This window comes from Natrix helvetica, assembly GCF_964273705.1.
Source record: "Natrix helvetica genome assembly, chromosome: Z".
Taxonomy (NCBI): Eukaryota; Metazoa; Chordata; class Lepidosauria; order Squamata; family Natricidae; genus Natrix; species Natrix helvetica.
Genome location: NC_138554.1, coordinates 16,630,199 through 16,702,287, shown reverse-complemented (window position 1 = coordinate 16,702,287; position 72,089 = coordinate 16,630,199). Strand labels below are relative to the sequence as shown.

At 41.7% G+C, this 72,089-nt stretch overlaps 5 protein-coding genes across 5 annotated transcripts; all 5 read left to right on the top strand.

Annotated features, from left to right (window-relative positions):
• Positions 1-17,222: 17,222 nt before the first annotated feature.
• Positions 17,223-18,152, top strand: LOC309401302 (olfactory receptor 4N5-like; the record flags this gene model as incomplete). Its single annotated transcript, XM_081970370.1, has 1 exon — positions 17,223-18,152. The coding sequence occupies one exon, from the start codon at positions 17,223-17,225 to the stop codon at positions 18,150-18,152; it is 930 nt and encodes a 309-aa protein (XP_081826496.1).
• Positions 18,153-28,791: 10,639 nt separating this feature from the next.
• On the top strand, positions 28,792-29,388 carry LOC309401301 (olfactory receptor 4N5-like; the record flags this gene model as incomplete). The annotated part of the gene is made up of 1 exon (XM_081970369.1): positions 28,792-29,388. One exon carries the CDS (start codon positions 28,792-28,794, stop codon positions 29,386-29,388), a length of 597 nt encoding a protein of 198 aa, XP_081826495.1.
• A 10,361-nt stretch (positions 29,389-39,749) lies between these two features.
• On the top strand, positions 39,750-40,664 carry LOC309401300 (olfactory receptor 4N5-like; the record flags this gene model as incomplete). Its single annotated transcript, XM_081970368.1, has 1 exon — positions 39,750-40,664. The coding sequence occupies one exon, from the start codon at positions 39,750-39,752 to the stop codon at positions 40,662-40,664; it is 915 nt and encodes a 304-aa protein (XP_081826494.1).
• Positions 40,665-50,907: 10,243 nt separating this feature from the next.
• Positions 50,908-51,933, top strand: LOC309401299 (olfactory receptor 4K1-like; the record flags this gene model as incomplete). Its single annotated transcript, XM_081970367.1, has 1 exon — positions 50,908-51,933. One exon carries the CDS (start codon positions 50,908-50,910, stop codon positions 51,931-51,933), a length of 1,026 nt encoding a protein of 341 aa, XP_081826493.1.
• Positions 51,934-60,993: 9,060 nt separating this feature from the next.
• Positions 60,994-61,914, top strand: LOC309401298 (olfactory receptor 4N2-like; the record flags this gene model as incomplete). Its single annotated transcript, XM_081970366.1, has 1 exon — positions 60,994-61,914. One exon carries the CDS (start codon positions 60,994-60,996, stop codon positions 61,912-61,914), a length of 921 nt encoding a protein of 306 aa, XP_081826492.1.
• Between the last annotated feature and the right edge of the window lie 10,175 nt (positions 61,915-72,089).

Below are 72,089 nucleotides of genomic sequence, written 5' to 3'. Positions count from 1 at the left end.
GAGTGGAATAGAATAGAATAGAATAGAATAGAATAGAATAGAATAGAATAGAATAGAATAGAATAGAATAGAATAGAATAGGGAGGGGAGGGGAGGGGAGTGGAATGGAATGGAATGGAACAGAACGGAACGGAACAGAACGGAACAGAACGGAACAGAACGGAAGAGATAGGGAATGGAATGGAGTGGAATAGAATAGAATAGAACAGAACAGAACAGAACAGAACAGAACAGAATAGGGAATGGAATGGAGTGGAATAGAATAGAATAGAACAGAATAGGGAATGGAATGGAGTGGAATAGAATAGAATAGAACAGAACAGAATAGGGAATGGAATGGAGTGGAATAGAATAGAATAGAATAGAATAGAATGGAATGGAGTGGAATAGAATAGAATAGAACAGAACAGAATAGGGAATGGAATGGAGTGGAATAGAATAGAATAGAATAGAATAGAATAGAATAGAATAGAATAGAATAGAATAGAATAGAATAGAACAAAATAGGGAATGAATGGCGTGGAATAGAATAGAATAAAATAGAACAGAATAGGGAATGGAAAAGAGTGGAATAGAATAGAATAGAATAGAATAGAATAGAATAGAATAGAATAGAATAGAATAGAATAGAATAGAATAGAATAGAATAGAATAGAATAGAGAATGGAATGGATTGGAGTGGAGTGGAATAGAATAGAATAGAATAGAATAGAATAGAATAGGGAATGGAGTGGAATAGAATAGAATAGAATAGAATAGAATAGAATAGAATAGAATAGAATAGAATAGAATAGAATAGAATAGAATAGAATAGAATAGAATAGAACAGGGAATGGAATAGAATAGAATAGAATAGAATAGAATAGAATAGAATAGAATAGAATAGAATAGAATAGAATAGAATAGAATAGAATAGAATAGAATAGAATAGAACAGAACAAAAAAGAACAGAACAGGGAATGGAGTGGAGTGGAATAGAACAGAATAGAACAGAACAGAACAGAACAGAATAGGGAATGGAAAGGAGTGGAATAGTATAGAATAGAACAGAATAGGGAATGGAATGGAGTGGAATAGAATAGAATAGAATAGAATAGAATAGGGAGGGGAGGGGAGTGGAATGGAATGGAATGGAACAGAACGGAACGGAACAGAACGGAACAGAACGGAACAGAACGGAAGAGATAGGGAATGGAATGGAGTGGAATAGAATAGAATAGAATAGAACAGAACAGAACAGTACAGAACAGAACAGAATAGGGAATGGAATGGAGTGGAATAGAATAGAATAGAACAGAACAGAATAGGGAATGGAATGGAGTGGAATAGAATAGAATAGAATAGAATAGAATAGAATAGAATAGAATAGAATAGAATAGAATAGAATAGAATAGAATAGAATAGAATAGAATAGAATAGAATAGAATAGAATAGGGAGTGGAGTGGAATGGAATGGAACAGAACGGAACGGAACAGAAGGGAACAGAATAGGGAATGGAATGGAGTGGAATAGAATAGAATAGAATAGAATAGAATAGAATAGAATAGAATAGAATAGAATAGAATAGAATAGAATAGAATAGAATAGAATAGAATAGAATAGAATAGAATAGAACAGAACAAAATAGGGAATGAATGGCGTGGAATAGAATAGAATAAAATAGAACAGAATAGGGAATGGAATAGAGTGGAATAGAATAGAATAGAATAGAATAGAATAGAATAGAATAGAATAGAATAGAATAGAATAGAATAGGGAATGGAATGGATTGGAGTGGAGTGGAATAGAATAGAATAGAATAGAATAGAATAGAATAGAACAGAACAGAACAGAACAGAACAGAACAGAATAGAATAGAACAGGGAATAGAATGGAGTGAAATAGAATAGAATAGAATAGAATAGAATAGAATAGAATAGAATAGAATAGAATAGAATAGAATAGAATAGAATAGGGAATGGAATGGAGTGGAATAGAATAGAATAGAACAGAACAGAATAGGGAATGGAATGGAGTGGAATAGAATAGAATAAAATAGAACAGAATAGGGAATGGAATAGAGTGGAATAGAATAGAATAGAATAGAATAGAATAGAATAGAATAGAATAGAATAGAATAGAATAGAATAGAATAGAATAGAATAGAATAGAATAGAATAGAATAGAATAGAATAGGGAATGGAATGGATTGGAGTGGAGTGGAATAGAATAGAATAGAATAGAATAGAACAGAACAGAACAGAACAGAACAGAACAGAACAGAACAGAATAGAATAGAACAGGGAATAGAATGGAGTGAAATAGAATAGAATAGAATAGAATAGAACAGAATAGGGAATGGAATGGAGTGGAATAGAATAGAATAGAATAGAATAGAATAGAATAGAATAGAATAGAATAGGGAGGGGAGGGGAATGGAATGGAATGGAATGGAACAGAACAGAACGGAACGGAACAGAACGGAACAGAACGGAACAGAACGGAACAGAACGGAAGAGATAGGGAATGGAATGGAGTGGAATAGAATAGAATAGAATAGAATAGAACAGAACAGAACAGAATAGGGAATGGAATGGAGTGGAATAGAATAGAATAGAACAGAATAGGGAATGGAATGGAGTGGAATAGAATAGAATAGAACAGAACAGAATAGGGAATGGAATGGAGTGGAATAGAATAGAATAGAATAGAATAGAATAGAATAGAACAAAATAGGGAATGAATGGCGTGGAATAGAATAGAATAAAATAGAACAGAATAGGGAATGGAAAAGAGTGGAATAGAATAGAATAGAATAGAATAGAATAGAATAGAATAGAATAGAATAGAATAGAGAATGGAATGGATTGGAGTGGAGTGGAATAGAATAGAATAGAATAGAATAGAATAGAATAGAATAGAATAGAATAGGGAATGGAGTGGAATAGAATAGAATAGAATAGAATAGAATAGAATAGAATAGAATAGAATAGAATAGAATAGAATAGAATAGAATAGAATAGAATAGAACAGGGAATGGAATGGAGTGGAATAGAATAGAATAGAATAGAATAGAATAGAATAGAATAGAATAGAATAGAATAGAATAGAATAGAATAGAATAGAATAGAATAGAATAGAACAGAACAAAAAAGAACAGAACAGGGAATGGAGTGGAGTGGAATAGAACAGAATAGAACAGAACAGAACAGAACAGAATAGGGAATGGAAAGGAGTGGAATAGTATAGAATAGAACAGAATAGGGAATGGAATGGAGTGGAATAGAATAGAATAGAATAGAATAGAATAGAATAGGGAGGGGAGGGGAGGGGAGTGGAATGGAATGGAATGGAACAGAACGGAACGGAACAGAACGGAACAGAACGGAAGAGATAGGGAATGGAATGGAGTGGAATAGAATAGAATAGAATAGAACAGAACAGAACAGTACAGAACAGAACAGAATAGGGAATGGAATGGAGTGGAATAGAATAGAATAGAACAGAACAGAATAGGGAATGGAATGGAGTGGAATAGAATAGAATAGAATAGAATAGAATAGAATAGAATAGAATAGAATAGAATAGAATAGAATAGAATAGGGAGTGGAGTGGAATGGAATGGAACAGAACGGAACGGAACAGAAGGGAACAGAATAGGGAATGGAATGGAGTGGAATAGAATAGAATAGAATAGAATAGAATAGAATAGAATAGAATAGAATAGAATAGAATAGAATAGAATAGAATAGAATAGAATAGAATAGAATAGAATAGAATAGAATAGAATAGAACAAAATAGGGAATGAATGGCGTGGAATAGAATAGAATAAAATAGAACAGAATAGGGAATGGAATAGAGTGGAATAGAATAGAATAGAATAGAATAGAATAGAATAGAATAGGGAATGGAATGGATTGGAGTGGAGTGGAATAGAATAGAATAGAATAGAATAGAATAGAATAGAATAGAATAGAACAGAACAGAACAGAACAGAACAGAATAGAATAGAACAGGGAATAGAATGGAGTGAAATAGAATAGAATAGAATAGAATAGAATAGAATAGAACGGAACAGAATAGGAAATGGAATGGAGTGGAATAGAATAGAATAGAATAGAATAGAATAGAATAGAACAGAATAGGGAATGAATAGAGTAGAATAGAATAGAATAGAATAGAATAGAATAGAATAGAATAGAATAGAATAGAATAGAATAGAATAGAATAGAATAGAATAGGGAATGGAATGGAATGGAGTGGAGTGGAATAGAATAGAATAGAATAGAACAGAACAGAACAGAACAGAACAGAACAGAACAGAATAGAATAGAACAGGGAATAGAATGGAGTGGAATAGAATAGAATAGAATAGAATAGAATAGAACAGAACAGAACAGAACAGAATAGGGAATGGAATAGAGTGGAATAGAATAGAATAGGGAATGGAATGGAATGGAGTGGAGTGGAATAGGATAGAATAGAATAGAAAAGAAAAGAACAGAACAGAACAGAACAGAACAGAACAGAACAGAATAGAACAGAACAGGGAGTGGAATGGAGTGGAATAGAATAGAATAGAATAGAATAGAATAGAATAGAATAGAATAGAATAGGGAATGGAATGGAGTGGAATAGAATAGAATAGAATAGAATAGAATAGAATAGAATAGAATAGAATAGAATAGAATAGAATAGAATAGAATAGAATAGAATAGAACAGAACAGAATAGGGAATGGAGTGGAATAGAATAGAATAGAACAGAACAGAACAGAATGGGGAATGGAGTGGAATAGAATAGAATAGAATAGAATAGAATAGAATAGAATAGAATAGAATAGAATAGAATAGAATAGGGAATGGAATGGAATGGAGTGGAGTGGAATAGAATAGAATAGAATAGAATAGAACAGAACAGAACAGAACAGAATAGGGAATGGAATGGAGTGGAATAGTATAGAATAGAACAGAATAGGGAATGCAATGGAGTGGAATAGAATAGAATAGAATAGAATAGAATAGAATAGAATAGAATAGAATAGAATCTAATAGAATAGAATAGAATAGAATAGAATAGAATAGGGAGGGGAGGGGAGGGGAGGGGAGTGGAATGGAATGGAATGGAACAGAACGGAACGGAACAGAACGGAACAGAACGGAACAGAACGGAAGAGATAGGGAATGGAATGGAGTGGAATAGAATAGAATAGAACAGAACAGAACAGAACAGAACAGAACAGAATAGGGAATGGAATGGAGTGGAATAGAATAGAATAGAACAGAATAGGGAATGGAATGGAGTGGAATAGAATAGAATAGAACAGAACAGAATAGGGAATGGAATGGAGTGGAATAGAATAGAATAGAATAGAATAGAATGGAATGGAATGGAATAGAATAGAATAGAATAGAATAGAATAGAATAGAATAGAATAGAATAGAATAGAATAGAATAGAATAGAATAGAATAGGGAGTGGAGTGGAATGGAATGGAACAGAACGGAACGGAACAGAAGGGAACAGAATAGGGAATGGAATGGAGTGGAATAGAATAGAATAGAATAGAACAAAATAGGGAATGAATGGCGTGGAATAGAATAGAATAAAATAGAACAGAATAGGGAATGGAATAGAGTGGAATAGAATAGAATAGAATAGAATAGAATAGAATAGAATAGAATAGAATAGAATAGAATAGAATAGAATAGAATAGAATAGAATAGAATAGAATAGAATAGAATAGAATAGAATAGAATAGAATAGAATAGAATAGAATAGGGAATGGAATGGATTGGAGTGGAGTGGAATAGAATAGAATAGAACGGAACAGAATAGGAAATGGAATGGAGTGGAATAGAATAGAATAGAATAGAATAGAATAGAATAGAATAGAATAGAATAGAATAGAATAGAATAGAATAGAATAGAACAGAATAGGGAATGAATGGAGTGGAATAGAATAGAATAAAATAGAACAGAATAGGGAATGGAATAGAGTGGAATAGAATAGAATAGAATAGAATAGAATAGAATAGAATAGAATAGAATAGAATAGGGAATGGAATGGAATGGAATGGAGTGGAGTGGAGTGGAGTGGAATAGAATAGAATAGAACAGAACAGAACAGAACAGAACAGAACAGAACAGAACAGAACAGAACAGGGAATAGAATGGAGTGGAATAGAATAGAATAGAATAGAATAGAATAGAATAGAATAGAATAGAATAGAATAGAATAGAATAGAATAGAATAGAACAGAACAGAACAGAACAGAACAGAACAGAATAGGGAATGGAATAGAGTGGAATAGAATAGAATAGGGAATGGAATGGAATGGAGTGGAGTGGAATAGGATAGAATAGAATAGAATAGAATAGAATAGAATAGAATAGAATAGAATAGAATAGAATAGAATAGAATAGAATAGAATAGAACAGAACAGAACAGAATAGAATACAACAGGGAATGGAATGGAGTGGAATAGAATAGAATAGAATAGAATAGAATAGAATAGAATAGAATAGAATAGAATAGAATAGAATAGAATAGAATAGAATAGAACAGAACAGAACAGGGAATGGAATGGAGTGGAATAGAATAGAATAGAATAGAACAGAACAGAATAGGGAATGGAGTGGAATAGAATAGAATAGAATAGAACAGAACAGAATAGGGAATGGAGTGGAATAGAATAATATAGAATAGAATAGAATAGAATAGAATAGAATAGAATAGAATAGAATAGAATAGAATAGAATAGAATAGAATAGAATAGAATAGAACAGAATAGGGAATGGAATGGAGTGGAGTGGAGTGGAATGGAGTGGAGTGGAGTAGAGTAGAGTAGAATAAAATAGAATAGAAGAATAACTTTATTGTCACTTTGAATGTACACTAATTGGCATACATTAAAATGAAATTTTGCTGCATATAACTCTCGAAGGATCACCACCTCCAATGTACACTACATAAACATGACAAAATAAATCAATAAATGAATACAAAATTATACATATACCCACCTATATGACACAGAGAAACAACACAGTCTAGTTCAGATGTATACTTGTAAATGGGGAGAAAAATGAATCTTGTGACTTTACCGGATAGATGACATAGGGAACAAAACTGTTACAGAATCTGGCATTCTGGCTTAATATGAACAAGCAAAGTATTGAGTCCCAAAAGTAAGGGAATCTGAATCCAAAAGTTGAACTAAGACAGCTTTTGTTCCTAGCTCTTTCACCACTTTTGTTCAATTGCATTTAATACTAAGAGATTGCCTGGACTTGCAATCCATGCAATTTTCTTGGCAAGGTTTTTTCCGATGTGGTTTGCCATTGCCTTCTTCCTAGGGCTGATAGAAAGTGATTGGCCCAAGATCAGCCAGCTGGTTTTATTCCTAATGCAGGACTAGAACCCACAATTTTCCAGTTTCTTGCCTGATGCCTTGATTACTACCCTGTTTCCCCAAAAATAATACCTCCCCGGGTAATAATCCCAATCGGGCTTTGGAGCGCATGCTCTATAAATAAGCCCTCCCCTGAAAATAAGCCATCTCCGAAAATATTGCAACACAGCAGCAGCCATAAGGTGACCTTGCTCACTGCCTCCTGCATCTCAAAAATAATAAGACCTCCCCCAAAATAAGCAAGTGCTTCTTTCTGGGGTCAAAAGAAAATAAGACCCTGTCTTATTTTGGGGGAAACATGGTAAATCAAACTTTCCCTTGGCAGGAAAAAAATTGATTTGGGAGATGTAATAATAATAATAATAATAATAAATTTGGATTTATTAGCCACTCCCTTTCCAGGCAGGACTCGGGGCGGCGTACACTAAGACATATATAAACATACATATATACAAAGACATACATGCATACATGCATGGAGGAGGTAATAGATTACAACATTTAGACAATTAAAACCAGTAACATACCCCAATAATAAAAACCCAATATACAATAAAAATTTAAAATTTAAAAAGTCAGGAGGAATATGAAAAATTACGGTTGAGCCAGGCCAGATAATTGAAAGAGGTGGGTCTTCAGCTGAACACGGAAGGAGCGGAGATTGGAAATAATCCTGATGTCACGGGGGAGGTCATTCCACAGGGCTGGGCCCATCACAGAGAAGGCTCTGCTCCTGGGTGTCGCCCCCCGACACTGTTTGGCGGACGGCACCCGGAGAAGTCCCTCTCTGTGTGAGCGAATTGGTCGTAGGGATGTGTGCGGCAGGATGCGATCCTGCATGTAACTAGGTCCTGTGCCATGAAGCGCTTTAAAGATCATAATCAAAACCTTGAAACGCACTCGGTAGACCACAGGAAGCCAGTGCAGCTCGCGCAGGAGAGGTGTTATAGGGGAGTATCTAGTCCTCCCCATAATCACCCGCGCGGCCGCGTACTGGACCAACTGTAGTCTCTGAGTGCATCTCAAGGGAAGCCCCATGTAGAGAGCATTGCAGTAGTCCAGGCGAGACGTCACTAGCGCATGGGTGACTGTGCGTAGGGCATCCCGGTCCAATAAGGGGCGCAATTGGCGCATCAGGCGGACCTGATGGAACGCCCCCCTCGCCACGGCTGTTACATGGTCATCCATGGACAGCCGGGCATCTAGGAGGACGCCCAAATTGCGCACCTGTTCCATGGGGGCTAGTTGCACGCCCCCAATGGCCAGAGATGGAAGCACCTGGTTGAACCGGGGGGCCGGAAGCCACAGCCACTCCGTCTTGGAAAGGTTGAGTTTTAGTCGGTTGCCATCCATCCAGACCCGTACGGCCTCCAAACACCGGGACATCATTTCGACGGCCTCATTGGGGTGGTTCAGGGTGGAAATGTATAGCTGAGTATCATCAGCATACAGATGATATCCCACCCCAAAACCACGGATGATCTCGCCCAGCGGTTTCATGTATGTGTTGAACAGGAGAGGCGAGAGCACCGATCCCTGTGGCACTCCACATGTGAGTGACCTCCGGGTCGAACTCTGCTCCCCTGCCAACACACGTTGCATCCGGTCAGAGAGGTAGGAGCCAAACCACCGTAAAACGGTGCCCCTGACTCCCAGCCCCTCTAGCCGGTGCAACAGGATACCATGGTCGATGGTATCGAACGCCGCCAAGAGGTCTAATAGGACCAGGATAGAGGAACAACCCCTATCTCTGGCCCTCCAGAGATCATCGACCAATGTGACCAAGGCCGTCTCCATGCTGTGCCCGGGTCGGAAGCCGGACTGGCGCGGGTCTAGATAATCATTTTCCTCCAGGTGATGTGGGAACTGCTGTGCCACCACACTCTCTACAACCTTCGCTAAAAAAGGAAGGTTGGAGACAGGACAATAATTGACTAGGTCCGTTGGGTCCAGGGAAGGCTTCTTGAGCAGGGGCCTCACCACCGCCTCTTTCAAGGCGGCCGGTAGAGACCCCTCACCCAACGAGGCGTTCACTAGGCCCAGGAGCCAGTCGCGCGTAACCTCCCAGGATGCCAGTACAAGCCAGGAGGGACACGGGTCCAATAAACATGTGGTGGGTCGCAGACGTCCACGCAACCTGTCCAAATCCTCGATGGCAACCGAGTCAAACTCCTCCCAAAGCGGTCCTTCAAGACTCGCCACGGGCGTCTCTACTGGACCACTGAAAGGGGCCCATCCCATCCAGATTTGAGCGACTTTGTCCTGTAGATATTTCCCAAACTCCTCTGCTCTGCCCTGTAAAGGGGCTTCCCGCGGTCTCTCAAACAAGAGGGAGCGAGTCACCCGAAACAGGGCGGCAGGGCGGTTATCTGCAGACGCAATAAGAGCGGCACAATGATGACGTTTGGCCGCTCTTAATGCCACAAGGTACATCCTCAAATAGTCTCGTGCCTGTGCTCGGTCAGATTCGGAACGGGAGGATCTCCAACGACTCTCTAGGCGTCTCTTGTGGCGTTTCATCACCCTTAGCTCCTCAGTAAACCAAGGGGCCAGGGTGGTTCGTCGCCGCAGGAGAGGCCGCAAAGGCGCCACCCGGTCTAGGGCCCCGGTAGTCACACTATTCCATGCGTCCACCAGGTCCTCAACTCGGGGATGGGTCAGATCCACAGGAGGTGGCCCAAGCTCCGTCTGGAACCTATCTGGTTCCATCAGGCGCTTGGGGCGGAACCATCTAATACCTTCCGGTTCCACCTCCTCGCGGTGGGGGGTAGCTCCAGGGAAGTCCAGCCGGAGAAGTGAGTGATCCGACCATGACAGGGGAGAAATGGCTAGATCCCCTATTCCCAGATCACTCGTCCACTGGCCAGAGACAAAGACAAGGTCCAGCGTGTGGCCTCCCTCGTGAGTAGGGCCCTGAATTAACTGGGTCAGGTCCATGGCTGTCACGGAAGCCATGAACTCCCGAACCCCCTCAGACGCTTCTCAACTCGAGGAGTTCAGGCAGGGCCGCTGACGTATAGCGAGGAGCCAGGTATACTATCAGCAGGCCCAACTGCCTCCCTGGGCCCCATCTCACGACAAGAGACTCACACCCGGACGTCTGTGGCACAGTGAACTCTCTCGGCTCTAAGTCTTCCCGGATAATCACTGCTACCCCACCGCCCCTTCCCTGGGCCCGAGGCTGGTGAAATGCTCGATAACCTGGCGGGCACATTTCCACGAGGGGTAAACGACCCTCATGGCCCAACCAGGTCTCGGTTATTCCTGCGAGGTCCGGCTCCCCCTCCAAAATTAGATCGTGGATGAGGGGGGCCTTATTGACCACGGACCTCGCGTTGCATAACATCAGTCTCAGGCCTTGGGTCTGTAGATCCTGACCACCTAGTATGCAGGGGTTGGTACGAACGACCGGGAATGACCAAAAACCCCGGTCTCCCAACCCAATGTCAAAATTAAATTGTAAGGAAAAATGTAAATTGTTTGGGAAGAACTCCAAAAGATGAAATCAAATGAACATAGAAGATGGAAACTTGGAGAAAGGTTCAGGGATCTTGACTGATTTGCTGATAGTCAAGATCCCTGAAACTATGGAAAATGAGAATTTATAGCAATAGCAATTAGACTTATATTCCGCATTACAGTGGTTTTACAACCCCCTCTAAGTGGTTTGTAGAATCAGCATATTGCCCCCAACAATCTGGGTCCCCATTTTACCCATCTTGAAAGGATGGAAAGCTGAGCCATTCAGAATTGAACTTCTGGCAATTGGCAGAATTAGTCTGCAATACAACATTCTAGCCACTGCTCTACCTCAGCTCTTATACCTTGAGGCTACTTTAAAAAAAAACCTCTGCTGAACAATATACTGATGACCACAAATAGAGACATGATATCAGTGTTCCAATATCTCAGGGCTGTCACAAAAAAGAGGGGGGTCAACCTATTCTCCAAAGTACCTGAGGGTAGAAGAAGAAGCAATGGATGGAAACTAATCAAGGAGAGAAGCAACCTAGAACTAAGAAGAAATTTCCTGACAGTTAGAACAATTAATCAGTGGAACAGCTTGCCTCCAGAAGATGTGAATGCTTCAACACTGGAAGTTTTTAAGAAGATATTAGATAACCATTTGTCTGAACTGGTGTAGGGATTCCTGCCTAAGCACTGGACTAGAAGATCTCCAAGGTCCCTTCCAACTCTGTTATTCTATTTTAGTATGGGCCACTATTGGTTTTCTTTGAAATGTACACAGGTATTCCTTGACTCATGTACATAGGTACATAAAACAAATGTACACAGGTAGAGCTTGATTAATTGTGTGACCTTTCTCTCCACCATTGTTGTTAAATGAATCGCTACAGTTGCTAGTAACATGGTTGCAAAGTCAATCTGGCTTCTCCATTGACTTTGCTTGTCGCAAAAGATGATCACGTAACCCAGGGACACTGCAACTGTTATAAATTTGACTCAGTTGCCAAGCATCTGAATTTTGATTCAATGGTGAATCAATGGTAAGTGTGAAAAAGGGTCAAAAGTTGATCACACCTGACTCTGGGACACTGCAACCGTCGTAAATACAAGCTTGTCGCCAAGCTCCAAATTTTGATTGTGTAACAATAGAGATGCTTCCCAGTTGCAATGTATGTCTGTGAAAATTGGACCATAAGAAAGGCTGAGTGCCAAAGAATGGAGGCCTTTGAACTATGGTGCTGGGGAAGACTCCTGCCAGTCCCTTGGACTGCAAAGCCATCAAACTGGTCAGTCCTAAAGGAGATCAACCCTGACTGCTCTTTAGAAGGCCAGATCCTGAAGAGGAAACTCAAATACTTTGGCCACCTAATGAGAAGAAAGGACTCACTGGAGAAGAGCCTAATGCTGGGAAAGATGGAGGGAAAAAGAAGAAGGGGACGACAGAGAATGAGGTGGCTGGATGGAGTCACTGAAGCAATAGGCATGATCTTAAATGGACTCCAGGGGATAATAAAGGACAGGAAGGTCTGGAGGAACATTGTCCATGGGGTCGTGATGGGTTGGACATGACTTCGCAACTAACAACAAGAGATGCTGCAATGCTCATAAGTGTGAATTACACTCACTTTTTTCAAACCATGGGGATTCTACAATAGCTGTGAGTATCTTCAAATGGTCACTAAGTGAATGTTTGTAAGTTGAGGATGTGTAAAGTAGCATTGATTTTTTTAAAGAAAATGTTTGTCAAATACTAGTTTTATAATAAGGACCTTGGGGACTAAAAGAAGGAATTGTACTCTAGGGTCCAACCTGTACAGAGAAATACACAAACTTGTGGCAGAAAATAATATATCCATAGAAATTAATGGCTGCCAGATCTTAAGCCAGATGCAAGAAAAGAACACCCTATCCAGCTTTTCCTTTATATCTACCTAATTTGTTCCCTAACCCTCTCAAACTTTCTTTATTAGTATGAGGAAGAACTCTAATCAAGTGATTGACTGAAGAACTTTAAGGGTTGAATTCCGGTCTTCTAAAAATCTTCCAATAATGCACCTAGCTCAGTCCATAAAATAATTTGTTTGTATTCCCTTTCTTTATATTCCAAGTTTCTATCACAACAGTTTCTATCATTTGTCTGCCTTTAGCTGATCTGTATATTATAATGAAGCATTTGATAATTTCTACCTCAGATAAACTTCTCTAATACAGGAAAGGACCAGAAATGTGGCATGTTTTCTAAGAAGTTTCTCCATCTTCTGCAGACATATGAGGAAGGGCACAAAATTGGTTTTAAATTCAGGATATAATATATTTATTTTACTAACAGATGCTTAGCCAGTGGAAGAAGGTATGTACTGCTCAACAGAGCAATCTATGATAGATTCTGTACTCTCTGCTTTCCAAAAATACATCACTGCTCCAAACTAATTTTATTTAAAAATACATTGCAAAGAAAGTCACATTTTGCTATCAGTTCTCACTGATATTAACCGAGAGTTTCCTCTGATTTGTAAATCAACCACTAGTTTAATTTTGCACATACTCGTTTGAAACCCTAATATTCAATTCTGGAATTAATGCAGCCATGTTTTCTTCATCTTTCTATGGTGCAGTTCCATAGTCAGGGCTATTTGATACCCCCAACAAAAGTGATTTCTGGGAAACAGCTGAAGATCTAGAATATTTGCTGGATACTTCCAGAGGATTTTCAAAGCTAGTGTGATGCTTCTAAAAAAAAACCTATGCGTTGTTATCTCCAGTATCAGAGACCACAAGGAATTCGTAGATAAATCACTGAGGAAAGAAACTGTTTATTTGAGTTCATGCCTCGAGGACTTGATGGGTGTCTCATGCAATCTTGGGCTGGATGAAGACCAGGAAGTTGATGCTAAAACCTCATAAGATGGGAAAGTGTCGTGTACGAGAGTTTCTTGGGTGTAAATGAGAAAAAAACCTTATCAATTCTAGAGGATGTGGTTTTCCTCTCAAGATCAGCTACTGTGATTTGGTGGGCTGATTGTCTCAAAACTGAGTTACTCTAGAGTATATAACATGACTGTGTCCTTTGAATGTTCCATAAGATACAACTGGGGTGAGATTACTGATTGACCATGTTACTGATTTAGAGGCCTTAGTCTACGAAGTGTATGCCCAGCAATTTGAATTAATTACCAATCTACCAGGATCAAAAAGCTTATCTTCATAGAAAGGTAAGTAAAGTCTTCTTTGAGTGGGCTTCATTCCTGATCACTTCCTGTAAATGTTCCTATGGTTTCTTTGGTAACTTTGAGTTAAACAAAAGTAGAGTAGAGTCAATAGAATAGAATAGAATAGAATAGAATAGAATAGAATAGAATAGAATAGAATAGAATAGAGTAGAGTAGAGTAGAGTAGAGTAGAATAGAATAGAATAGAATAGAATAGAATAGAATAGAATAGAATACAATACAATACAATACAATACAATACAATACAATACAATACAAGAGTTGGAATGGACTTTGGAGGTCTTCTAGTCCAACCCTCTGCCTAGGCAGGAAACCCTATACCGTTTCAGACAAATGGCTATCCAACATCTTCTTAAAGACTTCCAGTGTTGGGGCATTCACAATTTCTGGAGATAAGTTATTCCACTGATTAATTGTTCTCACTGTCAGGAAATTTCTCCTTAGTTCTAAGTTGCTTCTCTCCTTGATTAGTTTCCACCCATTGCTTCTTGTTCTACCCTCAGGTGCCTTGGAAAATAGTTTGACTCCTTCTTCTTTGTGGCAACCCCTGAGATATTGGAACACTGCTATCATGTCTCCCCTAGTCCTTCTTTCTATTAAACTAGACATACCCTGTTCCTGCAATCATTCTTCATATGTTTTAGTCTCCAGTCCCCTAATCATCTTTGTTGCTCTTCTCTGCACTCTTTCTAGAGTCTCCACATCTTTTCTACATCGTGGTGACCAAAACTGAATGCAGTATTCCAAGTGTGGCCTCACCAAGGCGTTATAAAGTGGTATTAACACTTCACGTGATCTTGATTCTATCCCTCTGTTGATGCAGCCTAAACTGTGTTGGCTTTATACAATACAATACCATACCATACCATACCATACCATACCATACCATACCATACCATACAATAAAGAATAAAGAATAGAGTAGAGTAGAGTAGAGTAGAGTAGAGTAGAGTAGAGTAGAGTAGAGTAGAGTAGAGTAGAACGGAACGGAACGGAACAGAATAGAATAGATGGTTGGATGGGACCTTGAAGGTTTTTTAGTCCAATCCCCTGCTCAGGCAGGAAACCCTTTCAGACAAATTGTTGTCCAATCTCTTCTTTAAAACCTCAAATGTTGCAGCACTCACAACTTCTGGAAGCAAGTCATTTCACTGATTAATAGTTCTGTCAGGAAATTTCTCCTTAATTCTAGGTTGCTTCTCTCCCTGATTAGTTTCCATCCATTGCTTCTTCTCTTCCTCTCAGGTGCTTTGGAGAATAGCTTGGCTCCCTCTTCTTTGTGGCAGCCCCTGAGATATTGGAACACTGCCATCATGTCACCCTTAGTCCTTCTTTTCATCAAATTAGACGTACCCAGTTCCTGCAACCGTTCTTTATATGGGATAGGGTGCCTTTAGTATTTTATTTAGTTGCCAATTTCCATTGTGCAAGGTAGTCTTATTATTTGACCGTGTTTATCATCACAAATAATGTCAGCTCATACAAAAGAGATGTAGTGCAGAAATTAGCTCCCTTAAATAAAATAATAAAATAATTACTTAAGCAGGGTATGGAAAGCAATTGTTCTTACTGTCCTTTTTCACTGCCACACACAGACAGACATCCACATACACAAACATGCAGGAATAATTCAAAAGCAAGTTTTGAACTTTTTTTTAAAGCAATTGAATCTGCTTCTGACAGATCTAAAAATCCAGGCTGAGGATAGACCATTCTGGAGAGGATCTGTCCATATAGTCTCTTAGTATCAACACTGACTTGACAGCAGCGAAATGTGTGATCAAATACTAGGATTTGGAGTTGTAGTTACCCTATTTTTCCTGAAAATAAGACCTCCCCAGATAATTTTGAGCACATTTGCTAAAATAAGCCCTTCCTGAAAATAAGCCCTCCCCTAAAATATTTAAACGCATGCACAATCAGTCCCTGCCATTTCCTCGGGGAAAAGGGGAGCATGCCCCATATGCAGCTGCCATCCATGTGGAACAGCCTCACGGAGGACACTCCCGCAAAGCCTAGCTATCGCACCCCTTCTCTTAGTGGCGGCCACAAAAAGAGCGGCAGGCCCAGCGATGCTGGGGCTGGCAAGTGCGTCAAAAATAGAGACAGAACTTCCCGGCCCTCTCTGGATCAGCTGATCCACAAGCCGTGGGCCGAGGTTAAGGGGCCTCCTGCAGCCTTATTCAAAAATAATAAGACCTCCCAAAAAATAAGGCCAAGCACTTATTTCGGGGGTCAACAGAAGATAAGACCCTGTTTTATTTGGGGGGAAACACAGTAAATATTTCAGTTTCTGAGACTTTTGCAACTGAATGGGCCAAGGAGAACACTTTATTTCAGCAGGAAGGATGTTTAGAAAATGATTTCTTGCTATAATTCCTACTCACCCTATTGCGATTCCTAGTGTGGGACTAGAAGGAGGAGGAGGAGTTATGATAGTAATAAAAATGAAACTGAGGGGCAAAGAGTCGGAAAGGAAAAACATATAGTAGATCACTAAATATAGCCATGCAGAAAAACAAAGAGAAGTTCAAGTTATTTCTTTTTCCGTCAGAACCTTCCGTGATAATAAATATTCAGTTCCCTTTCTGAAGAAAAATCTCCTGTGAGATGCTTTGGTTGAGAAGAATCTCTTCAAATATTCTGACAGGTAGACCTCATTGCTTGGAGAATAATTTAAAATGATATGAAGACTGAAGCATGTTTCTGAAAGTTCTTGAAGGGAGCCATACAATAGGTAAATAGGCAGGTATATCAGCTTAATGACAAAGCCTAATGCTGGGAAAGATGGAGGGCAAAAGAAGAAGGGGACGACAGAGAATGGGGTGGCTGGATGGAGTCACTGAAACAGTAGGTGTGAGCTTAAATGGATTCCAGAGGATGGTAGAAGACAGGAAGGCCTGGAGGAACATTGTCCATGGGGTCACGATGGGTTGGACACGACTTTGCAACTACCAACAACAAATCAGTTTAATTGCATCATTAATTGTGCATCTGGGATTTTTTTTAAAAAAAAAACTACTATGCCTCCAGAAAGCATGTAGATGTTGCTGTGTTGTATTTGAGGTTACTTGAATGTTAATGGAAAGATTAGCACTTAGAGCCTCTATTATTCTTCTACAGATCTATGATGGAAAATGTAACTTATTCAGAAGTAACTGAATTTGTCCTCCGGGGATTATCATCAATCTGGGAGGTACAGCTATTCTTTGGTGTTTCCCTGCTGCTCTTCTATATTATGCTCCTCCCTGGGAATATTCTTATCATTGTGACAATTCTGAAGACTCCCTCTTTGAAATCCCCCATGTTTTTCCTTTTGGCCCACCTGGCCTTCCTGGACATCATCTACAGCTTTGTCACCCACCCAAAGCTTCTCCTTAACATCATTTTTGGTTGCAGAACCATCTCCTACGTGGGCTGTATCAGTCAGATATTCTTCATTCATTTTCTAGGAGGATCTGAGATGTTCCTCCTCATTGCCATGGCTGTTGACCGGTATGTAGCCATTTGCCGTCCATTGCACTATGCCACCATGGTAACCAGCATCACCTGTTGGGCTATGATAGTAGCTTCATGGCTAGGAGGCTTCCTACATTCCATCATCCAGGTCATTCTCATAATCCCACTTCCATTCTGTGGCCCCAATGAGTTGAATAATGTCTTTTGTGATGTCACCCAGATCATCAGATTAGCTTGCACCAATACCCACGCTCTAGCATTCCTCATGTTTGCTAGCAGTGGCCTAATGAGCATTGCATGCTGCATCTTCCTCCTCATGTCCTATGGGGCCCTGCTGTTGAAAGTCAGAATGGGCTCCAGTCCCAGGAAAAGCAAAGCCTTTTCTACCTGCATCACTCACATCCTCATCATCACCATCATGTTCAGTCCAGCCATTTATATCTACTGCCACCCTTTTCAAGAATACCCTTTCGACAAAGTGGTGGCTTTTTTTCACACGGTGGTCTTTCCCTTGATGAACCCTGTTGTCTACACCTTGAGGAACAAGGAGATCCAAGCTGCCATGTGGAGACTGCTCAACAATATTAGTTTTATCTATTAGATGAATACATTTAATGTATTTCATTAGTACATAAGTACATTTCAAAGGAAAGTATGGTTCAGTGTTGCATGTTTGGTTGCTTATTAATTATTGGCTTAAAGTAAAGGTCCCCCTTGCACATATGTGCTCCTTGTTCCCGACTCTTAGGGGGAGGTGCTCATCCCCGTTTCAAAGCCGAAGAGCCAGCGCTGTCCGAAGATGTCTCCATGGTCATGTGGCCAGCATGACTCAATGGCGAAGGCACATGGAAGGCTGTTACCGTCCCACCAAAGAGGTCCCTATTTTTTGACTTGCATTTTTACATGCATTTGAACTGCTGGGTTGGGAGGAGCTGGGACAAGTAATGAGAGCTCACTCCATTATGCGGCACTAGGGATTCAAACTGCCGACTGCCGACCTTTCTGATATGCAAGCTCAGCATCTTATCACTGAGGTACTACGTCCCTCTTGAGCCACCGCATCCCTCTATTGGTTACCTTCTATTAAATTAATGGTTAGCCTCTATTAAATGTTGTTGTCTTGTGAGACTAAGGAAGCATGCCTTCTGTCATAAGAATCCAACTGGTCTAGGACAACTCACTGTGGCCATCTTGCCCTTTCATCACAGCCAATCCACCGTAACCATCTTTCCATGGTCCTCTCATTGTGACCAACTTATCACGGACAATTCCATACAGGGTAACTCAACACGATAAATGTTATCTGCCAGTGTTTCTTTGACATTATTTTCAATGACAAAAATGGAATAATGCTGAAGAAACAGTGCAGGATAGCATTTTTTTGTATTGAGGTTATCTCACGTGGCATTGTCCACAGCAATTTGTCCTGTAGCGAGTTGGCTGGGGTGAGTTGCCTCTCAGTTGGCCACTGTGGGAAAGCCATGGTGAGTTGACTGTGATAAGATGGCCATGGTGAGTTGGTCACAACATATTGTCCCATTCCGGAGCCCAACCTAGGGAAGAGCATCTCCACGGAGATATGGAGTATTATTATGAAACGTGTTTGGTCCCAAGCCTGGTGGAGTTGACATATTATTCTTCAACTAAAGTTCCTGGGTGGTGTTTTTTTGTAAAATTTACTTTGGGCTGTTCATTTGGTTTGATGTTTTATCTGATTTTTCAAGTTTTGAACATCACCCAGAGTCCATTAGTAAGATAAAGGTAAAGGTTACCCTTGCACGCATGTGCTAGTCATTCCCGATTCTAGAGGGTGGTGCTCATCCCCATTTCAAAGGCAAAGAGCCAGTGCTGTCAGAAGAGGTGTCCGTGGTCATGGGGCTGGCATGACTAAACACCGAAGGTGCATGGAATGCTGTTACCTTCCCACCAAAGGTGATTCCTATTTTTCTACTTGCATTTTTTGTGTGCTTTCGAACTGCTAGGTTGGCAGAAGCTGGGACAAGTAATGGGAGCTCACTCCATTATGTGGTGCTAGGGATTTGAACCACTGAACTGCCGACCTTTATGATCGGCAAGCTCAGCTTAGCCACTGAATCACCACGTCCCTAGAGTCCATTAGTATCTTGCAGCAAATAAAAAAGTAAAAAAATAGTAAAGTTAAAGTTAAAATAAAGTAAATGTAAAGTAGTAAAATAAATTTAACATAACATAATATAATATAACATAATATAACATAATATAACATAATATAACATAATATAACATAATATAACATAATATAACATAACATAACATAACATAACATAACATAACATAACATAACATAACATAATATAACATAATATAACATAATATAACATAATATAGAATAGAATAGAATAAATTTAATTTGTTAGCCGCTCCCTCTCCAAAAGGACTCGGGGCGGCATACAATAAAAACCCATACATATATACATATACATACAAATACATATACACATACATACAAACATATACATGTACACGGAGGAGTTAACAATCGTTAAATGCATACAATAGTAGTAAATAGAATTAAAATTAACAATTAAAATACCCTCAGTTAAAATTACAAATTTAAAAAGACTGTCAGGAGGAATGGGATAAAACTATGGTTGAGCCAGGCCAGCTAATTGAAAAAGGTGGGTCTTGAGCTTTACACGGAAGGAGCGGAGATCGGAGGTAATCCTGATGTCACGGGGGAGGTCATTCCACAGGGCTGGGCCCATCACAGAGAAGGCTCTGCTCCTAGGCGTCGCCCCCCAACACTGTTTAGTGGACGGCACCTGGAGAAGTCCCTCTCTGTGCGAGCGGATTGGTCGCAGGGATGTATGGGGCAGGATGCGATCCCGCAGGTAACTAGGTCCTGTGCCATGAAGCGCTTTAAAGATCGTAATCAGAACCTTGAAACGCACCCGATAGACCACAGGAAGCCAGTGCAGCTCGCGCAGGAGAGGTGTTACATGGGAGTATCTGGTACTCCCCATAATCACCCGTGCGGCCGCATTCTGGACCAACTGCAGTCTCCGAGTGCATCTCAAGGGAAGCCCCATGTAGAGAGCATTGCAGTAGTCTAGGCGAGACGTCACCAGCGCATGAGTGACTGTGCGTAAGGCATGCCGGTCCAATAGGGGGCGCAATTGGTGCACCAGGCGGACCTGGTGGAACGCCCCCCTTGCCACGGCTGTCACATGGTCGTCCATGGACAGCCGGGCATCCAGGAGGACGCCCAAATTGCGCGCCCGCTCCATGGGGGCCAATTGCACGCCCCCAATGGCCAGAGATGGAAGCAACTGGTTAAACTGGGGGGCCGGAAGCCACAGCCACTCCGTCTTGGAGGGGTTGAGTTTGAGTCGGTTGTCATCCATCCAGACCCGTACGGCTTCCAAGCACCGGGACATCATTTCGACGGCCTCGTTAGGGTGGTTCGGGGTGGAGATGTACAGCTGAGTATCATCAGCGTACAGATGATATCCCACCCCGAAACTACGAATGATCTCACCCAGTGGCTTCATATATGTGTTGAACAGGAGTGGCGAGAGGACCGACCCCTGTGGCACCCCACAAGTGAGGGGGCTTAGGGTCGATCTCTGCTCCCCTGCCAACACACGTTGCGTCCGGCCGGAGAGGTAGGAGCCGAACCACCGTAAAACGGTGCCCCGAACCCCCAACCCCTCCAGCCGGTGCAACAGGATACCATGGTCGATGGTATCAAAAGCCGCCGAGAGGTCTAACAGGACCAGGACAGAGGAACAACCCCTATCTCTGGCCCTCCAGAGATCATCAACCAACGCGACCAAGGCCGTCTCCGTGCTGTGCCCGGGTCGGAAGCCGGACTGGCGTGGGTCTAGATAATCATTTTCCTCCAGGTGTCGTGGAAACTGATAGGCCACCACACTCTCTACAACCTTCGCCAAAAAGGGAAGGTTGGAGACAGGACGATAATTGGCTAGCTCCGTTGGGTCCAGGGAAGGCTTCTTGAGTAAGGGTCTCACCACCGCCTCTTTCAAGGCGGCCGGCAGAGACCCCTCGCTCAACGAAGCATTCACTAGGCCCAGAAGCCAGTCGCGTGTAACCTCCCAGGATGCCAGTACAAGCCAGGAGGGGCACGGGTCCAATAAACATGTGGTAGGTCGCAGACGTCCACGTAACCTGTCCAAATCCTCGATGGCAACCGAGTCAAACTCCTCCCAGAGTGGTCTCTCAAGACTCGCCTCATAATATAATAACATAATATAACATAATATAACATAACATAACATAACAACACCCCAATACCACATCACAACACAACATAATATAACAACATAAAATGTGAGGTTTGCCAGTTGACCTGGTGTTTTCTGATGGGTCTTCTTTCAAAGTCAGTGCTGATTACCTTTTGGGTAGCCCAAATCAGGTCAATGCTGCTACCTAATGGGACTCTTTGTGAACATTAAAGTAAATAAATTTCCAATCTGTTCCATAATGTGTTTGGTTGTTTTAAAAAAGTCCACCAACAATTCTTCTACTAATCAGAACAGAGGAAATCTGATTCAGTTCTATTTATTTAGCCTGAATTGGCTAAACCAAATCTCACAAAACGTTTTGGTTCCAGAAGTTCCACATTAGAGGGGGGGGGGGGTGTTGACTGTAAATTAGTCCTGATGATGTTGCCTAGTTGGGTAATGAAACGTCTGCAAGAAAACAACCAAGCTCAGAGAACACCAAAGACGTCTTTCAACCCTGAGTTATCAATATTCTCCATTATTGATAATGATGCCCATACTAATTCCTCAATGGGGCAGCAGGTCAAGAGAACATAAAAGAAATACACACAGGTAGTCCTCACTTAATAACTGGTTGCATAACAACCGTTTAAAGTTACAATTGACTCATAAAAAGTTACTTGTGAACTCTCCTTGAAGCTACAATTGCTGCACACAGATCCCGTAGTCATATGATTAAATTTCAGGCACCTAACAACCAACTTCCATTTGTGACCGGTTGCATTGGTGAACGATTGTGGCCACCTGACCATGTTTTGTGAAGGTTTTTTTTTCCCCCGGCAGAAAATGGCAAAAAATTGCCTATTGGGTATGCTGGATTCATTTAGCAGCCATGGGATTCACTTAACAACTATAGTGATTAGTTTAATGACTTCTGTAAAAAAAACGTGATAAAATATAGTTGGGTCATGTAGTGACCTTCTTAATAACTATTTATTTATTTATTTATTACTTGAACTTATTAGTCGCCCCCTCTCCCCACAGGGACTCGGGGCGACGTACAAAAGTATTATATAGCGTACAGAGGAGGTAAAAATAAATAAATAAGTTACAATACCTAAAAAAGTTAAAACCCCAGTGAAATTAACCCTTAACACTAAAATTACCAATTAAAAATGCCCTGGGCTGGAGAGGTTGTAGTATTATGCCAGGTCAGCTAGTCGAAACAGGTAGGTTTTCAGCTTCATACGGAAGGAGCGAAGGTCGGTTGTTGTCCTGATGTCTGGGGGGAGGTCATTCCAAAGGGTGGGGCCCACTACAGAGAAGGCCCTACTCCTGGGCGCCGCCCTCTGGCACTCTCTGGAGGACGGCACCCGGAGTAGTCCCTCTCTGTGTGAGCGGACGGGTCGCAGGGATGTATGGGGCAGGACGCGATCCCGCAGGTAACTAGGCCCTGTGCCATGGAGCGCTTTGAAGGTGGTAACCAGCACCTTGAAGCGCACCCGGTAGGCCACAGGAAGCCAGTGCAGCTCGCGCAGGATGGGTGTTATATGGGAGAACCTCGATCTCCCCATAATTACCCGCGCGGCTGCATTCTGGACCAACTGCAGTCTCCGGGTGCACCTCAAGGGGAGCCCCATGTAGAGAGCGTTACAGTAGTCCAGGCGGGACGTCAACTAAAATGACTTATGGCCAAATGTCCAGGCTCAGTTGAAATCTGGTTTAGTGAATAAACTTAATGGAGAACAGATTTCAAACCTATTTGCCTGCTATTGATTTTTTTTTAAAATAAGGACCCTGGAGAGAAACTGAAGAAATCTTACACTAGGGCTTAGTTTGTTCAGGGAAATGCAGAATCTTCTGTTGACATGTATTTGTGGAAATGCATGAGTTTCAGAACTTAAAGGAAAGGGATGAAGAACATAGCTACTTCCCTACTCTTCCTCTCTCTGTTATTCATCCCTACCCATCACATACGCTTCTTAATAGGCCTAGGAAGAAGAGTGAATTAGAAGCTAATGAAAGAGTAAAAGTTTCAAGGGTTCAATTCTTCAAAAAAAAATCCTTTGATTATGGATCCAAAGCTAAGCTTAAATTTAGGTTCTGTTTTGAATTTTCCCCTGGTCCCATCCTAACAATAACTACATAATCCTCAGAACTACCCCTAACTTCTTTGACGTTTACAAAGATTTATGTACTGATTTCTACTTAACATTTTAGGGGAGAGAATGCAAAGAAATAGAATAGAATAGGATTTAGAAAGGACCTTGGAGGTCTTCTAGTCCAACCCCCTGCTTAGGCAGGAAACCCTAAACCACTTCATACAAATAGTTATCCAACATCTTCTTTAAAACTTCCAGTGTTGGAGCATTCACAACTTCTGGAGGCAACTTCTGTTCCACTGATTAATTGTTCTAACGGTCAGGAAATTTCTCCTCAGTTCTAAGTTGCTTCTCTCCTTGATTAGTTTCCACCCGTTGCTTCTTGTGCTATCCTCAGTAGAACAAGCTTTGGAGAATAGCTTGACTCCCTCTTCTTTGTGGCAACCCTTGAGATATTGGAACACTGCTATCATGCCACTCCTAGTCCTTCCTTTCATTAAACTAGATAGGAGAGGAGAGAGGACAGTTTAGAGATGATACTCTGCGTGTTATGAAATCCCATCAATATATTGATTTTTTAATAAATGCAAATAGTAGAAGAAAGCGGGCATTGCTTAATTAGAATGATTTCTGCTCTTCTCTCATTTCTGAAAATGTTCCCCCATTCCCAACTAACTCCATGATCAAAGATCTCCATCTCCAAATTCCATTTTTGCATCTCAGTACATTTCCTCCAGTTCCTTTGTAAATCTCCTTTCAAGCCTTGACCGAGAGGGATGGCAAATCAGAGGAAAAGTACACCTTGCCATTATTCTTCATTGATAATCAAGTGTTCAAGATTGCCAAGGCTGCAAATTTAATAGAGAGAGCAAACTAACAGTCTTCTATTATTGCAATATATTTTGGAAATACAAATCAGAGAAAGTTAAACTATGCAGCTTGCAACTTTATTGTCCAACTTCTGATCCAATATATTGCACAAGTCCATCTTCAGAATTATTTTCATGGATTACCTGCAGACTAGGATTCTCTTTGCCATCAGGTTCAGCTTCAAAGACTGATTTCAGGTAAGATGGCACCGAAGTGAGATGAAATTTAAGTCTTCGTGAAGGTGAGATTTCAATCTCCATGAACAGCCAGATACTATCAGTGGTAGCTCAGAGTTAATATGTTTGTTTAGTTTGTCAAACATGTACAAGATAAAAGGTATAAGTATAAACATTGACATGAACAAGGAAATGAGTACAAATAAATGGGGAGAGTAGGACAGCGATGGTAGGCATGCTGGTGCTCTTATGTATGCCCCCTTTACGGACCTCTTAGGAATGGGGTGAGGTCCACAGTAGGCAGTTTAAGGTTGAAGCTGTGGGGGTTTGAGGATATAATAACGGAGTCAGGTAGCGCATTCCAGGCTTTGACCAGTCTGTTACTGAAGTCGTATTTTCTGCAATCTAGTTTGGAGTGGTTTACCTTGAGTTTGTATCTATTGTTTGCCCGTGTATTATTGAGATTGAAGTAGTTGTTGACAGGTAGGATGTTGTAGCAGACAATTTTGTGTACTATGCTTAGTCAGACTATAGTTCCAGGTTGTCCGAGCCCAAAATGTTTGAGCCTGGTGGCATAAGGGATTCTATTGTGAATGGAGGAGTGGAGGACTCTTCTCATGAAATACTTCTGGACTCACTGAATTGTACTAATATCTGATATATAGTGTGGATTCTAGGCAGACAAGCAGTATTCAAGAATTGGTATGGCAAAGATTTTGTTTGCCCTAGTTTGCAGTACAATGTTACAGGAGAAGAAGCTTCGCAAAATTAGGTTAACAACTCTTAATGCCTTTTTGGCAATGCTGTTACAGTGAGCTCTGGGGCTTAGATCGTTTGAGATGAGTACTCCTAGGTCCTTGACAGAGTGAGGGTTGTGTATGAGATCTTATCCACCCATCTTGTAGCAGCATTGTTCGGTGACATGAGAAAAGAACACATGTCAAGCTGTTTTACGTAAGATAAATAAATAAATAAAAGGCAAGATAAATAGGATAAATAAAGAAATAAATAAAATAAATAAGTAAAACAGAAGACACAGGTTTATGCTGCTTTTTATTCAATAATGGTCTTGAAAATTAAACCAAAGCATTACATCTCATTACAATATGGTGTTTGACTTGAATAAACTTCATTTGGAAGTTTTATAATTAAGGAACATGTTGGTCAACCAAAGGGGCTACCAGCAATTTTAAGAGACAACAACAGATGGCAAGTTCTTAATTTATTTCTAGCCATCAACTCCATCCCATATCTTTTATTTTCAGTTTTTGCATTCTTCCTCCAGATTCTTCCATGTTTGATCCTAACTGATTCAAGACTTACTTAGACTTCCATCCTTCCAAGGTTGGTAAAATGAGGGCCCAGATTGTTGGGGGCAATAGCCTGACTCTGTAAACCACTTAGAGAGGTCTGTAAAAACACTGAAGCAGTATATAAGTCTAAGAGCTATTGCTATTTTCCATTTGTTTGTTTGTTTGTTTGTTTGGATTTATATGCCGCCCTTCTCCAAAAGGACTCGGGGCGGCGTACAACATTAAAAAACACACATCCCAAAAGTTTAAAAAAATTAAATCCATATCCAAAAAAAAACAAACCGAAACCACTTGCTGTTCAGAGGAGAAGACAAGGATTCACTTGATAGAATAGATCGGGTTTTATTTTCTCAAACAAAATGTGTTATCTTTAGATTGATATTAGATCACATTTTTCTTCTTCAGATCCTCTCTATGGTATAGTAAGATAGGTGTGGGACTAGGATTTTGGAGACCCAGGTTTTGCCATGGAAGATTGCTGAGTAACTCCAGATCACTTGCTCTCAACATACAGTACCTCACTGAGAACTTGGGAGTAGAAGAAGGGAATATTATGTATTTCCCTTGCAGCTCCTAGAAGAAAGTTGGGGAGTTCACCTAAAACGTTAATGCCATTTTATGATGCCTTGGTAAGACCACACTTAGAATATTGCATGCAGTTTAGATTATGGGATATTGAGACTCTACAAAGAGTGCAGAGAAGAACAACAAAGATGATTAGGGGACTGGAGACTAAAACATATGAAGAACGGTTGCAGGAACTGGGTATGTCTAGTTTAATGAAAAGAAGGACTAGGGGAGATATGATAGCATTGTTCCAATATCCAAGGGGTTGCCACAAAGAAGAGGGAGTCAAACTATTTCCAAGGCACCTGAGGGTAGAACAAGAAGCAATGGGTGGAAACTCTAGAAAGAGTGCAGAGAAGAGCAACAAAGATGATTAGGGGACTGGAGGCTAAAACATATGAAGAACGGTTGCAGGAACTGGGGTATGTCTAGTTTAATGAAAAAAAGGACTAGGAGAGACATGATAGCAGTGTTCCAATATCCAAGGGGTTGCCACAAAGAAGAGGGAGTCAAGCTATTCTCCAAGGCACCTGAGGGTAGGACAAGAAGCAATGGATGGAAATTAATCAAGGAGAAAAGCAACCTAAAACTAAGGAGAAATTACCTGGCAGTTACTTATCCCAGCTTCTGCCAACCTAGCAGTTTGAAAACATGTAAAAATGCAAGTAGAAAAATAGGGACCACTTTGGTGGGAAGTGTGCCTTCAGCATTTTGTCATGCTGGCCACATGATCACGGAGACATCTTCGGACAGTGCTGGCTCTTCAGTTTTGAAATGGAGCTAAGCACCACCCCCTAGAGTCAGGAATATGTGTGAGGGGGACCATTACCTTTACCCTTTTATACTCTGGCTGGTGTTAGCTTTGATGGTATCCAGCCACCATGTTCCTTGGTGGCCTGGTTTCCTTTTACCATTAACTCTTCCAAACATAATTGCTTTCTACAGTGAATTCTCTTGCATGATATACCCAAAGTAAGTGACATGCAGTTTCATGATTTGGCCTTCTAGTCCTAGGTCTGGTATTATGCACTCCAGCACATGATTGTTAGTCACTTTTGCTGTCTAACAACGCAGCTAAAGAGGGTAGAAGATGACCAGGCTGGAGGGAGGGGTCAAATGTGTCATCAGTCATAACTTCCTGCAGCCCACTTTGAATGCCTTTCTTAACTCAGCTAATTTCCCTTGATCATTAATAGCTCAGATTCTTGTAGAGAGCCTAAGCTTGCAATAAATTGTTATACTTATTTGAACTGTGTAATCTCTTGATTTCTTTGGAGTTTGACAGGTAGCAATAACAGGATAGAATAATAAAGGTGGGAACTAACAATCCATACGGCCAATAAGAGTGAAAATAAAAATCTAATTGTCTTGTAAGGCAGGATTTAATCTTGCCGGTTGGTCATATTAGACACTGGAACCCATAAAATCTGGACGGATCCATTTTGCTAATACCTATTTCAGATTAAATTTCCTCCTAAGGAAATATTAATGAATGATTCCTAGGAAAACCAAGCAGACTCTGAGAATCAACTGGGATTTCCTGTGTTTTCAGGACTCCTAGATCAGTGGCTGTGATATATTTGGAATTACACAAAGTTTAAATGGAGACTATTAACACTGATTCCCTATAATTTGTATTCCTTTACAGGTATAAGGATGGAAAATGAAACTTATTCACCCGTGACTGTGTTTGTCCTCCAGGGATTATCACAAATCTGGGAATTTCGGATATTATTTTGTATTCTTCTGCTGCTCTTTTGTATCATCATTCTTCCTGGGAATATCCTGATTGTTGTGACAATTCTGCAGAATCCCTCTCTGGAATCTCCCATGTTTTTCTTCTTGGCCAACTTGGCCTTGGTTGATATCTTTTACAGTTGTGTCACCCATCCAAAACTCCTCCTCAACATCTTTTTTGGTTGCATGACAATCTCCTACGTAGGCTGTATCACTCAGATATTTTTCATACATTTTCTAGGAGGAGCTGAAATGTTCCTCATCTTTGCCATGGCTATTGACCGGTATGTAGCCATCTGCCATCCATTGCATTATGCCATGGTGGTAACCAGGGCCATTTGTTGGGCTATGGTAGTTACATCATGGTTTGGAGGGTTTATACATTCCATCATCCAGGTCATTTTCATAATTTTACTTCCATTTTGTGGCCCCAATGAGTTGGACAACTTCTTTTGTGATATCACCCAGATTATCAGATTAGCTTGTGCCAACATCTACACTCTAGAATTTGTCATGTTTTTTAGCAGTGGTATGCCAAGCATTCTGTGTTTCATTCTCCTTCTTATCTCCTATTTGGTACTTCTGATGAAACTGAGGATGGGCTCCAGTATAGGTAAAAGCAAAGCCTCCTCTATATGCATCACCCATATCATTATCATCTTCATCATGTTTGGTCCAGCCATCTACATCTATTGCCACCCTTTTCGAGACTACCCATTGGACAAAGTGGTCGCCTTTTTCCATGCTATGGTCTTCCCCTTGATGAATCCTGTGATCTACACTTTAAGGAACAAGGAGATCCAAACTGCCATGCGGAGGCTGCTCACAAATATTAAAACTAGACGATAAATAACAAGATTGTCTTGTCAATTTTTTCCCCAAGAAGATTTTAAGTTGAAAGCAAGGGGGGAAATGGAGTTGAAAGGCTTTATATGTTTCCTTGTTCTTAGTTAACAGGAAGATTTAAGAGTGATGGGAAGAATTATGAATCTGGAAAATGGTAAGATTGAATTAGATGTGGAACTGTGTACAAATGATACGCTACTGCTAAGATGTACAAACCTTTATTGAATGATTACAAGATAGGCTGTATTGCCTTTTTGCTAATTAATTCTAGTTTCCTGAAATGGTACTACCACATTTTTGGAGTATAAGATGCACCGGAGTATAAGACACACCAAGATTTTGAAGAGGTAAATTTAAAAAAAAGTTTTGCCCTCTGCAGACTTCCCAAAAACAGCTTGTTTTTCATGAAGATAGGCCCTTTTTTAAAAGGGCATGAATAGCCTTTAGGAGGCTTGTAGAGTGCTCTTGAGGGCTGGGAGGGGCAAAATTGAGCAAAAAACCTGCCCGTTTTTTGCTCATTTGTGCCCTTCCCAGCCCCCAGGAGCATTCTGAAAGCCTCCTAAAGCAGTGGGTCTCAACCTTCTTAATGCTGCGACCCTTTAATACAGTTCCTCGTGTTGTGGTGACCCCAACCATAAAATTGTTTTGTTTTCTGGATTTTTTCAAAAATATGTGTTTTTCGATGATCTTAGGAGATCCCTGTGAAAGGGTCATTCGACCCCCAAAGGGGTCCCAACCCACAGGTTGAGAACCACTGTCCTAAAGGCTCTGCATGGCCATTTTGGTGAAGGGAGTGGGGTTTTGGAAGGCAAAAAAATGCTGTATTCAGTGTATAAGACGCAGATTTTATAAACCCAGTATATAAACCCAGATTTTCAGCCCCCTTTTTAAGGGAAAAAGGTCCGTCTTATACTCCAAAAAATACTGGTATATATCAAAACAGAAAAATTAAACTAGCCATGTTTAGTGGGACAATCTGAATCATATAAAACCAGACACATCACTAGAAGACAAAACGATAAGAGTACATTTGTTTTACTCTAGCCATGTCCTGCCCTCAACTTCATTGCAGAAGTCAAATGATGCTAGGAATGGTTAGTGGAACAGGAAAAGGGGAAAGCAAAGAAGAGGCTCCGCCTATCACCCCAACGTAATGTGCCGGCATTGTGCATGTACAGATGGCACGAGCGCTCACATTTGCAAACTGGTAAGGAAGGTAAGTGAATCCCACCGCTGATCAAAACTGATACAAAGCTGGACATCCAACAACTGAAAGAAGCTGTGCTTGACGGGTGCATGGAGAACACTTGCCTATAAAATCATAAAGAGTCAGGCACAATTGAATGACTAAAACAACAACAGTGAGGCAATAAATTGGGAATTAATATGCAATAAATTGCCAAATCACTAAAATAATCCATTCCAAAATTCTTCTTGGTAGCAAATTAGGCAGCCTGTTCTACAACTTGGTTGTGTATTCATTGGTAATTCCAATAGTCCATTAAGATTTGTGAAATGGTATAGTCCAAATGAAAGAATGACACTTCAGACACAGAAAGACCTAAAAGCACAAAGGATTGGGATTATGATATCTATATTCTAATAACAGGGATTAAAGAGTGATAAAAATAATACTTTGATTCCTGAATAAAATAAGCCTGCTTTGAGTGAAGCTCCATTTCTGGACAATATATGGTATATCCATGGAATTCTTCTTGAGAACAGCATAGAACTATTGCCTACTTTGGGGGTATTTTATTAAAGTTCCAGTGTACATTTTGCATTGCTTGTTGAATCTCCCATCAATGTATTAACTAGGTTGATTTACATTTTAAGTTTGGCAAGGTTGACTGGTAGAAATCATTTTGTTGGACCACATAAATATCTGGGTCAAGTATATTTACAATTCCTCCTGAAGAATGAACCCACGTGAAACAACCACAACTAATAGATTCATCTGGTTTGCAAAATCTTGCATGCAAACTTCTTAATGACTTCAACCAAAATCCATTTAAATGAAGAGCACTAGTGACGCACTGGTTAGAATGCCATATTGCCAACTAACTCTGCTCACAGTCAGGAGTTTGATCCTTACCAACTCAGGTTCGACTCCGCCTTCTGTTTTTCCAAGGTTAATAAAATGAGGAACTAGATTTTGGGGGGCAATATGCTGATGTTGTAAACCAAAGGCTGATCCAGCCAGTGGGGAAAGAGGAAAGAAAAAGAAAAAGGAAAGATGGGAAGAGAGCAAGAAAGAAAAAAGAAGGAATGAGAGAAAGGAAGAAGAAAGGAGAATGAAGATGGATTGAAAAAAGAGGGAAGAAAGGAGATTATGAGAGTGATTGAGGCTCTCAGGGAAGTCATACATTAGCGTTTGGCCACCACAGGTGCCCCCAACATGAGTCACATGTCATGCCCACCATGGCCAGGCCTACCCACCCCAGCCCTCCAAGTTCAAACACAACCCTAATGAGCCCTCAATGAAATTGAGTTTGACACCCCTGTTATAAACCATACAAGAATACTTTAAAGCACTATGGAGTGCTATATAAGTTTAAGTGTTATTGCTAGCTTCAAATTCTTCAAAAAGGAAACTCACCCCTCTTCCACAAGGAAGAGCTACTATTCCTGAATCAAGAAACCAATTGCTGGATTAGGGACACAGCTGAATGCCAGCAGTTGCAACTAGGACATCCTATTTGTCTCCTAAACATTTCCATAACTACTTCAGGCATAGTCTCTCCATCATCACCTTTTCTTCTCCCTCTTAGTCCTTCCTTTCTTCCTTTATGATATACAGTACCTCTTTGGTATTGAGGAAGACAAATGGGAATTGAACATTGGCCAGTGCTATGATAGCAACAGCAATAGCACTTAGACTTATATACCACTTCACAGTGCTTTACAGCCTCCTCTAAAAGGTTTACCGAGTCCGCCTATTGCCCCCAACAATCTGGGTCCTCATTTTACCCACTTCAGAAGGATGGAACGTTGAGTCAGCCTTGAGCCTGGTCAGATCCGATCTGCAAAATTCCTGGCAGCTGTCAGTCAGCAAAGGTAGTATGCAGTACTGCATCCTAACTACTGTGCTACCATGGCTCTTAGATCATAAAATTAGAAACAAAAAATCCATGAAACAGTTCAAGAAATAAAAATTGCTTGGCTTTCTCTGGAAGACGGGACATAAGTAAATAAGTAAGTAAAAAAGGTAAAATTCATGGGGACTGTTTTAAGAAACAGAACACTAAATGGAAATAGACTTTGTGAAGCCAGCACCCTCTTTATTGAGTGGACTATAATTCCCATCATCCTTTCTGTTAGATCGGGTAGTGAGAAGGCAGACACAGGCTTAACGTAACAACAGCTCTTTATTGTAATGCAACAAGTCTGTACAATCCAGCGACTTCTTCGTCTGACAGCAGCCCTTTGATAGGGAGCTGTCAGACCTCTTAGCCAATAGGATTCAATCTCTGTACCCGCCTGAACAGAGGACCTCATTGGAAACTATAGCAGACAGAGTTAATATCTAACACCCCTCCCCTCTTAGTTAGGATGTTTCTATTGGTCACATAATCACATAGGTAGGTGGGGTTTTGTTTAGTCTTACCAGACCTGCACAGTTCATTTGGAACCGGTTCTTTGGGCAGGTCGGACGGGCCTGTCTGCTCTCTAGCTCCGCTCAGTGGAACCTCCTGGAACTTTTCCCAGGCCGTGGCTGGAGCTTCTAGGATTTGCTCATTTGGGGTTCACTGTGGGCCTGCAACAGATTCAGATAAGTCCCCCGGTACCCTCAGGCTTGAGCTGGCTCTAGAGGGAGTGAGCGCTTGCTCCTTTTGGGTAGGGCCTTGGCTGATTTGTTCGGGAGTTGCGTCTGGTGTTCTGAGATTGGAGTGGAGAGGCGACCACGGAGTTGGTCAACATGCCTCCTCCAATTTCTACCATCCTCTAGCTCTAACAGATAAGAGTGAGGCCCGGTGATGCCTATCACCGTAGCAGGGATCCACAGAGTTCCCCCAGCGTAGTTGTGGGTGTATACCGAGTCCCCTATGCTAAAGTTTCTAATTTTGCTTGTTGAGTCAGAGGGCGATACGGCAGAGTAGTTTGGGTGTAGCCGGTCTAAGTGGGATCTTAGCCGGCGACCCATGAGAAGCTCAGAGGGGCTTCTCCCGGTAGTGGCACTTGGCGTGATGTGTTGGATTAACAAATAGTGATCAACCCATCTTTGCCAATCTCCCGGGCCCATCCTGGTGAGGGCCTCTTTTGCAGATCTCACCATTCTCTCCGCCAGACTATTGGACGCCGGATGGAATGGAGTGACCAGGGCATGCCTGATTCCCTGACTTGCTAAGTAGGTCTCGAATTGAATGGCCATGAATTGGGGCCCATTGTCAGAGACCAAGACATCGGGCAGGCCGTGCATGGAGAAAAGTCTCTGTAGCACCTTGATGACCGCCTCTGCCATGGTGGAGGTCATCAGAACTACCTCTAACCACTTCGAGTATGCGTCCAACACTACAAGGAAAGTTTGGCCATGAACTGGGCCAGCAAAATCTATGTGCACCCTAGACCAAGGTGCTTGAGGACGCTCCCACTCCAAGCTGGTCTGGACTCCTGGCACGGTGTACAGGTAGGCACCCATTCCTCTATCTCCCTGTCCATGTTAGGCCACCAGATGTAGCTCCTAGCCAAGGACTTCATCCTTACAATACCAGGATGCCCCACATGTAAAGCCTCCAATACTGCCTTTCACAGTTTGTTTGGAATAACCACTCAATCCTCCCACAGCAGATAGCCATTAATTACAGACAATTCATCTCGTTTTGTAACATACAATTTACAATCAGCCCCAAGAGGCCCCCTGGGCCACCCCCTCCACACTCAGTTCAAGATTTGCTTGATGGTGGGGTCTTTTGTCTTTTGCCGAAAATCGGGCAATGTCATTGGACGAGACAGGTCCAGTGTCCAGCAGTCAATAAGTAGGACCGGTGTCTCGGGAGTGGGGTCAGCCAATAGTTCTGGAAGGGGGCAACGGCTCAAAGCATCTGCGTGTCCCAGAGTGGAGCCGGGGCGATGGATCAGCTTGTAGGAGTATGCTGCCAGGAACATAGTCCACCTGGTCATGCGAGGGGATGGCAAAATTGGAGTAGGTCGATACCCAGCCAGTAGTCCCAACAACGGCTTGTGGTCGGTCACAAGTTTGAAGTCCCTGCCGTAAAGATACTCGTGGAATTTTTTGACACCCGCTACTGCAGCCAGAGCCTCGTGGTCCATCTGGCTGTAGTTTCTTTCTGCTGAAGACAAGGTTTGCGAGTAAAAAGCAATAGGGGCTTCTGTGCTGTTGGCCATGCAGTGGCTGAGGATGGCGCCCATGCCAAAGGGCGATGCATCACAGGTTAACACCAGTGGTAGGGTCTGGCTGTACTGGACTAGCAGGGAATCAGCAGATGCCGACTCACCCGTCAGGCTTGACCAGGGTCACAATAGTAGTTTCTCAGTAAGCGTGGTCGACTGGTCGACTGGTTCCCGGATTCCCTGGCTCACTAGTTTGTCAACTTCCCTATCAATTTTCAGGTGGAGAGCCAAAGGAACTCTCCTGGGCTTCAGCCTGATTGGGGCTATGTTGGGGTCTAAGTTAAATGATATTGGCATCCCCACATACTTATCAAGACTAGGGCTGAAGACATACTCGAACTCCTTAAAGATGGCCTCTGCGCCGTCTTCTTTCATGGAGTTGATTCCGGTCACCTCCAACCCCAGGGCTTGGAACCAGTCGAGCCCCAGGAGGCTCTGCAGGTTGTTTCTGGCCACGGGCATCGGAAGGCTGGTGTGGAATTCCTTGAACCTTATGTGGAAGGTGCCCTGGCCGACGATGGGGACTTGGTTGCGCAGGCTGATGTCTGGGGTGCGAAGCTGCTGTTTCTTCAAACCAGGAATGGCTTGCTTCACGGTTGACCAAGACATGATCATTAAGGACGATCCAGTGTCTATTTCAAGCTCTCAGGGAGCGTCCTCTATGAGGACAGTGATCATCAGGTTTTTTTGGCCATCTAGTGCAGACTTGTCCTATCGCGTGTGATAGGTAACCTTTGTTTCTCTCTCTGAGTGCCCTTGTGATTTATGCCAGGCCCCTGGGGTGGGCCTCTGTTGGCGGTTAGGAGTGTCCTTAGGCTGCCATATGGTGGCAGGGAATTCTCTCTGGCACACCTTGGCAATGTGCCCCTTTCACTCACAATGCCTGCAGGTTGTGTCTCGGAATTTGGCATGGTCCCCTCTGCAGCTTGCGCAGGGCAGCATTTGCGATTTGAATTTTCATGCCGGTTTTGTGCAGCACTGTGCATGCAGTAGCTGTCATCTTCTTCACTGTCAGAGGGTTCTTGCTCAGCGGCCTCGTGATGGACGCACGTTTGCTTCTGCACGGTTTGCGGCACGTTGTGTTGACGCTGCAATGCTTCCGCGGACTTGTCTCCGGATTTGGATGCTCAGGCCTCATCAAGTGCGATCTGCAGAGACATGTTTGATTTGGCAAGCAAACGTCTCTGCAGATTAATGTCCCGCACGCCGCAGATTATGTGGTCCAGGTCAGATAACTCGCAATAAGTCACTGCCTTTCGCAGTGCCACCACTTATTGATTGATGGATTCGCCTTCCTTCTGATTTATCGTGTTGAATTCGTGGCGAACGTGCCTCGATGGCTTGGGGGCATAGTGGGTCTTCAGGGTCTGCTGCAACGCCGTCCAATGAACCGCTTGGAGCGGAGTTGGCTCCGATAAGTCTTTCGCAGTTTCGAAAACCTCTCTGCTGCAGTACCCCAGAAAAAGGTTCTTTTTCCTGGTGTCAGGGATGCCCATGAGGTCGTTTGCCTCAAGGAAGCATTCAAATCATAACATATACGATTCCCAGTGTTCGGCCACCAGGTCAGATGGAGTTGGTGGGGTGTGCATAGCCATTCTCAGTTGAGGCGATTTGAATTTTGCTGCTCAAAATGGTAGCTCGATTGCTGCGCTGAACTCTGGGCTGGATCTATTTGCTGGATGTCTTGTTCGTTCTTCACTTATCTGCCTCTCAATCCCACCTTTGTCACCAGTGTTACATTGGGTAGTGAGAAGGCAGACACAGGCTTAACGTAACAACAGCTCTTTATTGTAATGCAACAAGTCTGTACAATCCAGTGACTTCTTGGACTGACAGCAGCCCTTTTATAGGGAGCTGTCAGACCTCTTAGCCAATAGGATTCAATCTCTGTTTCCACCTGAACAGAGGACCTTGTTGTAAACTATAGCAGACAGAGTTAATATCTAACACTATCATTACATGAAGAGATGGGCTTTGTGATTCAAGACACCTGCAGAATAACTGCTTGGAAAAATCATGTCTAATGAATAAACTTAATGCAAAATTGCTTCGCAAAAAAGTTTGCCTGGGATGAACTTTTTAATTAGGTCCTTGGAGACTAGCAGAAGGAATTGTGCACAAGGGCCCAGTTTATCCAGGGACACCCCCAATCTTCAGGTTTGCTCAAAGGAGAAGTAATATACTTGTGGAGATGAATACTTACTCAATAATTAGAACAGAAGTGGTAAAGGACCCTCTTACCATCCTCTTTTTTCTTCTCTTCCCCAAATGCATCCAAGTGCCCCTTTCACCCACAATTCCTAACCCTAGAAAGAAATGTGAGCAAAAGGTTGACCTAGGAGTAGGACGAGAGCTTCAGAGGCTGAATTCACTTCCTATAAACAATCCCCAATTGTGGTCCATCGGTCCTTTATTATTTTATTTTCCTGTGTTTCTTTTTTCTCCCATCACTGAAGAATGTGTTGGCTTATTGAAGCTACCACCAACTATTTAAATTCATCTTGGAACATTCACTTTTTTCAACCTTTTAAATGGACATAGATTTTAAATGAGACAGAAATGCAATGCCCAGAAAACATCTCATAGAACCTGCACATGGTTAGCACTGAGCTAATAATTTTCTTTCTCCAAATTCAGGAGAAAACAAATAAACAGCCAAGTCCTTTGATATTTGTAAAACAGGTTGATTATTATTCAATTTCTTGTCTGTCTCCTTGTGATTAAATTGATAGAAACGTAGATGTTTCTAGTGCTTCTGCTATCACCACATTGAAACATATAATTGGGTCTGAGTTCAGAAAGTTTGTTTTATGGAAATAGATACATTTGATGGGAGAAAACAGGGTCTGATAAAGCATCCAAGTGACCATTTCACTTACAGATGATAAGTTGATCAGGGGAAGCTAACCAACCACAAATCTAACAGAGACGCCTAACTAACAACCATAATAAAGTCTCTAAAAAAGGCTGCATTGTAGGAAACAAGCAAAGTGAAAAAGTGGGCAGGAGTAACATCTGAACTAAGGTAAGGCTTGATGTGTTACACCTTTTAACAGCAATTTTATTTGTTGATATTATTCCTTTTCCTATATCCATGTCTGCTTCTGTTGTTTGATAGTTTATTTTTTTACAAAATAGTTAAATACATATTTAGCCGTTGTAGTTTTCCATTCTGCACTGCATTCCTATCATTTTTGACCTTTGTATTAATGTAATAACAGTTGTACTCACAATTATAATGATATTAATATGACTATCACCATTGTATTTATGTTGTGGTCAATACTTTACATTTGATAGAAATTAATAATTTTGGTCAATTTTTATTCAGTACTAATTTGAAAAACAACAAAGACTTCCATTTCCTGTTTGGGCTTCTGTTTTCTAGCCACTTATAAATTCTATTTCATATTTTATAGAACTCCAATTCTTTTTTTTTTTAAGTTTTATTGGTTTTTTCAAGTATTTTGGGGAAAAGGGTACATAAATGTGGAGAAAAAATTTGACAGCTACATCATACGGAAGATGGTATTTCCCTGGAGTCTTACATCTCTCTCTTATTTTCAAAATATCATTATTACATACATATTAGCAGTTTAGGTTTACTTCAAATTCTATAACATCTTTAACCATACTTTATACTTTATACCATACTTTATATCACTTCTGACCATTTCATTGTTTTAACAATTGCAGTGTGTTTTTAAATCATTTCTGTGACCTAAGTCTCATTGCTGTCTCTTCTCACGTGTCTGCTGGCTAAGCCATGGCTCCTCCCCCGCTCATGTCCTGTGCACTATCTCTTGTTTCGTCTAGGAGGTTCTTGTGTTTTTCCATGAAGGCTTCTGCCTCCATTACTGTATTAATTCTCACTCTACCCCCCTCCCAGAAAATCAACAAGCCTTCTGGAATTAGCCACCTGAACCAAATAGGGCTGACTTTAGAAGCAGGCAATGCATCTCTTCAATGAAGCAATGAATATATTTTATATAAAAGTGAGAAGATCCACAGGGCACAATGACTTTGAAAGATCTTTCCTTCCAGATAAATACGGTAAGCAGAGCCCCAAAAGATGTGTTTGAAACTAAGTGCCTTTTAGTCCCAGCCAACTCTAATATCAAAAATCACACATATTTGCCCTCTATTCTATTTTATTCTATTTACGTATTTATTTATTTTATTTTATCTTATTTTATTTTGTCAAGTGTGTATACAATAATAGATATAGGTACATACAAGATTATAAATACAGGAAATGGATACAAATTAATTGGGTTGTTAGGACAGGGACAGTAGGCATATTGGTGGGCTTATGCACACCTCTTACAGACCTCTAAGGAATGGGGGGAGGGCAACAGTAGACAGTTTAAGGTTAAAGTTGTGGGAATTTGGGGAAGAAACCACAGTGTCACGTAGTGCATTCCAGGCATTGACAACTCTGTTCTGAAATCGAGTTTGGAGTGGTTTACCTTAAGTTTGTATCTATTGTGTGCATTGTTATGGTTGAAGCTGAAGTAGTCATTGAAAGGTAGGACATTGTAGTAGATAAGATGTAGTCGGTAAGATTCCTCCAGTTCCACTGCAAACCTCATTGTAAGATTGGCAGGGGGGGGAGAGAAGGAGGAAGGAGACCATTCAAAGATTTTGGTCATTTTAACAAAAAAACATCGGGTCCAACTCAGAATGGTGTTGGTTACAAAAGGCTAGTTTTGAAATGAATTGGACCTCAACTCCTAGGTAAGCGGCTTACATAGACCTGTGGACTCTTGCCTTCCAAATAACTATTTTGAAAGCTGCAAACATGGATATGTATAGAAATTGAAATGGCAACACAATACGCTAGTTGCAAGCTACAAGAAGAAAAACTGAATAGGAGTAAAGAATGATACCATTTTCTCTTACCAATGAATGATTGCCTAGATGTTTGTATGCATGGTATAAAAGGCTTTGTTACAAATGTCCTCCCAATTATGATTCCCATCACTATTCCACTACAGGAATATACAAAACGAATGGACTCAGGCAACCACACTGAATTTGTTCTTGAGGAGCTATCAGAGACCAGAGAACTGCAAGTCTTATTGTGTATCCTCCTCTTGATCTTCTATGTCATCATTCTTCCTGGGAACCTTCTCATCATTGTGACTATTTTGAAAGACCGTCAATTAGGAGCTCCCATGTTTTTCTTCTTGGGCAACCTGGCTTTGATGGACATTTGCTACAGCTGTGTCACCCCTCCAAAGATGATAGTCAGCTTCTTCTCTGGATGCCACACTATCTCATTCAAAGATTGCCTGACACAGGTTTTTTTCATCCATTTTCTAGGTGCAGCTGAGATCAATCTCCTTATTTCCATGGCAGTTGATCGGTATGTGGCTATCTGCCACCCATTACATTATGTTACTATGATCACCAAACCAGTGTGCTGGGCTTTAGTGGTGACTGCATGGGCTGGAGGATTCATGCATTCCATAATTCAGATCATTATCATCCTCCCACTTCCTTTCTGTGGTCCTAATAAACTGAAGAATTTCTTCTGTGATGTCACCCAAATAATCAGGTTGGCTTGCACCAACACCTACAGTCTGGAATTTGCTATGTTTATCAACAGTGGCCTTACAACTGCTGGATGCTTCGTCCTCCTTCTCATTTCCTATGGGGCACTGCTGATCAAAGTGAGGACAGGTGCCAGCCAAGGGAAGACCAAAGCATCCTCTACTTGCATCACTCACATCATCATCATTTTCATCATGTTTGGTCCAGCCATTTACCTCTACTGTCACCCCTTCCATGACTTTCCCTTTGACAAAATGGTGGGCTTTCTCCACACTGTGGTTTTCCCTTTGATGAACCCTATGATTTACACCCTGAGGAATAAAGAAGTCAAAGTTGCCATGTGGAGACTGTTGAAGAACCGCAACGTCTAGTGGGGGAAGTCAAAGAAGTTTATTTGTATTGGCATATTGTTCAATTTCTTTAGATTGGACCCCGTAGTCACATTGTCATCTCTGTAGAGTGATTTGTCAACATCAGAGATTATGTATAACATTGACATGCCATTCTATTTTTAATAAATGAAAGTCAAATCCTTCTTTAGGTAATAATGACATTTGCTAATATGAACGTTCATTCATTTTTTTAAAATATTCTTGGTTTCTTATACCAGATTATTTTAATCATGTACATAACATCAACATCATATGTGAACAAATTTTCCCCAGAGGTGAAATGCTACCGATTCGCCCAGTTAGTATACCCGGGTAGTAAAAAAATAGTTTAAAAAGTTTTTTTTTTTTAAAAAAAAGGTCCCTACCATCACAGGGCACAACTGATTGATGCACAGCTGATCGTGGGAGTTTTTTTAAACCTTTTTAAAGAATTTTTTTACTAGATAGTAAAAGAATGCTTTAAAAAAGTTTAAAAGTGGTTCCCACAATCTGCTTTGCTACAATCAGCTGTGCCCCGCGATGATAGGAACCTTTTTTATGTGTGTGAAGTCCAGCTGCCTTTGCATTGTGTGTGTCGGTTGTGTAGCTTTTGTGTTATTTTTGTGTCAAGTGTGATAGTTGTTTTTTGAGCTCTCTGTGACTCTGAGAGTCACAGAGCTTGTTGTCTGCCCAGTCACATGACCACCAAGCCATGCCCACCCAGTCACATGACCACCAAGCCATGCCCACCAAGACTCACACACAGAACTGGTGGGGAAAAGTTTTGAATTTCCAAACTTTTTGAATTTTTATAACTTTCAGGATCATCTCCATAACTCTTCATAACTTTCAGGATCATCAATGAAAGAGAAAATTAATTTTAGGTAACTGGCTCATGTTCTGATTGTAATAAATCTAAGGTAATAATTTCCCAACTGGACAATTCACATGGCATTGGTTGCCACCATTCTCAACAATCACCATATTGGCTAGATAATTATGGAAATTGAAGTTCACATATTAGGGAGTTGCCCAGATCAAAAACCATTTCTAGAGACTGGATTTTATTCTTATAATTCTTCTTGAAAGCAAACATAGAAGTGATTTATTACTGCCTTCTTTGGGTTGTTTTAACAATTTTCCAGTATACGGCTTAGAATTATTGTTGAATTCCCCATCAAAGCATTAAAACCACTGGCCTAATGTAACATTTGCACACAAAAAAACCTATGTAAAACAATTCTGATGCAATACAGTACAAATGGAATAATTTTCAAATATTCAAAGGGTACATTTTTTTTTTATTTTGCATGGAAGACAAAACTTTAGAAATGTGTACATAGATTCTCTGCTTGAGTAGGGGGTTGGACTAGAAGACCTCCAATGCTCCTTTCCAACTCTGTTATTCTCTAGGCATCCAACTGTTCATTTCAGAACTGAAGCATAATTTAAGTGTTCTACTGATGGACGAGGCTTGTGATATTTGTCCCCATTATTTCTACAAAAATTCCTTGATTGTTTTAGATAAATTTCTGAAGTTTTGAACTATTTTGTATTTTAAAAAATATGTCCACTTAATTTGTCCAGGGTTATTACTCTTGCAATCTTTGGCTGGAACAAAATATATCATACGCTTCATTGAGGGGGAAAAAAAGCTGGATTTCCATTAAGAAAAATTAGAATAGTTAGCCAATATACTGCAATTTCAAAATTCGTAGGTTAGGGCTCATTTTAACAACTATATGATTGGCTTAACAACCATGGCAGAAGAGGTCATGGAATCAGGCACAGTTCACTTAATAGAGTCGAGTCCCAAATGTGATGGTAAGTGGAGAACTAACTTTATCCACAAAAGATGGAATCGAACAGGAAGAAAACGTTAAGAGCACTAAATATGTGCAATTCGCTGTGAGTACTTTGTGCAGACTACTGTACTTGGGGCTTCAAATTTGAAAAAAAACAAAAGTAATGGGATGATAAATACAAAACGGATTGCCTATCATACACTTTGGATTAACGCCTCTGAAGGAGCGAGATACTGGAGGTGAAAAACTGTGGGGCTAACTTTTTTTAATTCAGCCCAGGTGTAAGAAAGGGAAAGTGTTGCGTGTGCTTTCTCTTTTCATAAATACATCTTCAACTCCCATTCTATTAGGATCTCAGGCAGTTTAAGGATGGAGTATAAAAAGCCTTTGTCTGCCCCAAGAACTACACACACACACACACACACACACACACACACACCTATTTTTTCACACTCATTTTCCTTCTGACTTGCTTGAACAAAAGTAGGTTCCACAAGCAGACTGGTGTAAAGATAATATAATAATTTAATTCATGTTGGTTCAACCCACATTCCTAAACTCAATCCTTTAATAGAAGACTCAGTCTTCTCCAGGCAAGACTTCCTTTCCTTCCCTTTCCTTTCCTCTCCTCTCTTTTCCTTTCCTTTCTTTTCCTCCTCTCCTCTCCTCTCTTTTTCTTTCCTTTCTTTTCCTCTCCTTTCCTCTCTTCTCCTCTCCTCTCCTTTCCATTCTCTCCTGTCCCCTGTCCTTTCTTCCATCCCTTCTTTCCCAAATATACAATAATTTTTATTTGAATTATTGGATATTCATTACTTTTAAGAAACCAAAAATTAAATTTATATTTTAATACATTTTGGTGGGAAGGGGGTGTTTCTGCATTTTGCCTGATGTTGCTTAATTGAATAACAAAACCAACAAAAGTTAACCATGGTTATGTCTGTAAGCATTGCAGAATTCTGATCTTTGCTTTCTGTAATTCTGCAGTTTGCTAATTCTTTGCTTAGTGCATCTGTGTTTGTATACTAGGATATTTGATTCAACTTATTCTGTAATTACTATCTGTACCCATGTACACAATTGAACAAGTAGGGGCCTTTACAGTAGACACAAAACAATTAAGAAAGTATTTTGTCATCTCTTTGTTCCAGGTACGGCATTGCTCTAGGTGGGTCACTCCTTTAGATGAGCAATTTCAGATTTTATGACAGCCCTATTGCTAATTTCTAAGAAAATATTTTCCAGTGATGAAAACTGCTATGAAGAGATTTCTTACTCACACTAATAGCAAGAAATCATCCTAAACTAGCAGTCCATGAATACCCTAGCAGTAGACTTAAGAAAAGAATAATTTGTGTTGAGAGGAGGAGCTAGCATCGTGACGACACAACATGCGATCTTGGAGCTCCAGGATGGCAGCTGATACTTTTGTTGCTGGACGGTCCTTTTGGACCTAAACAGTCCTGCAGAGATGGTGACAAGGAAGAGTACGTCCTGCTGATCTCAGGGACATCGCAAAGTCCCTGATTGGTCCAGGAGAACCTCTTCTTGCCAGCAATAGAAGCACAGCCATTGAAGCTGTTGAAGTTGGGACAGCTCTGGAATGGGAGGAAAGTGGAAAAAGAAAGTGTTCCGTTTGGTGCGGAAATTTTATTATTAGACAAGAGACTACCCCCAAAAAATCAAAGTTAAATTAAATTTGAAAACAGAAGAAAGTAAGCGGTGAAATTAAGCTACGTTAGACATTGTGTTATCCTTGTTTTTTTAAATCTTTTTTCATAGATGGAACTCAATCCTTTAATAGAAGACTCAGTCTTCTCCAGGCAAGACTTCCTTTGTGTGCAACAAAATTTCATTTTAATGTAAGGCAATTAGTGTACATTCAAAGTGACAATAAAGTTATTCTAAGTTCTAAGTTATCTACTGCACACAGTGTTTGCAGTTGATGAGCGATGCCTAGCCATGAATAAAAAGTGCAGAAGCATCCTATTTCTTGATTCTTCATGTGTATAAATTGTGAGATGTTTCTAAGGTGGAACAAAGTTTGCTATCTCTCTTTTTTCCTCCTCTGACCCCTCTGCCCCATCTTTGGTATTCCGTACTAATGTTTTAATAAGATCCCTTGAGAAGAATAGAACTCTCGTGTCTCCATATTGGTTGTCTGGAGTTGCTACGAAGGACATGTTCTCTAGAGCTGCAAGAAAGAAAACTAAGCATAATGAGATTTGGATCTTTTCTCTGGTCCTTTCCCTCCCCAAAAGGAGAATGAGATGTGGTTAGATTCTTTCTTTCCTTCTTTCTTCATTCCTTCCTTCTTTCTCTTTCTTTCTTCCTTCTTTCCTTCCTCCCTTTCTTTCTTCCCTCCCCCTTTCTTTCTTTTTCTTTATTTCCTTCCTTCATTTTCCTTCCTTCCTTCATTTCTTTCTTTCCTTCCTTTCTCTTCCTTCCTTTCCTTCTTTCCTTCCTTCCTCTTTCTTTCTTTCCTTCCTTTTCTCTTTCCTTCCTTCCTTTCTCTTTCTTTCTTTCCTTCTTTCCTTCCTCTTTCTTTCCTTCCTTCTTTCTTTCCTTCCTTCTTTTCCTTCCTTCCTTTCCTTCCTTTCTCTTCCTTCCTCTTTCTTTCCTTCCTTCTTTCCTTCCTTCCTTCCTTTCTTTCACTTCCCTTCCCTTCCTTCCTTCCTTCCTTCCTTTCTCTTCCTTCCTTATCTTCCTTCCTTTCTTTTCTTCCTTTCTCTTTCTTTCTTTCCTTCCTTTCTCTTTCTTTCTTTCTTTCTTTCCTTCCTTCCTTCTTTCCTTCCTTCCTCTTTATTTCTATCCTTCCTTCTTTCCTTCCTTCCTTTCTTCCCCTTCCCTTCCTTTCTTCCTTTCTCTTCCTTCCTTATCTTCCTTCCTTTCTTTTCTTCCTCTCTCTTTCTTCCTTTCCTTCCTTTCTCTTTCTTTCTTTCTTTCCTTCCTTCTTTCCTTCCTTCCTCTTTATTTCTATCCTTCCTTCTTTCCTTTCTCTTTCTTTTTTCTTTCTTTCTTTCCTTCCTTCTATTTATTTGTTTGTTTGTTTTCTTGCTTGCTTGCTTGCTTGTTGTGCTCAAAGATTATGAGTACCAAAGCTGAACCTGTGATATTTGAATCATATCAGGGGCTGAATCCTAACAACCTTGTTCAAATGCAGAGTCCTCTCTATTTTTTTTTACACTTTCTGTCCATTTAGCCATTCGCCTGGCATCTCCTGCTGCCTTTTTCCCAGATCCTTTTTTAAAAATGCATCATCCATTTAATTTCCAATGCAAGCCTTCTCCAACCCGGTGCCCTCTAGGTTCATTGCACTTGAACTTCCTAACTTTAACTTTTGTGGGTGCCTTCAAGGCAGGTTTTGAGTCCTGTTGATTGCCTTGAATGTCCCTATAAGAAGAGGCTGGACTGCTATCTGTCAGAAATGGTGTAGAATCTCCTGCTTGGGCAGAGGTTTGGACTAAATGGCTTACAAGGTCACTTCCAACTCTGTTAATCTGTTAACTGTTAAAGTTGGCTTGGAAAGATTTTTTTTTTTTGATGTGGTTTGTCACTACCTGTTTCCTAGGGCTGAGAGAGTGTGACTGGCCCAAGGTAATCAAATTGGCTTTATGCCTAAGTGGGACTAGAATCCACAGTCTACTTGATGATGCAACCACTACACCAAACTGGTTTCCCTCCACAATAAAAGACAAGTTGCACCCAGTGATTGGGTTTATCACTTACTGAACTGGGAAAAGCTACCTTGACTATAGGGATGCAGTGGCTCAGTGGCTAAAGATGCTGAACTTGTCAATCAGAAATGTCGGCAGTTTGGCCATTCGAATCCCTAGCACTGCATAACAGAGTGAGCTCCCGTTACTTGTCCCAGCTTCTGCCAATCTAACAGTTCGAAAGCATGTAAAAATAGGAACCACCTTTGGTGGGAAGATAGCAGCATTCGATGAGGCTTCAACATTTAGTCATTCCTTGAGTTCCGGTTCCGGCGGCAGCGGCGACGGGCAGCTCTCTGCCCGCTCCGGCTCTCCGGTGGGCTTCCCCACTCCTTGGGGGGCACATGACACCCCTCAGAGGGGTCCTGCCGGAGGGGCGGCATCGCGGGGAGCTCCTGCAGCGGCGGCGGCCAGCGGGAGGTCTCTCGCGCGCCCAAGGCACCGGGGAGCTAGATCGGAGGGCGCCTCGCGTTTTTGCGCCTCGCGCCTCGCTAAAGCCGTCTGGAGAATGAAGCAATTGAAGGAAGCAGCTGCGGTGCGGTGAGGTTGCTTCTCTCTTCATGCCTTATTTTACACGAAGAATTAGTTATAAAATAACTTTAAAATAACTTTCGGAGTATTCTGGAGGCGCGGCTGGAGGGAGGGGGGTTTCCCCCCCTTGGACAAGCGGCGAGGAATAATTTTGCTCTCAGCCCCCGGGGAGGAGGGGGGAGAGCCAACGAATGAAGCCTCACCCAGGCTGAGATGATTTTCTTTTCAACTTAATTTTACTTTCTACTGTGATTTGTGGACTTTTGGAACTTTTTTAAAACTTTGTTATGCCTCTGTGCCCAAAACTGGCAGGGCAAGATGGCACACTTCCGTTGTCTTTATGAATTGTGAAACCTGACTCCACCTTTAGAACTCAGGCTTCCGGTCTTTGTCTCCGTGTCTCCCAGAGGAATCTCTTGTGGATTGGTATTTTTTGAACTTTCTAGGGGAAACCTTTCATCTATTGCCAGACTTATTAGAGAGATTCTCTTCTGCCTGGTTCTTCTGCTCCCGGACCTCACCTGGCTACCCTTCTTTTCTAACTGTTTATCTTATATATGGACTGAACTTCTAATGTTATAAAGGATGGCATCCAAAAGACCACCTCCTGGGAAACCTGGCTTTGCCACGTCTGCTCCAACATCTGTAACATCCAGTCCAGCCACACAGTCAAAGATAACAGAATTGATGCAACCTAAGACTATAGAGATGGACTTTCAACAAATGCTTCAACAAATTTTACAGGGCCAGGAGGAAATCAAGAAACAGCTAAGGGAAATGAAAGATGAAATTAAAGAAAATCAAGCCCAAATTTATAAGAACTCACAGAGACTGGATCTTGTGGAAGGGGGGGTGGAGGAGGTGAGGGGGGGGTGGAAGCGGTGCAGAAAGGGAACAAAGATCTTGACATCCAACAGATGAAATTAGAATTTGAGAGAATGTCCTATTATCTTAGATTTCAAAATGTTATAGAAGAAGATGGGGAAAATATAAGGGACATCATGATAAACATTCTGGCTGACTTCACACACAAAGAAAAACAACAGATGGGGTGGGATATAGACCTGGTTTATAGAGTGAACTCAGCTTATGCTAGAACACACAATGTACCCAGGGAGGTTCACATTAAATTCCTTAGAAAAAGCACAAGAGATGAAATTCTGGGTGTACAAAGGGGGCAAGCATTGACATATCATGATATGGAGATAACCATTCTGAAGCAGATCCCTAAGAAGATTAGAGAAAAAAGAAAAAATTATTCGCAATTAGCGAATAAATTATACCAGAAAGGGGTGTGGTTTAGATGGTTGATGCCTGAAGGTATGCTGATATTCTGGGAGGAGACAAGAATTAGAATTAATTCACCCATAGAGGCGCAGGCCTTTATGGAAAAAAATAAAACACTCCTAGAGAAACCACCAGACACTACAATGGACATGCAGGACACGGGAGGGGCCAGAGCTCTGCCAGTGGAGGGAGATGGGGCAATAGCAAGAAGACTCAGATCACAAAAATAAACAAGAAAATCATATTATTATAAATTGACCGAAAGTGAAAATGGAATTATATTTGGATTTTATACTGTAATGTTTAATTTGATTGAACTTAATAATAGAACTAATATGTTGATTGTAATCAATTATATACTAATGCATTATATATGAATGTATACTATGGGTATGGAGGGAGGGGGGCCTCACACATTTTGCAACTGCCAAAATTTGTATACCTGTCCATTTACCCTTTTCCCTATAAATCTTGAAAAACCAATAAAATTTTATTCAAAAAAAAAAAAAACATTTAGTCATTCCGGCCACATGACCAGAGAAACGTCTTCAGACAATGCTGAGTCTTTGGCTTTGAAACAGAGATGAGCACCGCCCCCTAGAGTCGGGAATGACTAGCACATATGTGCAAGAGGAACCTTTACTTTATCTTGACTATTCTTTTCCTTCTTTTCTCCCTCTTTCCTTGCTATAACTGAATCATTCATTTTTGTTTACTTCTTTGGTTTCTATAATTTCATTGAGGAGCTCATTCATGTATTCCACCTCCTTTTCTCCACAAAGCTCTGTAAGATAGATTGGATTGAGAGGTTAACCGGATCACTTCATTTACTTAGGCAGGCATTGGGTACTTCTAGTCTAATGAAAAGTAGAACTCGGGATCACATGATAGCAGTCTTCCAATATCTCAGGGGCTGCCACAAAGAACAGGGAATCAACCTATTCTCTAAAGCACCTGAAGTTAGGACAAGAACCAATGGATGGGAACTAATCAAAGAAAGAACCAACCTAGAACTAAGGAGAAATTTCCTGACAGTGAGAACAATTATTCAATGTAACAGCTTGCCTTCAGAAGTTTTGGGTTCACCAACATTGGAGGTTTTAAAGAAAAGATTGGACAGCCATATATCTTAAATGATACCCGGTCTCCTGCTTGTGCAGAGGATCGAACAAGACCTCTAAGGTCCCTCCCAACTCTATTTTTTGTTAAACTTCCATGCCTAAAGTAAGTGTCAGGGTTCCAAGTAATAAATCCAGGGCAAGCAAGACTCCGAGGCATGTGGATTCCTCAAAGAATACTTATATTTGTAATTATCGTATTGGCACATAACTGGTGAAAACTGACTCTAAAGTCTCCCTCAGTTTTCACCAAATTAAAAGTAAAAGTTTTCCCACTTTCTCAAAACGTGGTCCAATCACCAAAAGGGCTGGCAACTGAGTGACATCAGTCCGCCTTCATCTAACCAAGTGTGAGAATGTCCTTGGTTCCCAAGGAAAAAAATGTTGTTTTGGCTATGTGTTCCCCTCCATCTCAATTCCCCCGTCCCTTTCCCTCAGCTCCAGTGTGACAACACTGAAGTGGTAATAAATGGCTTCAGCCAGGTCAGCCTCAGAGTTAACAGTAGGACTATTCTAATAAAAGTCTCCCAATCCCAACACTTCAATTACTACACCACATTATCTCTTACATGTCCAGGGAGGATGTGCTTTCCCAAATGTTTTACTCTTCTACCTTTTTTCAGTGCTTTTGAGAATAGCTACGCCATGCTGTCCTTGGTGGCCAAGATATTTTCTTAACTAACTCCCTTGGGAGCAATAAAGCACCAAGGAATGAGAGTCTGCTTTTGCTTCCAGAATTATCGGCAGATATTTTTTGGGGTTCCTAATTTGCTAATCCTCAATACATTGTGCTGCTGTAGCATATGTCTTGAGCAGTTCCATCTAGTTTCAAGCAGAGCTGTAGGAAAAGTGGTTACCACAGTCCTCAAAGAAGATCTCTTTTGTGTTTGCAGGTGAGCAAAAATTTATAATGAGTTGAAGGAACCCTTCTACTTCTAGCAAAAGACAAACATAAGACTACTTGGCATGCCCACAACATCTGCCTTGAACCTGTGAGATCCAAGTAATATTTAGAATTTCTCACTGAGGATTTTGATTTTCCTTTTCTTCCTTCATTCTCTTGTATTTTTAGGACATTCCTTTTCTTGACTATATACCTGAGAACAAGAAGAATAATTTTGTATTGTTCTGTAAGGTGTTCTGAATGTACTCACAGCTGGAGTGCAAGCTATAGTTGAAATAACTACATGATGAATAATATCTAAATGTTCTAGAGATGAAGAGAGTAAAACAAACTAGAGAGAAATGGAGGTGATGGAAGAGAGAGAGAGAAAGAGAGAGGGGGGGGAAGGGAGGGAGAGGGAGAGAACAAAAACAGATACCCTATGGAAAAAAATAAGTAGGTTATGGATTCCAGAGGAACATCATTAACTTGCTTTCTACACTTTGCAATAGCTCTTATATCAACATAGTATATGTATAACATCCGAGCTGTGTGAAGTATAACAAATTAAAATGAATCAATTATGGCTTTCAAGTCTTAGTTTTCTACCTTTAGCTTATAGATAACTATAAGTCATTCAACTTCTGCTCTTATATATACAAAATGCATATTGGAGAACGGTCTGTTTCATCACATAGACAAACCTTGGAGCAGAAGTGCAGAATCCACCATGATCTGGACATGGTAGGTGAATAATATCTGGATCACTAGGACAGATAAGAAGGCAAATGATCCACAAGTCAACCTTAATTGGACTTCATCTATGATGGAAGGGGCTCATTCACCAATCTGTTTCGCCTTCCCAATCTTCTAGGTAAGAAGTGAATGGCATGGAGAAACAAGACTATGGTGACCGAATTTGTTCTGATGGGCCTCTCTTCATCTTGGGAAATGCAGCTGTTCTTGTTTATCTTCCTCCTCCTCCTTTATGCAGTAACTCTCTTCAGCAACATCCTCATCATCCTGGCAACTTCCAAGAACCACCATCTTTTCAACTCACCCATGTTCTTCCTGTTGAGTCATCTGGCTTTCCTAGATATCTGCTTGGCCTCTTTTGCGACACCCAGGGCTCTGCTTGGTTTTCTTACCCAGCATCAAGCTATCTCCTTCCAGAATTGCATGGCACAAATCTTCTTCCTTCACCTCTTTGGAGGAAGCGAGATGCTTTTGCTAATAGTTATGGCCTATGACCGATATGTGGCCATCTGCCACCCTCTCCACTATGCCTCAGTCCTGAGCCGGCGCCACTGCATGGGCTTTGTGCTAGCTTCTTGGATGGGTGGGCTTCTCCACACCAGTGTGCAGTTGGGCTTCACTGTAAGTGTTCCATTCTGTGGGCCCAATCAGATAGACAATTTCTTCTGTGATATCCCCTTGGTCATCAAGTTAGCCTGTGTGGACCCTTATCCTTTAGAGGTCATGATGGTGACAAACAGTGGCATTTTATCCTTGGTGTGCTTTGTGGCATTGCTTGTCTCCTATGGACTCATACTATCCATATTTTGTTCCAGGCAACACTTTGAGGGTTCCTCCAAGGCTTTGTCCACATGTACTTCGCACCTCATGGTGCTCATCCTGTACTTTGGACCTTGCATATTCATTTACCTGCGCCCTCATGCTCGCTTCATGTTTGACAAAGTGATATCTGTCTTCTATACCGCAGTTACTCCTTTTCTCAACCCTGCTATCTATGCGCTGAAGAATAAGGAGATGAGGGCTGCAATGGGGAAGATAGTGGGAAGACATTCGGGACAGGTCTCTGCACAAACTCACATTCAACCAGCAAGAAGACTTTCCTGGTGGAGGCACACAAAGAATTGGTGTCCACGGAAGCCAGTCTTGAACACAGTGTCATTGTTACAAATTGTATAATCTATGGATTGTTGAATTAAAGGGTTGATTTGAAATAAATGGTCAAAACAATAGGAACCACTATAAATCTAAATTAGGGACATAAATACATTACATTAATCAGCAATGGAACAAAGTTCTCGCTTTAAGTCCTATCTTTAAAAAATAGGACATAGAATAATAGGATTGGGAGGAGGCTTGGAGGTCTTCTAGTCCAACCACCTGTTTAAGCAGGAGACCCTACATCATTCTGAGCAATGGCTGTCCAGTGTCTTCTTGAAAACTTCTAGTGATGAAGCACCCAGAGGTAAGCCATTCTACCTATTAATTGTTCTCACTATCAGGCAATTTCTCCTTATTTCTTGGCTGGATCTCTATTTAATGATCTTCCACCCATTATTTCTTGTCCTGTCTTAAGATGTCTCGGAGAAGCACTTTTGGCCAAGTATTGTGTCTCTTGCCTTCATAGTAAGTTATGAGGACAAGAAGAGACATGTGCCCAGTCTAGCCTACAGCCCTGGAAATTCCTCATAACCCCCCAATTCCTGCTTAGCTTCTTGATATCAGCCAAAGACTGATATTACTTTGAATTGAGCTTGATCTTTGAAAACTGTTCCCATGTCGTTTTCTTGCCAATGTGATGGAAGTGGTGCCACAAGTTTCTTCTAGGGTCTTCTAGGTTTTTGGTCTCATCAATCTAACACAAGTGTCTCCAAACTTTAAGACTTGTGGATTTCCACACCAGAATTCCCCAGCCAATATGGAGTTGAAGCCCACAAATCTTAAAGTTGCCAAGTTTGGAGACCTCTGATCTAGCAGATAGCATTGGGGTTCTCAGACCATCTCTCATCCAATCTTGAACTAGGCTTGACCCTGTTTAGCTTTTGGGCCCAGATAAAATTAAGGCAGGTATGGCCTTAAAAGGTAAAGGTTCCCCTCAAACATATATGCTAGTCGTTCCCGACTCTAGAGGGCAGTTCTCGTCTCTGTTTCAAAGCCGAAGAGCCAGCGCTATCCAAAGACTTCTCCGTGGTCATGTGCCATTAGGATTCAACGCCGAAGGCGCACAGAACACTATTACTTTCCCACCAAAGGTGGTTCCTATTTTTCTATTTGCATTTTTACATGCTTTTGAACTGTTAGTTTGGCAGAAGCTGGGACAAGTAACGGGAGCTCACTCCATCACGCAGCACTAGGGATTTGAATCATCGAACTATATATGTACATATATTTCTATATCTACAGCGATATTGTTGGAGGACATTAGTCTATGCCTTTATCAATCATGGCACAGGACCTAGCTACCTGCGGGATCGCATCCTGCCCCATACATCCCTACGACCAATTCGCTGGCACAGAGAGGGACTTCTCCAGGTGCCGTCTACCAAACAGTGTCGGGGGGCGACGCCTAGGAGCAGAGCCTTCTCTGTGACGGGCCCAGCCCTGTGGAATGACCTCCCCCCTGATATCAGGACTACCTCTGACCTCCGCTCCTTCCGTGCAAAGCTCAAGACCCACCTCTTCCAATTAGCTGGCCTGGCTCAACCATAGTTTTACCTTATCGCTCCTGACGGGTTTTTTAAATCTTGTAATTTAATTGAAGGTGTTTTAAATTGTCAATTTTAAATTCTATTTTATATATTTGATACCTCCTCCATGTATATGTATATGTTTATGTGTATGTACGTGTATGTGTTTATTTTTATCTGTATATGTATTGTTCATTTGTATATTTTATGTGTTTTTATTGTACGCCGCCCCGAGTCCTTCGGGAGAGGGTGCGGCTAACAAATAAAAATGTATTATTATTATTATTAATCAATTGCAGCATGATTATGAAAATGCCAGATAACGTTCAGCTTTGCTGGCAGAGATGGAGATGTTTTCTTGATTGGCCAAACTCCCCAAAGAAGCCAGCTTTTACTTGGGATTCTTGCGTCCCATAAATCAAACTTTCTTTTTGTACTCTATAAATCAAAAAGAAAAAAAGGAGGAAGCAGCAGCAACGGGCATCCTCCCTAAGAACATAAGAGCAAAGACTGCAGAGATGGCAAGCAAAATTTAATCATTTCTGTTCTTCCACTGACCCAAACGTGGCCCGGTTTGGAAAAGCTATAGCAGACTCTAGATCAGTGATGGCGAACCTATGGCACGCGTGCCACAGGTGGCACGCGGAGCCATTTGTCAGGGCACACGAGGCACTGCCCTGTCAGCTGGCCAGTACGCATGCGCGTGCTGGCCAGCTGAGTTCACCTTTTGAAAAGCCATTTTTTGCCTTCCCCAGGGTCCAGAGGCTTTATGGGAGCCTGGGGAGGGCGAAAAGAGCCTCCCCCACCCTCCCAGAGGGCCTCCGGTGGCTTCAGGGACCATCCAGAGTCTTTCCTGACACCTTCGGAGCGCTTAAAACGACCCTCCGAGCAACCCGGAAGTCACTTCCGGTTTGCTCGGAGGATCCTTTTGAGCGCTCCGAGGGCTTCAAGGAAGCCTCTGGACGGTCCCTGAAGCCTCCAGAGGGCCTCCGGGGGGGCAGGGGAGGCTCTTTTCGCCTTCCCCAGGCTCCTATAAAGCCTCTGGAGCCCAGGGAGGGCAAAAAAAGCATGTAAAAATGGGGGGGTCGCTCGTTGTGTGCGCATGCGCACTGGGGGTGTCACGCATTGCATTATGGGTGCGGCACGCCCGCACACAACCCCCCTGCGCTCCCCCCACTTGTGGCACGCGAGCCAAAAAAGGTTCACCATCGCTGCTCTAGATAAACATGTTACTTGGTCCTTGATTTACAATCACTCATTGTAGTTACAATGCAACTGAAAAAAGGTGGTTATAACTGGTTATTGCACTTGCAACTGTCCCAGCATCTGCATGGTCACGTGATCAAAATGTGAAGGTGCTTGGCAACAGCACATGTATGACGGTTGCATCATTTCAGGGTCATGTGATTGCTATTTGCGACCTTTCCAGTCGGCTTCCGATGAGCAGAGTCAATGAGAGAAGCCAGATTTGCTTCATGACTGCATGATTCATTTAACAACTGCAGTTATTTGTGGCAAAAAGATCATCAAATCATCTATAAATAAATATAAATAAATAAATTTGAATTTATTAGCCGCTCCCTTTCCAGGCAGGACTCGGGGCGGCGTACAATGGGGCATATAGAACATAAAACATGTGTACAAACACATAAACATACATATATACAAAGACACACATGCACGGAGGAGGTAACAAATTACAACATTTAGACAGTTAAAAATCACCATTAAAATACCCCAATTGTAAAAAAACCCAATGTACAATTAAAATTTAAAATTTAAAAAGACAGTCAGGAGGAGTGAGAAAAATTACGGTTGAGCCAGGCCAGATAATTGAAAGAGGTGGGTCTTCAGCTGTACACGGAAGGAGCGGAGATCGGAAGTAATCCTGATGTCACGGGGGAGGTCATTCCACAGGGCTGGGCCCATCACAGAGAAGGCTCTGCTCCTGGGTGTCGCCCCCCGACACTGTTTGGCGGATGGCACCCGGAGAAGTCCCTCTCTGTGTGAGCGAATTGGTCGTAGGGATGTGTGGGGCAGGATGTGATCCTGCATGTAACTAGGCCCTGTGCCATGAAGCGCTTTAAAGATCATAATCAAAACCTTGAAACGCACTCGGTAGACCACAGGAAGCCAGTGCAGCTCGCGCAGGAGAGGTGTTACAGGGGAGTATCTAGTCCTCCCCATAATCACCCGCGCGGCCGCGTTCTGGACCAACTGTAGTCTCTGAGTGCATCTCAAGGGAAGCCCCATGTAGAGAGCATTGCAGTAGTCCAGGCGAGACGTCACTAGCGCATGGGTGACTGTGCGTAGGGCATCCTGGTCCAATAAGGGGCGCAATTGGCGCATCAGGCAGACCTGATGGAACGCCCCCTTGCCACGGCTATGACTCACTGATCAACTGGCAGTGAAAATTCTGGCCCCAATTGGGGCCGTAAATTGAGGATTACCTGTATTGAAAAGTTTGTCTTGTGCAAATATGTCCTATCTCTCAGTTCTTCCTATCCGTGTTAGGGCTGAGATTATTCATGAGCTGCCCTTACTTTCAGAATTGTTAGAGAGTATGGAATCTCCTCCATTCAACATCAATGATCATCAGAACTTCCTGCAAAGTAGTTTAGATTATAATCTTTCCTAGCCAATTTGAGACTATACTGGCTTCACAATCTCAATCTATTTATTCATTGGTGCCAAAGCCAATGGATATCATAACCTCTCATCCCTACACATACAGGTCTGCAAACTCCCATTACTCATACTTCTGCACCCTAGAAGGGCAGACATTTTCTCCTGGTCTACCCTGTTAAATATGCAGATTGTGCTGAAGGCAGCACAAAAGGCAGGTGAAATTCAATTTTTTTTTACTACCGGTTCTGTGGGCGTGGCTTTGTATGCATGGCAGGGGAAGGATACTACAAAATCCTCATTCCCTCCCCACTCCTGGGGGAAGGATACTGCAAAATCTCCATTCCCTCCCCACTCTGGGGCCAGCCAGGTCCTTATTTACAATTTACAATGATTATATAACTACTCAAAATTTCCCCTATGGATTCTCCAGAACCTGCTGAAGGGTTTTGGAAAGCAGAAAGTGCAAATATCTTCCCCCACCTCAATTCTGATGAAAGTCACCAAAGATTTGCAGGAGGCTGGTGGTGAATGGTGGTGGTGATGAATGAATCCTTGACAGAGAAGATGGTGGTGCTAACCTTAATTGAGAAAGTAGCCTCTGCTCAATCAATCATCATTTGACTTGCTTGGTTTGGAGAGCTAGCGATATGTCTCAAACTTGCCTTTGACCAGAAAAGTTATTGAGGAAGTAGAAGGACCATAGTTGTGGAGAATCATGGACAAAAGAAATGATTGGGACCCTTTTCAGTCTTGATTCAGACAGATTGGCAGTACTAAGATAACACTGATTGCTCTTTGGGATAATGTGAGGTAAGATCACAATGAGGAAGGATGGGCTTCCTAGTCCTTTTTGATTTCTCACCAGCCTTCAATACCTTCAATCATGATGTCCTTCTACAGCATCTCTGAAGGTGTTGAGTGGGTAGTGCAGTGTCACCTCTGTCCTCCAGGGCCAGTTGTATTTTGCTGGTAGAGGGAGAGATGAGGTTCAGGTGGAAGTTAGTTCCACATGGACCAAGCATCCTCTACAATTTCACATGTATGTGAAACTTGTGGAAGAGGACACCCACCCACATGCAGTCAGATATCACTAGTATGCTGGTGTTACTTGTCTAATTTGGCAAGGAAATGTGGTCAAAATTCTATTCCAGTCTGGGATACTGCAGTGTAAAGTTGGAGGAATACACCCAGGTTCGCTCCATGGAAGACAGAATGTCATGGACTCAAAAACCAATTTATGTTGAAGTAGGGCTAGCTGGAGGATACCAATAGTTGACAGGTTAACCTTATTTTTCTCTGGAGAGAATGGGCCCTTGGGAATATGCCAGGATGGGAGTAGGGGTACATGTTTTATTGAAGTCCACTGCTCCTTTTCCCCAGCAAAATGGCAGGCCAACTGAGGAGGAGGAAGAGGAGGAGGAAGGCTTCACTGAGGCTCTGCTGCAGGTCATGAGGAGAGGAAAAACAGAGCCAATCTTATTTCATTCTTCAGCACAGTGACTAAATTAGAAGACCAGCAAAATACTGTAGACATAATATACTTAGACTTCAGCAAGGCATTCGACAAAGTAGACCACAACCTACTTCTTGGTAAGCTATGAAAAAGTGGGATAGATAGCATCACCACCAGATGGATTCATAACTGGCTGACAAACCGTACTCAACCAATAGTCCTTTCAATGGGTCTAAGTCTACATGGAGGGAAGTAAGCAGTGGGATACCACAAGAATCCAATTTATGTCCAGTACTCTTCAATATCTTCATAAATGACTTAGATGAGGGAATAGAAGGAGAATTCACCAAATTTGCGGATGATACTAAGTTGGTAGGAATAGTTAACACCCTAGAAGATACTAAGAGCCAGCCTAATTCTATCTGAAAAGGAGGATAACCCACTCAGTTATGGACTGACTTGTGCTTAATTAAATGGCAGGTTCTTTGTTTTAATATTATGTCAGCCAAAGAAAGAAATATTTACTTGTTGAAATTGTTAAAACCTAGAATTCAAATGGAGAACTCTACCATGGCCTTGAGTTTCATGGCCCACCAGAGGTGACTCAAGTCAGCAATCAAAGCCATATTCCACATACTTATTGTTAGTTGCAAAGTCATGTCTGACCCATCACGACCCCATGGACAACATTCCTCATGGCCTCCTTGTCCTCTTCCATCCCTGGTGACCATTTAAGCTCACACCTACTGCTTCGGTGACTCCTTCTATCCACCTCATTCTTTATTGTCCCTTTCTTCTTTTGCCGTCAATCTTTCCCAGCACTGGGCTCTTCTCCAGTAAGTCCTTTCTTCTCATTAGGTGGCCAAAGTATTTGAGTTTCCTCTTCAGGATCTGGCCTTCTAAAGAGCAGTCAGGGTTGATCTCCTATAGGACTCACCGGTTTGATCACCTTGCAGTCCCAAGGGACTCGCAGGAGTCTTCTCCAGCTCCATAGTTCAAAGGCCTCAATTCTTTGGCGCTCAGCCTTTCTTATGGTCCTACTTTCACAGCCATAGATTGCAACTGGGAAAATCATTTTTCCTCCATTCCATTGGTTGAGTCCACTGTAAATTCTTCTTCAAGTCACTTTCCTGGGTGTGCTGCTATGATTTGTAATTTTGACTCACTAACTTTTTAACAGGCCTCCTGAGTGTTGTAGTAAACTTGACCCCAGAGGCACCCCTGAATGTATATCTTATGGGATCAGAAGTGACTTAGCATGACATGGAACCATCAAATGCAGTCAAAAGGGCAATATGGGTCTTTTTTAAAAAAAAACATTCTTCTATTCTCTCTCTCCTTTCCTTTCTTATTTTTCCATCTCAATAAACATCTGCAGTCTTCTTGGAAGCCACAAATCTTAGCTGAGGCACTGAAAAAGAATGTCTTTCCTGGTAAGCTTGATTTTATAACTCTTTTGTCCCTCAAATCTTTTCTTTTTTTCTCCCCGCTTAAAGACGTCTGAGGTAAATTACGAAATCCCCATGAAGCATTTGAAGCTGTCTTGCTATCGTAGGTAAATCCATATACTGCTTAACATTTGCTGCAACTCAACTTAATGTGAATCCTCCATTTACACATGTCTTTTACTTATTATAAATACCCACATTATATTCGGCTAGTGGCTTTGGGTGCTTTTAATCTAACCATTATGTTTATTGTTAAATATAATGTCTTCTGCCGTTTTAGGGAACTTGCCTAAATTGTCAGGTAGAGATGATTATTCTTGGCATTCACTAATTTTCTGCAAATAATTGGGTGCTTGGTGTCTTAATAGAGGAAAAGAAGGCAGAAATTATTTAAATATTTTTTTTCCTCAGGAAGCTATTGCATGGCAGGTAATTACTTATCCATGGAGTTTCTTGCACAGGATAACCATAATTGTAGAGTCCTTTCTCTGCCTCTGAAAGACCATTGTGGCTTCCAAAGGTTTTCCTCCCATCAATCTCCACCAGCACAGCTTTTGAAATGGGTGGGGAAAATCTCTTTTTGGACACATTTAGATTTTTACAGTATCTGCTGTAAGAAATGTTAACTGCTATAGAGAAGATCAAAACAAGAGATATGATAGAGAACATTTTGAAAAGAGGGTTTGCTTATCTATAGGCCCTAGAAATGGAAAGCTGTGAACCAAAATGCAAATTAAAAGTCCTTCATAATGAAGAAGAGATGATCCACAGCCCCAAGATGAAAGTCACTATAATGGAACAGATCCCAACTCTACTCCCTGTTGTTACATGAGCGAGAGGTTAGTTAACATATCAACCTAGTTAAATGTGGCTTATATAAGAAATGATACCAAATTATATTTGGGTTTGTGGAAATACCATCCCAAGGAAACATAAACTGAGATTTGAAAGAGACACCTACAACATCAGAAAAAGAAAGGAAGAGGGGAGGAAAGGAGATGACAGGAAGAGGAAGGAAGGAAGATAGATGTATGGAGTGGAAGATGGAAAAGAGAAGGAGAGAAGGAGAGAGGGTAGGAAGGGGAAGAGAGGAGTAGAGGAGAAGTAAGGAAAGAAGGAAGGGAAAGGAGAGGAGGAAGGAAGTAGAGAAAGGAGGGAGAGAGAAAATAAAGGGAAAAGAAGGTGGTATCAAAACAGGCAAGGGATGGTAAACAAAGTAACCCAAATGGTATACTATAATCCAGTAAATGGAATGACAAATGTATAAGAATGATGAATGTAAAAAAGAATAATAACTATGTGGATGTATACCTATAATTGTATATAGAGAACAAAAAAAACTTTTCATTTAAAAAAACATAGTTAAATGTGGCTATTGGGTCTTTCTTGTTCCGTTAAGGACTGGTCATAAAATCTAAGTTATACTAAATTTGAATCTTCTCATAATCTTCTCTCGGAGGTTCCAATCAAGAATGTCAAAAGGCAATTAATTCCATGATCATTTCATTTCATTTGCAGTCATCAAAATGATGATGGTAGTTCACCTTGCAAAGGCAACAGGTTCTACCTGGACTAAAATTGTCTACTACTTCACCAGGACAGCTGTTGCACAATTTTTTGACAATGTGGGAAGAGGTGGAGGAGAAAACCCGTGATTCACTTGGGGGGGCAGGGTGTGTGCACTTTTGTTCTGCTAAATGTTTAAGGATCAGCTCTGCCATTTCCATTGTTGCTACCCTACACCATGCATTTGGGGAACAGGTGATCAGCACAGCAGCTCAGCTATGCTCTCAATTGGCTTGCAAAATTCCAAAAAAATTTAACAGTTGGCTCTCGCGAGTTAATGCAACATGACTCCCGCACACTATACCTTATGTGCCACATAAGCCCTGTCTTTCTGGCTCTCTGGCTCTTCCCTTATGATCTGCTCGATGAACAGGTATTATAACAGAACAAAGAAATCTGCAATCATTCTTTTTCTTGTCCATTCTGTGCATCACCTATAGAAACTGGCACTTACAAGATGCTCCAAAGAAATCAATCCATAGTGGAAGACTTTGTCCTGCTGGGCCTCTCCCAGACCAGAGAAATCCAACTTGTCCTCTTTCTCCTCTTCCTCATCTTTTATTCTCTGATCCTGCCAGGAAACCTTCTCATCATCCTGACCATCCAGAAAGAACCTCAGCTGAACTCTCCCGTGTACTTTTTCTCAGCCAACCTGGCTTTTCTGGACCTCTGCTACTGCTCCATCACTCCTCCCAAGATGCTGTCTGACTTCTTCTCCAGCCATAAGACTATCTCCTTTAAGGGCTGCGTCCTCCAGATCTTCTTTCTTCATTGGTTAGGAGGCTCCGAGGTTATTCTTCTCGTTGGCATGGCCATTGATCGCTATGTGGCCATTTGCCACCCTTTGCGCTACAGCAAAGCGGTGTGCTACATTTTGGTCCTGATATCCTGGTCTATAGGATTCATGCATTCTATCATCCAGGTAATTCTTATTCTCCCCCTGCCATTCTGTGGACCCAATGAACTGAATAATTTCTTCTGTGATGTCACTCAGATCATCAAGTTGGCTTGTACTGACACCAATGTCCTAGAATACATCATGTTCTTCAACAGTGGCTTGGCCACCTTGATGTGTTTTATCCTTCTTCTCGTTTCCTATGGAGTCCTTCTGATCAAAGTGAGAGCGAATTCTGACAAAGGAAAGAGTAAAGCTTTCTCGACATGTATCACCCACATCATGGTCATCTTCATCATGTTTGGCCCAGCCATCTATCTCTACTGCCATCCCTTTCAGGAATTCATCTTTGATAAGGTGGTGGCTGTTTTCCATACAGTGGTCTTCCCCTTGATGAACCCCATGATCTACACGTTGAGGAACAAGGAGATCAAGCAAGCCATGCTGAAGTTGTTGGGCAAAATTAAAGTTCAAAGCAGATGACGACGATATTTCATTACCAAAGGCATTGGAAAAGTTGTGACCTACCCATGATGCTACAACATAACCTGCTGAAAGTTTGCAAGCAAGTGGCAGAAAGGCCACTCAGTTGCATATAACTATCTGAAGGTGAAGATCAAAAGATCAAAGCCAGGACAGAATCAGAGTGAACCAAAGTCCACAGCTAACTCAGGAACATCAATCATAAACAATGACGAAGATCAAGGCACTAAAAGGCAGATAGGAAGGGTGAAGGCCTTTGAATTGTGAAGGCTTATTACGCATCCCATGAACGGCAAAAATCACACAAAAATCCTCAATCGAACCTCACCAAAAATATCAATCAAAGCCAAGATCGTCAAAAAACCCTCTATCATACTTTGGCCATATCATGCGAGCTGACTCAAGTCAAGCATTCACTCACGATAGGAGTGACCAACAGAAAAACAATTAGGAGTCACCCTAATACCCATTGGCTGGACACTATAAAGGACGACACCGGGATACCCATGGGGGAGCTAAAGGAGGCTGTGTGAGGCAGAGGGGCATGGAAACTGTCAGTCCATTCAGTGACCAAGGGTTGGGCATGACTGACAATGACAATGATCAAGGAGCAAAAATCTTTTTTTTTTTCAAATCAATGTTGACAATTGAATTTCAGCCTGATTAAATGAAATCACAATTCTGTGAATTCTTTCCTCGGTTCCAGCCTCTTCTTTTTTGTTTTGAAAAATCTGGCCTCTTCACTCTATTCGCTGTATGCTCCAGAAGTGGGTTCCTACCGGTTCGGCTGAGTAGATAGTAACTCGACCTGCCACGCTCCCAAACCGGTTCTATCAGCCGTGGCGTAGGCATCGCCATCTTGGTTTTTTTGTTTCTGCACATGCGCAGAAGCATTTTTCTCAGTAGTGCGCATGCATGCATAGAGCGCATCTAGTGCATGCATGCGCAGCACAGCCCTGAGTGAACTGGCAGTGAACCCACCCCTGGTATGATCCCATCTGTGGCATTAGCCCTCATTCTTGAGGATTGGGAATGTCCACAAGCATCAACTTCCTCTATTTTTGGTTCAAAGAACAACTAGCAACTTTTTAAAAAAAAATAGTCTGATAAGGACATTTCTTGGATCTCTTGAGATACAGTTGGATTCTGGTTAAAGGTACTGGAAAGAGGTGACACTTAGAATACTGCATACAGTTTTGGTCAGCACACCTTAAAAAGGATGTTGAGGCTCTAGAAAAAGGATGATTAGGGGACTGGAGACTAAAACATATGAAGAACTTTTACAGGAACTGGGCATGGCTAGTCTAGTGAAGAGAAGGACCAGGGGAGACATGGTAGCGGTGTTTCAATATTTGAGGGACAGTCACAGAGAGGAGGGGGTCAGCCTGTTTTCCAAGGCACAGAGGAGGAATAATGGATGGAAACTGAACAAGGAGAGATTTAACCTACAAATAAGGAGAAGCTTTTAACAGTGAGAACAATCAACCAGTGAAACAGATGTTGCCTTCAGAGGTTGTGGGATCACTGGAGGCTTTCAAGAAGAGATTGGAGTGCCATCTGTCAGAAGTGGTGTAAGGTCTCCTGCTTGGATGGGGGAGTTGGACTAGATGACCTATAAGGTCCCTTCCTACTCTGTTAATCTGAGGTTTCAAATCCAATCAAGTTAATCTGAGGTTTCAAATCCCATCTCAGCATATTTGGTCCTACATGGATTTATATAGCAATAGCAATAGCGCTTAGACTTATATATCACTTCACAGTGCTTTACAGCCCTAAGCGGTTTGCAGAGTTGGCATATCGCCCCCAACAATCTGGGTCTTCAATCCTATCTAATTGAACTGCTGACACTTTGGTTTATATTTTCCAAGTCACAAAACTAAATTTCTATTAAGTCAAAAGGTTGCAAAAGCATTCTTTTTAAATTAAAAAAAGATTTTTTTAAAAAAAATAAAAATTCAAGTGTTAAAGAAAAGTCTACAAAAAAATCTCAGTGGTTGCACACTTATTTAAAACTGAACTAGTAATATAGTCTTTGTAAGCACAAACTGCTTCTCTCTCTCTCCCTCCATCCCTCCCAACTCCCTTCCTCCTTCTCTCTCTCTCCCCCTCCCAACTCCCTCCTTCTCTCTCTCTCCCTCTCTCTCTCCCTTCCTCCCAACTCCCTTCCTCCTCCCCTTTCTCCCTCCTTCTGTCTCTCTCCCTCCCTCCCTCTCTCCCTCCCAACTACTTTCCTCCTTCTCTCTCTCTCTCCCTCCCAACTCCCTTCCTCCTTCTCTTTCTCTTTTTCTCTCTCTCTCTCTCTCTCTCTCACACACACACACACACAGTGAATTGTGAATCATTGTGAATTTTAAAGTTAGTAATGTCATGTATTATGTATTTAGTGGGCGATAATGAGCTGTATTTATAATCCACTTGGATGCTGACTTTGCAAACAAGTGAACTTCAGAGGATTTATTTTTATGCTATTTGTATCCTACCTTTATTTTTTTTTTACAAATAACGCAAGGGGGCGAACGTATCCAACACTTCTTTCCCTTCCTATTTTCTCCACAACAAACAGCACTGTGAGGTCAGTCCTTTAAAAAGATAGAAATGTCTATTTTCTGCCCGATTCTATCAGCATTCAGGTCTGCTAAAAGTGCATACAGGCTCAAAAGTATTCACAGCCCCAGATAGAAATTATGAAAACTTTTATCAGTTTATACCACTTTAGTACTCTTTGTGAGTCCCAGTTTATAATGACTTGGTAAGACCACAGTTGGAATACTGCATCCAGTTTGGGTTGCCAGATGTAGAAAAGATGTGGAGACTCTAGAAAGAGTGCAGAGAAGAGCAACAAAGACGATTAGGGGACTGGAGACTAAAACATATGAAGAACGGTTGCAGGAACTAGGTATATCTAGTTTAATAGAAAGAAGGACTAGGGGAGACATGATAGCAGTGTTCCAGTATCTCAGAGGCAGCCACAAAGAAGAGGAAGACAGGGTATTCTCCAAGGCACCTGAGGGTATGACAAGAAGCAACTCATGGAATGGAAACTCATCAAGGAGAGAAGCAACCTAGAACTAAGGACAAGTTTCCTGACAGTTAGAACAATTAATCAGTGGAACAACTTGCCTCCAGAAATTGTGAATGCTCCAACACTGGAAGTTTTAAAGATGTTGGATAATCATTTGTCTGAAATGGTGTTGGGTTTCCTGCCTAAGCAGGGGTTGGACTAGAAGACCCCCAAGGTCCCTTCCAACTCTGCTATCCTATTCTATTCTATTAGTCAACAGGACTCAACTTTATTTCTGGAGGTACCACTCTTGCTAAAAGGAAAAGCTGAAAACAAAGCTTTAGATGGCTGGAGACTAAGACATTTGAAGAGCAGTAGGAGGAAGTGGTGATGGCTAGTCTAGTGAAAAGAAGGACCAGGAGTAGCAGTGTTAGGTAGCAGTGATAGCAGTTATTTGAGGGGCTATCTCAAAGAAAAGGGAGCCAAGCATATTCTCCAAAGCACCTGAGGGCAGGACAAGAAGCAGTGGGTGGAAACTAACCAAGGAGAGAAGCAATCTAGAACTAAGGAGAAATTTCATGACAGTTAGAACAATTAATCTTTGGCAGAGTTCCCCAATGTTTCTGGCTTTGTAGACTGTGGGGGGTGGGGGATTTGTGTAAGCAGCCACCAAGCGTACACAGCTCCATAGTTCCATTTGTGCAAACAGCTTGCATGTGCTCCTGACGCTCACACAAACAGAGCACACATGCTCTCCTGCTACATGCGCAAGTGAGGATGAGCCTGCACCCATACTGGCCACTTCTACAGCCAAGTTGCAAACCCCTTACGGCCCTTGTGGCCCACAGGTTTTGGGACCCCTGGTCTATGGAGCCATTTGCCCCCCAGAAGTTGTGGATGCTCCAACCCGGGAGGTTTTTAAGAACATGTTGGAGAACCATTTGTCTGGTATGATATGGGGGGTCTCCTGCCTGAAAAGGGGGTTGGACTAGAAGACCTCCAAGGCCCCTTCCAACCCTGTTATTCTGTTAATTATTTTTACCGGGGGGGGGGAGAGGGGATATTATGATTTCCAATCAAACGTGTGAATCTACTGCAGAGATTTTAACAAAGCCCATTCACGATGGCCACAAATGGATGCTGGCTTTTGCGATAGCTTTTAAGCAAGATGAAAAATGCAGATATACCTTTGATGAGAGAGTCACTTTTGTGGTGTAACCGCAGCGATCATTTCTTTCTTCTAATTATAGAGGTTGCCTGAGAGGCACTAGAGGGCAGCAAAAGGCAGGCAGGGGAAAAAAAAATCACGAAGATTGTAAATATTTATTTTAATTTATTTATTTATTTCATCAAGCATGAATTAGAGGACAGATATAAGTATAAACATGATTATGAATACACGAAATGAATATGAATACAAGGGAATATTAGGACAGGGGTGGTAGGCACACTGGTGCACTTATGCACGCCCCTTAAAGACCTCTTAGGAATGGGGTGAGGTTGGCAGTAGACAGTCTAAGGTTAAAGTTTTGGGGGTTTGAGGATATAACAAGGGAGTCAGGTAGTGCATTCCAAGCATTGACCACTCTGTTACTGAAGTCGCATTTTCTGCAATCGACTTTGTAGTGATTTTCCATAAGTTTGTATTTATTGTGAGCTCGTGTGTTGTTGGGGTTGATGCTTAACTATTCATTGACAGGTAGGACATTGTAGCAGATAATTTTATGTACTATGCTTAGGTCGGATCGAAGACAGTGAAGTTCTATGTTGTCTAAGCCCAAAGTTTCAAGCATGGTGGCATAAGGTATTCTGTTGCGAGCAGAGGAGTGGAGGACTCTTCTTGTGAAATATCTCTGGATTTGCTTAATTGTATTAATGTCTGATATGCAGTGCGGGTTCCAGACAGATGAGCTGTATTCAAGAATTGATCTAGCAAAAGTTTCGTATGCCCTAGTTTGCAGTTCAATATTACTGGAGAAGGAGCTACGCAAGATTAGGTTAACAACTCTTAGTGCCTTTTTGGCAATGTTGTTACAGTGGGCACTGGCATTTAAATCATCTGAGATGAGTACTCCTAGGTCCTTGACAGAATGGGGGGGGGGGGGGTTGTCATCTACAAGGTCATATCCACCCAGCTTGTATCTTGGTCCAATCAACCAGGAGACTGGGAGTTCTAGTCCCACTTTCGGCATGAAAAGTGGCTGGGTGACTTTGGGCCTATCAACAGTAGGCTGAGAGTCCTAGTCCCAATTTCAGTGTGAAAGGTGGTTGGGTGGCCTTCGGCCTACCACCAGGAGACTGAGAGTTCTAGTCTCACTTTAGGCATGAAAGGTTATTCTGCAGCCCAACCAACCTCACAAGGTTGATGTTTTTGGTAAAAAAAAAGTGGGGGGAGGAGGAAGGAATATCATGTATGTTTATTGCCTTGGGTTATTTATGAAAAATAATAAAGACATGATCTTTTTTTAAAAAAAAAAATCTAATTTAAATCTAAAGCATCTAGTGGAAGCCACAAGGTCACACTCGTCATAAGGCAAATGAGGCAGATAATGGAATGCTTATCAGCTAATTACATACTTTGCATGATTTCCCCAATGGCTTCTTATCTCTCGTGACATCTCTTCCTCCCTCCACCGTACCCTCCAGGCACCCATGTAAATGTAGCTCCGTCAAGTTGCACAGACCGGGGGCCTGTCGTTGCAAGGTGCCTGCCTTCCTGTATACAGAAGAGACGGAGAAAGGTGGGGCACAAAGACATTCCTGGATGACCTGTGTTTGGCCAAGTGTCTGTAGGGGAAGCGAGAAGACATCAGGATAGGTGTGACTATCACTTGTCCCAAAGGTGCTTTTTCAAGAAGCAACCGGACTTTCTGGTTTTTCTTTGAAGACCTTTTCCTTCTCATCCAAGAAGTTTCTTCAGTTCTGACTGGATGGCGTGGAACGGAAGGATTTATGCTCATGGCAGACAGCTGGTCATTGGCATTTTTTAACTAGTCTTTGATGCCACTTGGAGGTTTATCTGTGTAGTTCAAATGGGTGTGGAGCCTCCTTGGAACTGTTGAGAGGACTTGTGATGTAGACTGGAAATAGATGACGTCGTATCCCTCCCACTCTGTTGAGAGAGGGCTGTTCAATTTTGACATAGATGTCTTCTTTGAACCCTCTTTTAAACCAGTGGCCTTCTCTGTCCAAAATGTAAACTTTGCTGTCTTCAGAAGAGTGGCCTTTGTTTTTTAAATGCAGATGGACTGCTGAATCTTCTTCTGATGGGTTTGTTGTGCCATGCATTTGTGAAGTGGTTGTTTCGCACTACTCACACAACCCTGACCACACAGATAAACATCCATGTGGCCACAACAACTATCTAAAATAATACAAATGATCTGCTGTCAGCTGTCTGCAAGGAGTACAAATCCTTCCATTCAGTAAGAGATGAAGAAGCTTCTTGAATGGGAAGCGAAACGACTTAAAAAAAAAAAAGTCCAGTTGCCTCTTGAAAAAGCACCTTTGGGACAAATATCGCCCGGATGACGGAACATTTCCATAGACATTTTGCTGATAAATCCATAGACATTAGAGCAGTGATGGCTAACCTTTTTGTCATCGCCTGCCAAAATGCAATGATAATACAATGTGTGTGTGCCCCCCCGCGTACCCCTCATGCATGTGCCCAACTTCCATGCATGTGTTCTTCCCCCATGCATGTATGCATGACCCCCATGCATGCACATGACCCCCTGCCCCCCGCACATGCATGCACATCTCACGCATGTACCCTGCCCCCCATGTATGTGCAGTAGATTAGCCGAAAACCAGCTGGCCGGTGGGAAGCATGTGCGCATGTGCAGTTGAGCTGACCTGGGGCGATGGCTCATGTGCCTGCAGGTTCACCATCATGGCATTAGGGTAAGTGTGATTATGTCAAGCTTTACAATATACCTTCCTTCCAGGAGGTGTCTTCTGCTGAGATGATCACCTGGAAAAGGTATGGAGGAACAGCTTTAAGGCAGTGTTTCACAATCTTGGCATCTAAAAGATGTGTGGACTTTAACTCCCAGAATTCTCCAGTACAGGAAGCACTCAAACTCATCAAAAGTGATTAGAAGTTAGAAAAGAAAGAAAGGAAAAGTCTTTTAATAAAGGGGGATATGATTAAAAGCTAGAATAGGTGATAGAAATAAGAGAAGGGAGAATATTAGTGTGCACATTTTTATACAATAAAATGAAAGTAATAACAAGAGATAATGTGGAACAACTGAACAATGATAGATTGTAATCTAAGATAAATGTGTATTATTATTAGAAATATATGATTGAATGTAATAATCTATTCTATTCCTTTTATTTGTATTAGAATCTATGATACAAGTGCCACACTACTCACACATTGATTTGATACATTTATAAAAAATAAAATAAAAAAATGGGGATGGGGGAAGTGGCTTGCATGAAATGAAACGAACCACTAGATGACAGAGATGGCTGCATGGATTCTGAACCAACATCTGTGATGCAGGATATGACGTGACATGGAAATCCAGCTTTGTAGAATGCTCTTAACTTGTGGGGAAAAAATTTAATCCCCCCCCCCCCCCCCCATTTTTATTTCGCTTGCATAATGCTTTGAGTTGCGAAATAACCAAGCGGGAAAGAATTGCTTATCAAGCTTAAGCTATATAAAAAGTAATGAAGATTAAATTTAAATAAAGCTTATTGTGTTGTGCCTAGGCAGCCACTCAGTCCCTACTTGACTGGGCAAGTACACAATGCGAATTCAGTAGAACAAAGGTAGCCCTCAACTTACAATGATCTGTTTAGCGACCGTTTGAAATTACAAGGGCACCGGGAAAAGTGACCTATGAAACAATTTTCACACGGATGGCTACTGCAGCATCCCCATGGTCATGTGATCAAAATTTGGACATTTGGCACTGGCATCCTTCAGTCTCAAAAAAAGAGTATGGTAACGTCCTAAAACAGCATCTGGTGTGCTCTATGCAAAGCTGGAGTGTCCTCTCCAGAGCACGAGGCCTGGGCAGATTAATAGGGAGGATAGACTGCTACCCAGCAGCAGATCTCCCCCTCTCCACATCACTGAAATAGTCCAATGAAATGGGAGAGCTGATATGATTGGTTCCAGTTGCGTCACAGGAGTTACCAGAACATGGTTGTACATAGTCACGAACTGCTTCCGCGACTCCGGCTCCGGATTTTGCCTCGAGGTTGACTCCTGAAGCCTTTTCCAGTAGTGGATATAGCCACAAGGCAGGGGAGGTTTGTAATATCTGCTGTTGAGGCATAGAGCCCTCTTCCACCTTCAAAACCATTGACCGTCTTCTCCTGTAACCCTGGAAAGGTGCCGGGCCAGCGGGACCAAGGTTTTTAAGGAGGTGCTACTCCTCCATCATTCACCCTTTGTCCTGTCTTGTGACAGGCAGAGTCTGGCTTCCCAAACGTTGGGCCCAGGATGGCGGATTTGGGCATTTGGCAACTGGCCAAATGGCACTGTGGTGGTCCAGGAAGGGCTGAGGGGATCCTGCTGCAGCCCTCTGCCAGCAAAATTTTTGCTGGCAGAGGCTCCGCAGGCTATTCTTCGCTGTTTCCAGGGCAGCCCCATTGGCCAGATCAAAGCACCCTATGGGTTGGATTCGGCCCACTGCCTTGAGTTTTATACCCCTGCTCTAGGGCACTGCATGTCAGAACAACTAGATACAATTTCCATCACTCTGCTAAACAACTAATTCCCACAACATTGTCAAACTATCTAGTAAGGCTGTATTAGTATTATTCTTTTCATCTTTCCTAATACTTATCTCCTTATCTAACTTTGTTGCTTGTACCCTACACTTTATATTGTTTTATTTTAGTATCCTAGTATGATTTATGTTGATTGCTTCTTTAGTAACCTATGACTATCACTAAGTGATGTGTCTTATTATTTATGATGAATGTATTTTTATGATGATTATGTACACTGAGAGCTTAAGCACTGGAGGAAAATTCCTTGGGTATTCAATCACATTTGACCAATAAAGAATTCTATTCTATTCTATTCTATTCTATTCTACTCTACCCTACCCTACCCTACCCTACCCTACCCTACCCTACCCTACTCTACTCTACTCTACTCTATTCTACCGTATTTCCCTGAGCTTGGCCTTATTTTCAGGGAGGTCTTATTATTTTTGAGGTGCCGGAGGCGGTGAGTGTGGTCACCTCATGGCTGCCGCTGTGTGGCAATATTTGGGGGGGAGGGCTTATTTTCGGGGGAGGGCTTATTTTAGCACATGCGCTCAAAAGCCTGATTGAGCTATCTGCCAAGGTTGAGAAACATTGTTGTAGTATATAGAGCATTTGGAACTACAATGACAACAAAACAACGAACTGTGTATTGAAATATTGCAAGGTCATCTCCATACTTTCATGCTGGTGTCACAACATTGCACACAAGGGGAATTACTTCATGAATCAAAGTATTTCATCACCTTATTCTGTTTTTTTCTCCATCCTGAGTTTGGGCATTTCTTTTCATTATTCACTGACTTGCAACTGACCTCTTGGAAAGTGTGAGTGAGTGGGTGTGTGCCCGCTTTGTAACTTTAAAGATAAACACATTCCTTAATCTCTGGGGCATGGAGAGGAACGTAAAACCAGAACCAATTGAGAAAGTGCAGTTAGCTCAAAGGGAAATGAAATGCAGGACGCATGGCCGACTTTTAGTTACTTAATTGACCCTAATGTTGGGTGTGAAAACAGTTGGCTGTTAGCTAGGTACATTTACTAGGTTTGGTTTTATGAAGACGTGCAACACAGTTTGACTCCCCCTTCTTTGTGGCAATCCCTGAGATATTGGAACACTGCTATCATGTTTCCCCTAGTCCTGCTTTTCATTAAACTAGACATACCCAGTTCCTGCAACCGTTCTTCATATGTTTTAGTCTCCAGTCCCCTAATCATCTTTGTTGCTCTTCTCTGCACTCTTTCTAGAGTCTCCACATCTTTTTTACATCATGGCGACCAAAACTGAATGCAGTATTCCAAGTGTGGCCTTACCAAGGCATTATAAAGTGGCATTAACACTTCACGTGATCTTGATTCTATCCCTCTGTTGATGCAGCCTAGAACTGTGGTGGCTTTTTTGGCAGCTGCTGCATACGTAAGTGTTTATGTCCAC